The 72089-nt window shown below is 45.7% G+C and overlaps 1 protein-coding gene across 1 annotated transcript; it reads left to right on the top strand.

Annotated features, from left to right (window-relative positions):
• The first annotated feature begins 8886 nt into the window (after window positions 1-8886).
• On the top strand, window positions 8887-38973 carry LOC142817593 (prolyl 4-hydroxylase subunit alpha-2-like). The gene is made up of 2 exons (XM_075894648.1): window positions 8887-9804; window positions 38415-38973. The coding sequence occupies exons 1-2, from the start codon at window positions 8887-8889 to the stop codon at window positions 38907-38909; spliced, it is 1413 nt and encodes a 470-aa protein (XP_075750763.1). The 3' UTR covers window positions 38910-38973.
• Window positions 38974-72089: the final 33116 nt, after the last annotated feature.

Genomic DNA, 72089 nt, shown 5'->3' on the forward strand with positions numbered 1-72089 from the left:
TCCAACTCAATCACAACATCGCACGGAAACAAAGTTCTCAAGTCCGGCATCAGTGGAAGAACGCCATTATTTTCGTCTAGCGATGCTTGCGAACATCGCTGCGGACAATTTCGTCCTCCACAAAGCTTATGCTGAAGCGATTTCACGCCGTATTTCGCCGCCACCGACGCCTTCTTCAGGCCACTGTCCTCCACAAAGCTTATGCTGAAGCGATTTCACGCCGTATTTCGCCGCCCCCGACGCCTTCTTCAGGCCACTCTCAATCTCCCTTATGACGCATTCCTTATTCTTCAGCGATAAGGCACGGCGTTTTTTCACACCGCTTGAAGACGCCGCCGACGCCATGGCGACAGGAGCTACGCAACACACGTGCTTTGGGCTCTCAGACGGCAACGACACGGCGAAGCACACACAGCAAATTCAACGAGGCAAAATAAGGAGGTTGAGGAAAACAAAAAGCATGCTACCGCTTCTCTCCCCCACTCCGCGCAGCGCGCACCCGGATTGGACGCTGCCACTACAGAGGCTAGAACGCGAAAAAAAGTTCCAGCCTCTCTACTGCCACGGTCGCCACGGTGACGAAAACACGCTCCGTCCTTCCAAGGTCTCCCTGACTCCCTCCCTACTGTACCCCCTCTTCTCATTCGCAATGTTTCACTTTTCGCGGCGGTCTCCACGTGCACCCTCCCGCCCACACTCCCAACGTTGCCGCTGGGAAACCGTGCCGACCGTGCTCCGTTCGCCGATATTATGGTCGTACGCCTAAAAACTCCGCGCTATAACCGGTATTCTCCTTCGCGCGCCTACGCAATAAACGGTCAGCCTATACATTGAGTTCTATGGGCGACATATCGGTGGTCAAAAAACCCCACGTTATAACCGGTCCCGCGCAAAAAGCGGTTACGTTATAAGTGGTCTGCACTGTATGTATATATATATATATATATATATATATATATATATATATATATATATATATATATATATATATATATATATATATATATATATATAAATATATATATATATATATATATATATATATATATATATATATATATATATATTAAAATAGAGGTGTTGTACGTCGAGAAAGGTCCAGACGCAGCTTGGCAAAAATGAGCTTTAACAGGCAGGTCTGGCTAATGGAGAACAGCGTGCGCGAGCTACTACTGCAGCCACCGATCATCGTCGTCTTCTTCATTGCCAGCAGAGCGTCGGTTATTCAGATCCATTAATTCATTACAATTACTCCCCGCGAAATAAGGAGCCATCCTGGCGACCTATGGACAAGTAAACACGGGAGGGTCGTAGCAGGGCTTAAGTCTCGAGACGTGGACAATTTCCTGGCCACGACGACGTTGGTCAGAAGATGGTTCCAGTGGCTCGATGAGATAATTCACCGGTGACGTTTTTTGTAGCACACGATATGGGCCGTGATACTTGGGGACCAACTTGGTAGAAAGGCCAGGTGTAGCCGAAGGGACATGCAGCCAGACGAGTGAACCTGGATCGTAGGAAGTAGTGTTATTTGATGCGTCATGGTGGTGTTTTTGGCGTTCTTGGTCTTGAGTTGTGAATGATCTTGCCAGTTGGCGGCATTATTCAGCGTATGTAGCGGCTTGAGACAAAGTCGTGGACTCTGAGGAGTCAGGTTTGTACGAAAGGATGGTGTCCATAGTGCAAGAAGATTCGCGTCCGTAAAGGAGGAAAAAAGGAGAGAACCCAGTAGTGCTTTGAATGGCGGTATTATAAGCGAACGTGATAAACGGGAGCACTCGGTCCCAATTGGAGTGGTCTGACGAGATATACATAGACAGCATGTCACCAAGGGTGCGGTTGAGGCGCTCTGTCATTCCATTGGTCTGGGGATGATAGGCGCTTGTAGTGCGGTGAACGACGTGGCACTCACGCAGCAATGCTGTGATGACGTCTGACAAGAATACGCGACCACGATCACTCAGTAACTCCCGAGGTGCTCCATGCCGTAATACGATGTTGTGAAGACCGAAAGTCGCAACGTCCTTTGCTGTAGACGAGGGAAGGGATGAAGTTTCGGCATACCGCGTGAGATGGTCGTTGGCAACTATGATCCAGCGGTTACCGTCAGCGGTGTTGGGAAGGGGACCGTAGATATCGATGCCGACGCGGTCGAATGGTAGGGACGGGCATGGTAAGGGTAGCAAGGTACCGCTGGCGTGACAAGGGGGAGTTTTTCGTCTCTGGCACGTCGAGCAGGCCCGAACGTATTGTCGTATAAAACGGTACATGCCACGCCAGTAATATCGAAGACGTATGCGAGAATAAGTCTTCAAGAAACCTGCGTGGCCACATTGGGGGTCGTCATGAAACGTGGAACAAATTTCGGATCGCAGATGACGTGGAATCACGAGTAGCCACTGACGTGCACCGGGTGCGTAGTTGCGTCGGTACAGCACGTCGTCGCGAGTGGCGAAGTGCTCGACTTGCCGACGCAATGTGCGAGAAGGGGGGGGGGGAAGCCGTGTGCCCAGCCAGGATGTCTAGAATCGAAGCAACCCAAGGGTCCTTGCGTTGCTCAGATGGCATCTCGGCGATGGTGACGGCAGTGGCATCACAGGTTAGACTTTCGCAGCAGTCCGGGTCAGGGGGTAGCGGCGAACGGGATAGGGCGTCTGCGTCCGAATGTTTCCGGCCGGAGCGATAGACCACGCGAATATTATATTCTTGGAGGCGTAATGCCCATCGGGCGAGGCGACCGCTTGGATCCTTCAGTGACGACAACCAGCAGAGGGCGTGGTGGTCAGTCACGACGTCAAAAGGGCGCCCGTACACGTAAGGTCGAAATTTCTCTATCGCCCAAATAATGGCGAGACATTCCTTTTCAGTGACTGAATAGTTGGTTTCGGCTTTGCTAAGAGTTCGGCTTGCGTAGGCAACCACGTACTCTTGGAAGCCGTCTTTCTTCTGTGCAAGAATAGCGCCTAGCCCGACACCACTAGCGTCGGTGTGGATCTCTGTGGGTGCCGATGGGTCGTAGTGTCGCAGAATAGGCGGCGACGTGAGGAGGCGGCGCAGTTCATTGAAAGAATCGTCACAGGTGGCAGACCAGGCGGAAAGGTCTCTAGAGCCGGCGAGGAGCTTGGTCAAAGGAGCGATGATCGTCGCGAAATTGCGGACGAAGCGCCGGAAGTAAGAGCAAAGGCCTATGAAGCTTCGGAGCTCTTTCATGGTGGTCGGTTTGGGAAACGCTGAAACGGCTGTAAGTTTGGCAGGGTCAGGAAGAATGCCGTCTTTTGAAACCACGTGGCCAAGGATCGTAAGCTTTCGAGCAGCGAAATGGCACTTCTTCAGATTCAGTTGCAGCCCCGCGGCAGAAATACACGCGAGGACTTTCTCGAGGCGGGTTAAATGGGTTGCGAAATCGGTTGAAAAGACGACAATGTCATCTAAATAACAAAGGCAAACGTTCCATTTGAGGCCTCGAAGGATAGAGTCCATCATCCGCTCGAAAGTAGCTGGTGCGTTGCAGAGGCCGAAGGGCATGACTGTGAATTCGTAAAGCCCGTCGGGCGTGATGAAAGCAGTTTTTTCACGATCGGCCTCTGCCATGGGTACCTGCCAGTATCCAGAGCGCAGATCTAAAGAAGAGAAAAATTCGGCTCCCTGTAGGCAGTCCAAGGCATCGTCAATGCGTGGCAGCGGATAGACATCCTTGCGCGTGATTCAGTTGAGACGCCGGTAGTCCACGCAAAACCTGATGGATCCGTCCTTCTTCTTCACCAACACAACTGGAGAGGCCCAGGGACTGCTTGACGGTTCGATTATGCCACGTGTCCGCATGTCGTCAACCTGTTCATTGATGGCACGGCGTTCGGTAGTCGACACACGATATGGACGCTGCCGTATTGGCGTCTCTTGACCGGTATCTATACGGTGAACAACAGATGACGCTCGACCTAAGGAAGGCTGATTGTCGTCAAACGAGGCTCGAAAACGCTGTAGGAGCTTGATCAGCTGTTCCTGCTGCCCAGGGGTGAGGTTACAATCAATGGACTTGCGGAATACATCTATAGGTTCATTAGCGTCCGTTGCGGGTGTAATGGCACAAGTCGGTAAAAATGGCTTGTCTGGATAGATCGGGTCTTCGAAAATACAATTTAAGGTCTCGAGGCTTCCCAGACACTCGCCGCGTAGCAGGATGTACGGACATGCAGAAACGTTGCACGCATAAAGTACCGCCGAACCATTGGAAAAGTTGGTGACGGCAAACGGGAGGACGATGGTTCGGTGTTGCACACTAGCTATAGTTGGCTGGAACAGGAGCGTCGAGTTAGCGGCAGCAGGAGGAAACACAGGCACTAGGACGGCGGACAACGGCGCGATGCGGACGTCAGCTGCGGCAAACACTTTGGAGGGACTGTGGTGGTCGATATCAAGGCACGGATTCGTCAACGTGAGTTCAGCACGAGCGCAGTCGACGAGGGCCTGATGGGTAGAAAGGAAATCCCATCCTAGTATGACGTCGTAAGATGAACGTGGGAGAACAACAAAGTTGACGGCGTACCAAACATCTTGAATAAAAACGCGTGCTGTGCACTGAGCTGTCGGCGCGATGAAATGGGAGGTGGCTGTACGCAGAGCAAGATTCGTAAGCGGCGTTGTAACTTTTCTCAAATCGCGACACAGTTTTTCACTAATTACAGAAACGACGGCGCCTGTGTCGACAAGTGCACGTACAGCAACACCTTCTACTAGCACATCAATTTCGTTGGTCGGACAAAGAGGAGGTCTTAGAAAGTTCGACGACGACGCAGTTCTTGCCTCCGGAACTGTGGCTGTCAGTTTTCCTCTCGAGCGGGGCTCATGCGCCGAAGCATCGGGGAGACCGATCGGCGACGGGGTGGTAATGACCGGCGAGAATCGACAGGGCGTCGTGGGGACAATGAGTCGGTGATAGGAGAAGATGGTCGCCGGGGATTCTTGGCAGCCTGGTAATTTGCAGAATTCCCGTGGTCTGGAGGCTGGAAGTTACGACGGCGACAGTAGCGTGCTATATGTCCCACGAAACCGCATGCGAAACATATGGGCCGATTATCCAAGGTGCGCCATGGGTTAACGACAGAAGGTGCAGGGGGCGAAACGGGATGGGGTGCCGTGTATGTAGGCAGCGTCGTAGGGTAGGAGGACCCGGTGCCCCTGTATGCGCCAGAGACAGGTGGGGCTGGGGGTCTAGCAACGACGGCAGCGTAGGTCAGCGGCGTAGGGACAGATGGCGATGGAGGCAGTGCCTGCGTGACCTGTGTCTCAATGACCTGGCGTAGACGTGGGTCTAACGATGTCACTGGCGCGGATGCTTCGGCCACAAGAGAAAGCTGACGCGCAACTTCTTCACGAATGAACTGTTTGATGTGGGGCAGTAAGACGGTGTGATCAGCAGCGACATCGTGCACGAGGGCGGAAACTTCAGCCGTATCTTCAGCGGCCCTGCGCGTCGAGACACGCTGCTTACGCAACTCGTCGTACTCCTGACAGAGCTGGACAACATCGGTGATGGTCTGTGGATTCCGAGCGACGAGCATCTGGAAGGTATCGTCGTCAACTCCTTTGATGATTTGCTTGATTTTGTCGCGTTCGGTTAGAGATTCATCGACGCGCTTGCAAAGAGACAAGACATCTTCAATGTAACTTGTAAAGGTCTCGTCCCTGCGCTGGATTCGACTACGGAGACGCTGTTCCGCGCGAAGCCGGCGCACGGCGGGATGACCGAAGACCGCGGCGATGGTGGTCTTGAAGGCGGACCAGTTGGTGATTTCGCCTTCGTGGTTCTTGAACCAGAGGCTGGCCACATCATCGAGGTAAAAGCGCACGTTTGTGAGCTGGTCGCAGGCGTTCCACTTGTTGGAAGCGCTTACGATTTCGTACTCGACGAGCCAGTCCTCGACGTCTTGTTCGTCGTTGCCGCGAAAAATTGGTGGGTCGCGTTGCCGAGGCACGCCAGTACAGTAGACTGTCGTTGGTAAGGCAGCTTGAGAAGGGCCAGGGGCAGTCATGGTGAATGGTGAGGGTAGCGTCCGATTGCGAAGTTCCAGGTTGATGGGAACCCCGGCTCCTCCACCACTTAAAATAGAGGTGTTGTACGTCGAGAAAGGTCCAGACGCAGCTCGGCAAAATGAGCTTTAATAGGCAGGTCTGGCTAATGGCGAACGGCGTGCGCGAGCTACTACTGCAGCCACCGATCATCGTCGTCTTCTTCATTGCCAGCAGAGCGCCCGTTATTCAGATTCAGTAATTCATTACAATATATATATATATATATATATATATATATATATATATATATATATATATATATATATATATATATATATATATATATATATATATATATATATATATATATATATATATATATATCCGGCTTGATTGAGGTAGATCACAAATGCATTTTGTATCTTCGAAAATGTATAAAGCTCAGGGGCGGATACAGGATTTTCTGAAGGAGGGGGCAGCTTATGCGAGAGATCTGCGTTCAGATATCAGGCGAGGCGGGGGGGGGGGGAGCAGGAAATGACGATGCTTCCCCACCATCGGAGGGACGCCCATTTGCTTGCGTGTCCTCTCCTAACCGGCTCTCTCTCGCCTATACTGAGTTTCCTCACCACGCGGCTAAGGGGAGGGCGAGGAGAGCACAACAAAGTCAGTTGAAAATCTGGTTTCACGCCATCCGGATGCAACCTTGACAACAGTAAAATTACCACATGATTGTGGGCACAACTCAATCGACAGAAATCAAGGCACCTTGTGATTTTTGTCATTTTATCGCTCCCTTCAACGCATTAAAAGTTCTCAATGTGGTCATTGCGGGAAGGCTTGGGATTCAGCTGTGGATTTCCAGTATGTTCCGAAGATCAGGCGGGCACAGGGTACTCCACTAGGAGAAACGAAGCCTCACCACAACCCCCCCCCCCCCCCCTTCCTCCTGCCCCAGCCGACGTCTTCGACTAGAGTTCACAAAAGAAGAAAAAAGCAGCCAGCTTCTCTTCTCACCACATCCTCTTCGTAAACACCGCCGATAAAGTGGAGCTGATGCCATCATTGATAAGGCTTCAATATTACTGAACATCAAAATAAGGTAGGTTATATAATAAAATTACAAAATTTGTTGATATTTTGGCGCTCGGCGAAATGTATAAAAAGCTATGCTCTTTTTTGTGAGTAATAAACCAATAAATAAATCAAAATCTTTCTTTAAAATTACGCATCTTGGCAGAGAAGTATATTAATATGGATTAGCTAGTTGACCGATGTGTTGCACTGAGATAATTTCACACAGCCAAGCGTACCATTGCATTGGAAAGCCCAGAAAAAAGAAAATGACAGGCACAGGTAAATCCATTCAAAGATTACTTAAAGGCATTTGTAAGAGGGTTTGTCGTGCAGCAGTCAACGACCTGCAGGTCAAAAAGAAATGATCAATAATTTCCATCTCACCACAGATCGTGCACGACGGAGAAGGTGCCGGACCGGACCGGTGGGACCGGTGTCGGTAGAAGTTTAGTCACGGCACCCTGCAGGGCAGCCTCGTTATTGTCGCTTCCAGTTTACGGGCTTGAAAGTGATGTCCAGCAGGAATAAAACAAGTGCCAATATTCAGTGGAATTAATCAGTGCTGTATCGGCAAATCGCGCAGCCGCCACGTGATGGAAGGTACGGTAAAATTGGCCAACTTATTCACGACCTCGCTAAAGAATCGGCAACCTTGTATGCCCAGACACCCAAACTAATCGAACGTTTCTCAAATACATGACCACAAGTGCAAGAATTAACGCCTTTATTATGTGATAGCCAGCACCAGCAGAAAGTGCAACGCAGGAAGATGGGAACCTGTGATTATAACGAGTGATGTAATTGCCGCGGTTAACTATCTCACGGCGGGCACCACTTCCAAAAAATCAGCCACAAAAACCGGTGTGAAATTAGGCAGTCGAAGGGAAAACGACAAACTTGAATTCGGGCTACCTGACCTTTCGTCACTCTTTGATGCATATGTGGCAATAATAACGTTTATGCTGATGCTCTGCAGATTCACTTGCAACAAACCATCTAAAGTATAATCGGTAAGTAACTTTGTAATATTAAGAAAAATATACTCAAATTGATTATCGATTGGGTATAAATTAACGCAAGTAGAAGTTACATCGCTGTGGCCTATATTCAGCGGGTCCAGTACACGTTGCACAAATATAATTTCAAATAGAGGCTATCTCACACCAATAATAATAATAATAATAATAATAATAATAATAATAATAATAATAATAATAATAATAATAATAATAATAATAATAATAATAATAATAATAATAATAATAATAATAATAATAATAATAATAATAATAATAATAATAATAATAATAATAATAATAATAATATAATAACGATAACAATAATAATAATAATAATAAAATGATAATAGCTATAAATTTTATTATTATTATTATCATCTGGAGGTTAAGCTCCCAAAACTAAGATGTCATTATGAGATGTAAAGGTACGAGATGGTGGTAGTAGGAGTGTTGACTAGATGGATAGACGGACGCTTAACGTATGAATTTCAGATTTTTGCCCCGGACGCTTGTGCGATACTGGGTGATTCAGATCAATTATACGGTACGTTATTCTTTCCCCTTGAATTACTACACCCATGAACTCGTGTTCTTCGTACTCGTACGAAACGCCATTTTTTTTCACTAGAAGCTCCTTCAGTTAACCATAGTGGGTGTGAGCCATGAACAGATAACCGAAGAAGAAATGATGTGGTCAGCGTTTAGAAGTCTCGTTTTCATAGTGTTTTATTCACACGTCACATCATGCGCTTCGGATCTCTTCACGGCAACCGAAGACATGCAGGAGTCCATAGGCACCGAACAGATCGCGCTCGAAGATGGCCACTTCTACGTTTTGCTGCAGGAGCGCAAGCTAGCCGCTGTCAGAAGCCACTTCGAGGCATTCAGGAAAAACGAGCCACTGAGAGCCCAACACAGCACCGTAGCAACGTTCCTCTTCGTCAGCAGACTCTTCAACTTCACCTCGTCCGGTGCCCTCAGCGTATCCGCCGTATCACACACCTATCTTGGGAATGTTTCCAACGCTTTCCTTTCGCCTTCCTCCCGAGAGTGGTGGCCCGCGGACAGTGACGTCTCCGGAGCCGCTATTGGAATCTGCAAACTGCAGCACCTTTACGACATTCCCGTAGATGAAATGGCAGCCACGAAGTCCCCATTGTTGCCCCCTGCTTCACCCGAAGACTTCGCCTACGTGGCCAGGGGATGTTCAATGACTGCACAGTTCGGAAACACATCTGTCTGGAGCCAAGCCGCTCTGGCTAGGAGGTCGTCCATCGAGGGTGCTCCTTTTCAGAGGCTTAAAATGGGTTTGGGCTGGCTACAGACCAATGACTATCGCCGGGCGCTGTTAAAACAACGGGCGAAGTATACGACGGCCAGCCAAGTCTATCCTTCACCGCCGGAGATAGATATCGATGAATACAAGGCAGTATGTGTCAGAGAGGGATTCCTGAGGCCATCAGGCAGCACACTTGTATGCAAATTGTCTACGAACTTCGGTGACCCACACTTGATTCTACAACCACTCAAGCTAGAGATTCTATCACTGAAGCCACGTGTAGTGGTCATCAGCGACTTCCTGTCCACATCGGAAGTCAATTACCTCAGATCAACAGCGCGCAAAGGACTCGTACGGGCTGGCATCTATTCTCCAGAACAAGTTTTAGGAGTGCCAAGCTGGAAACGAATCGGCAAGGTAGGAGAATATGAATGTTTGCAATTTAAACGTGTCATTGTGACTTCAAATGTGACGGGATTTTTTCGGCTGCCCTTAGTTAAGAGTTACTCGATGCCTTCCGCAGAAGCTCGGGAAAAATAGTTAATCGAGGCACCTATGCACGTTTGATGGCCCACAGTTGCGTCGTTATAAACGGCAAACGATGCTGCTTATCAATAACAAAAACCAGTCTAACAGGAAGGGTTTCTGAGAAACCCTTCCGACTTCGGTTATTAGATGCGAAGCAGCTCTTTCACGAGCCTGTGCAACGCTGTCCCTCCGTCCGCCCCGCGCTCCGCTGACCGCAGGTGTTGGGGTGGTGCCAAGTAGGTCACGCGTGCCCTCGCAGTTCGCGAGCTTTGACGTCACACTCTCCCTAACCTGTCACCGTGTGTCATCTCCCTCACTTCACCCTCTCCACCGCTTGCAACACTCGAGCCAACTCCTCACTTGGCCATCATCTCATCCGCGCCACCTCTCTCCATATGACAAAGAGAAGAAGCCGCGAGCCACAGAATCTCACGGCACCGACAACATGGACAGCTCGCGGCTGAATGCCGCGCGGTCGCGCCGACGGATGAGACGCCGTCGCGGAATGCTTCCAATAGTGTGTGCGTACCTTTACCGGCTGTCGCCGGCGTTGCGAGGGTTAGCGAAGCCGATCGCGTTCGCTAATGTTGACGTCAACACCGACGAGGCACGGCCAGGGAAGCTGAACGCAAGCGTCGGCTGTGGAAGACCAGCGACACCGCCGAGGGGCAAGTCAAGAACAATGATGGCGTTCGAGAATACAGACGGCGCGCGGATAACACCGACGAGACGCGATCCAAGGAAGCCGAGATCAAGCATCTTCAACGCGTCCCGCCTCTCGTGTCTTTGCGTTTCAAACAAACGTTTACTCGAGTAAATGTTACACCGAGTTTCGCTTCAGACCGTTCTTCTAGCACCCCCTTTGACGTGCGTTTCAACCGGGTCAACGCCGTGCGCACCACTGCTGCTTCGCATCCTATCAGGGTTTCCTTCAGAGAGATGGTCCATAGTTTTTATGGACGAAGCTCCTTACGCCGTTGGTCTTACGTCCGCGATGTATGTAATAGTAGTAGTAGTAGTAGCCACCTCCACGGCTCGACGAGAGGAGCGGCACGCGCTCTGTTTAATTGACCAGGAAGTCCGCGAACGTTAATAATAAATAAAATTAATAGCTGTTTCCGATGAAATAACCTACAGAGACGAGTATCGGTGACTTAATATTCGATAAAGTTTGCCTGAATTTGACGCCTACTAAACAATACTATTAACAGAAGGACTCGCTTTGAGCATGATCTGACCAGAAATGTTTGCCATGTAAAACTCGCTAGGCGTAAACTCCTTGGTTTTAGCAAGGTTTAGCGAGGGTTGGGCCGCAGTGCCATGACTAGCAGTGGTGAAAGGTGGGAACTAAAAACACGAAGCGCAGGCAGTAAGAGAGTGCGCACGTGCTGCTCTCCTAGTCCGGCCGTGCCAGCTCATTTATTTATTTTACTTACAGAGCTCCTGCAACGCCTAAGTGGCATTACTGCAGGGGGGTTTACACACAAAATTGCATGTGGTTACTAACATTTCTGTGAATGGTGACGCTTTAAACCTTCTGGAAAATAAAACAACATATAATAATTACAGCATGCAATCAAAAATATTTCAGTACAATATGACAGGTGGCGAACAGGTACTAAAAGTGAATAGGCATGTCACGATGTCACAACGATGAAAAAAAGTGCTGTTGTCACTCAAGTTTACGATATCTTGTGGAAGTTGATTGACTGATTGATATGTGGGGTTTAACGTCCTAAAACCAGCTATGATTATGAGAGACGCCTTAGTGAAGGGCTCCGAAAATTTCGACCACCTGGGGTTCTTTAACGTGCGCCCAAATCTGAGCACACGGGCCTACAACATTTCCGCCTCCATCAGAAATGCAGTCCCCGCAGCCGGGACTCGAACCAGCGACCTGCGGGTTAGCAGCCGAGTACCTCAGCCACTAGACTACCACGGCGGGGCTATCTTCGGGAAGTTCGTTGCAGTCTCTAATTGTTTCAAATGTGAAGCATTTCTTAGCGAACTTCGGTGACTTTGAGCATATCTATCTATCTATCTATCTATCTATCTATCTATCTATCTATCTATCTATCTATCTATCTATCTATCTATCTATCTATCTATCTATCTATCTATCTATCTATCTATCTATCTATCTATCTATCTATCTATCTATCTATCTATCTATCTATCTATCTATCTATCTATCTATCTATCTATCTATCTATCTATCTATCTATCTATCTATCTATCTATCTATCTATCTATCTATCTATCTGTCTGTCTGTCTGTCTGTCTGTCTGTCTGTCTGTCTGTCTGTCTGTCTGTCTGTCTGCCTGCCTGCCTGCCTGCCTGCCTGTCTGTCTGTCTGTCTGTCTGTCTGTCTGTCTGTCTATCTATCTATCTATCTATCTATCTATCTATCTATCTATCTATCTATCTATCTATCTATCTATCTATCTATCTATCTATCTATCTATCTATCTATCTATCTATCTATCTATCTATCTATCTATCTATCTATCTATCTATCTATCTATCTATCTATCTATCTATCTATCTATCTATCTATCTATCTATCTAGCCACCTATGACCTTTAGTTCTTCTGGCCGTTTAGATAATGGTATTGATACCAACTAGGTACTGCATAACACAACTGTATGAAGAGCATATTTGACTAGTCACAACAGGAAAATCATGACAGGTCGGTCATAAATGTCATGATTTACATTTCATGGTTTTGCAGCTCTTGCGGTGGTTTCGTTCACATGGCATGTTGTGAAACCGGTGTGGTTTGACATGATTCCATGGCGAACGCAAGCGACAGACCCTAACATGATAATCATGACATGCGTGTCATGTAACAACATGACTACATGCCACGCTCATATTGCGCTCACGGCTGTTTTGCTAGCCTCACATATACCAAATTTGACATTACGGTACGTGAATGAATGACAAAGGTATGATACTGGTGCAAACATGATAAACACAAGATACGGGTCATGTAACAACATGGCAACATGATACGCTCATTATGAGCTCACGGCTGTTTCGCTAGCTTCACATGTACCAAACTCGGTATTAAGCGATACGAACGGACGGCATTGGTAAATGACACATCCAAACATGATAATCATGATGTTCGTGTTATGTAACAACATGACTACATGCCACACTTATGATGCGCTCACCACCATTTCGCTAGCTTCACATACGCCAAGTGTGGTGTTACGTGACGTCAATATTGGGACGTTAAACCCCACAAATCAGACGTCAATTGATGACCGAGTTCTGTGACTGGTACACACATGATAATCATGAGATGCGTGTCATGTTATAACATGACTACATGCCACAATCAAGGCGCCAATACATTTTGACGTGACGCGGTGCGGGTGCTCGCCAGCATTCATTTAGTCGCGTCACGCCAGCGTTGCCACGCCAGACGCTGGCCCTGCCATATACTCGTAGGCGCGCGCCGCGCTGCGTTTCTTTGACGCATGCGCGTATCCGCGCGTCTTTCCTCATCATGAAGACAGGGAAACACAGTGTTTTATGAGTAAAGGCCAAAGCTCACAAGCGCGAAAATGCACGTGACAGCGACAAGCGACACGACGTAGATCGGCTTTGCGCGATCAGTCACTAGCGCTGACAAACCTCATTCATGCGACGGCTTCGGCGAGCGAATTCCACTGTTGCTGGCATGAGGCCGTCTACTCGCACCAAGAAAACCGCGTAGCGAGGCGTATGCAATTTAAGAATAAGATATATTGTTCTGTAATGAAACGGAAAGTATTTATTATTGCCTTACAGCACTTTTTATATGCACATGCGTAATAAACACTGCGTTATTTCTTGTTGCGCATACGTGACTTGGGCAGGGTCACGTGCACCTATGTAGTCTTTGTCTTTTCCGGTATTTCGCTATTGGCTGCTTGAGCCCACCACTTCCGAGCGATGAGCGATGGTTTCCAAATCTGGAGAACCGAGCGATCGCGTGAAAACGAGCACGCGGCACGTCGCGCGAACGCCCTGTTTCGTCGCTCATAGCGTCGCTCGTCGCTGTCGCGTGCATTTTCGTGCTTATGAGGTTTGGCCCTAACGCATCGGTGCGAAATGCAGCATGTCGCATTTCACGCCAGTAGCCGTCGGGCCGCTCCGATGGACGCTGGTCGCTCCTGGCGTCAGACTAGAGTGCTCGCGTTTTGCTAACGTAACATCGCTGTGCCCAGTGTGCGCACGCGTCAACGCTACATTGGAGTATATCGGGCCCTTCGTGATGCGTTCGCGGCTGTTTTGCTAGCTCCACATATACCGAATTCAGTGTTACGTGACGTCAACAGATGACGATATATATGACTGGTACAAACATGATAATCCTGACATATCATGTAAGAACATGACAACATACCACGCTCACATCGTGCTCGCAGCCATTTCGCTAGCTCCGCATATACTAAACTTGGTATCACGTGACCTCAATAGATGAAGGTAAACTACACATCCAAATCATGATAATCATGAGACGAAAGTCAGTTTGGGGAACAACTACGGACACCAACTACAATAGGTTGTTAGTTTAATAATAATGTCGTTAAAGAAAACAGTTATACTGGTACAGACAGATATAAGTTCAGGAATATTGAGCGTCGATTGCCTAAAGGGAGGACGAATTACGGAAAGCAGACATTACATTACCAAATTGCACATTTCCTGAACAAATACAAAAGCATTGTCTGCTGGACTTATTCCGCTAAAAATGAAACATAAATTCAAGACACATCTCTTTATCATTATGTCGGTGATTAACTGCTTGTATACTATTGTTACGAGTGACTGTGCTTATTTATAGATGAGGTGAAATAGCGTTGTGAAAGAGCAGCGTACTTCTGAGACAGGCCTAGAACGCTTCACCCAACCACACAGTCCAAGCGCCGCTCCACTACTCTTCTTCTTCTTCCGCACCCCGTAGGCTCCTGCATCTTCGTTTCATTTCCCCCGGCGGCAGACGAAGCTCGCCGAGCGAGTCAAATAGGCCTATGATGGCACTGTTTAAGGTGAGCTACGTGAACAATTTGCGTAGTTCGCGAACGCCGGTTATTGGCTGTGACTCGCGCGACAACGTAATTCACGTCACTGAGATGACTGACTATCACGAATGGGCCGGAATAGTTTACTAGAAACTTCCGGTATAATCATTTTCTACGAACAGGAGTTCACAGCCACACGTAGTCACCAGGAAAAAAATCTACGGGGATATGCTTGGCATCGTAGCGACTCTTGCTGTGTTCTTGCGAAGACAATGTTCGAAGGCGCGCTAGTTGACGTGCTTCTTCAGCGCGACACAACGTCTGAGCGATGGATAGATCTTCCTGATGCAAGAAAGGTAATAGAGTGTCCAGAAAACTCTGTGGATTTCGTGCGTAAAGCAGATAGAAGGGCGAATGTCCAGTAACTTCATGCTTGGCGGTGTTATACGCGTAAGTAACAAACGGTAAGACGGCGTTCCAGTTCCTGTGGTCAGCATCAACGTACATCGATAGCATATTCGTGAGAGTTCGATTTGTTCTTTCAGTGAGACCGTTACTTTGTGGATGGTAAGGAATGGAGTGGCGATAAGAGGAGCCACATAGGCGCAAAATTTCTTCAAACACATCGGCGATAAATTGTCGTCCACGGTCACTGATGACAACCCGTGGAGCACCGTGACGCAGTATGACCCGTTGTAACAGAAAAGAAGAAACAGCGGATGCTGTGGCTGATGTCAGTGCGTCCGTTTCCGTATAACGCGTTAAATAATCCACGCACACTATAACATATCGGTGGCCCGATGGGGCCTTAGGAAGCGGTCCGAGCAAGTCGATGCCGACTTTTTCAAAAAGGGATGTCGGTGGAGGGATGGGCTGCAAATAACCTGCTGGGGCAGTGATGGATCGCTTGTGGCGCTGACCTATAGCGCAGCTGGCGACGTACTGTTTTGTGGTCTAGTCTGCCCTGAAAAAGGGGTGAGGAGATTAATGGAGAAGGAAGAGAAGTGAAGGGCGACGTGTGTGTATATGTGACCTTGTCCATTGCACGCTTATAAGCGGTCACGTAATCCGGTCGTCTTTAGAAAACTTAGTAATGCCCGCGTCGTTTTGCTGGCCTGCGACGCGTAGAGCCACGAACCAAGGATCTTCTATTCGGAGAAAGGTCTACTGCCTAGTGTCTCTAACGTTTCGCGTAGCAAGTTGCGTTCGCTCGCAAAACGCTCGCACGAACACAGTAGATTTCTATTGCCTCGTCCGTATCGCACGATTCACATCGGGAGCTATCCGCCATTCATATGTGAAAAGAGTACGCCTTCGTCAAAGCTACTCCTAACCACAGGCGGCATAGTAAAGTCGCATTCTGGCGGGAGAGGTCCGGTAGAACTTGAAGCTTTCTCGATGGGTCCAATTTGTGTAGGCGGCGGTTCCCGACATTAGGGTCACTCAGCCAAGTTTCCGACATAGTGTTAGCGAACGAGTGAAGGCCCCTTGTAGCGTCACTTTTCGACAATGCAATTGGGGTCGTCTGGGTGTCCGCGTGGGCGGATCGGGCAGCATTATCAGCAAGGTCGTTACTGACAATACCACAATGTCCCGGTAACCACTCGAACACCACGTCATGTCCTTTCGATAAAACTTCGTGAAGCACTTCTCTTATTTCATTCACTAGTTGTTGATACACCCTTTGTCGTAAAGCTGATTGCAAGCTCTGAAGGGATGCCTTGGAGTCGCAGAACACAGCCCATTTTTTGAGGTCGGGCTTCCGCGATATAAAGTATAGCAGCACGTAAGGTGGCAAGCTCCACTGCTGTGGATGTTGTCCTGTGCGACAGTTTGAACTTTATAGTGACCTGGTACGTCGGGATGACAACAGCACCTGTGGAGCTGTCAGCCGAGACCGATCCATCGGTGTAAATGTGGGTCCTCTGGCCGTATTTTTCGTTGAGTAGCGACAATGTCACCTGTCGTAGGACCACTGTTGAATGACGGCTCTTGTTCGTTATTCCCGGAATAGTGAGGCACAACTGTGGTGGCTGTAGGCACCACGGAGGTGACGCTAGTCTTGTTGCTGGAGTGAAGCCAAAAGGAAGGCATTCTCTATGAGCAGAAATAATCTTTGAAAACATCGCTCGTGGTCTTTGAAGTGGCAACACTGCAACATGGTGACCAGGAACTCGGCAGAGGTGTCTTATGTGGGCTCTCAAATTGCCAGTTGTGGTGTATGTTTCAATTGGATGCTCTCTTGCGATCATAATTGCCCCGTAGGTTAAGGTGCATCTCGGCAATCCTAAGCACACGCGTAGTACTTGTCCTTGCAGACTTTCGAGGGTGCGAATGTTCGTCGTGCACGTAATTGCCAGTAACGGCAAGCTGTAGCGCAAAAATCCCAGAAACAGTGCCCTGTATAGCTGCATCATTGACCTTATCGATGTGCCCCAAGATTTTCCGCAGAGGAACCGCATTATATGGACGATGGAAGTTAGCCTTCTCTTCGGGTAATTGCAGTGGGCACTCCACGAAAGGTCCCTGTCAATAATCACACCCAGGAAGCGATGGTTCTTCTGGTATGGAATATTATGTCCATTCAAGGTAACGGGGTATTGTGTCATGGCTCTGCGAGTAAACGCAACCAATGCACATTTCTCCGTTGAGACGGAAAGACCTTGCTTGCGGAGATATGAGCATGTCAGGGTGGCAGCCTGCTGGACTCTAGCACGTACTTGTAGACGAGTTACAGCCGAAGTCCATAGACAAATATCGTTAGCATATATGGAGATGAGGATAGTACTGGGCAAAGTCTCACGAAGACCTACCATCACGAGGTTAAATAAAGTGGGACTTAATACGGCACCCTGATGTACGCCACGGGAGGTATAGCAATTGGTGGTTGGTCCATCTGCGGTTTGTACAAAAAAGAAGCTTCTCGTCAAATAATCCTGTATCCATTAGAACATCCGGCCACCGATTCCGACAGCTTCCAACGAGTCTAGGATGGCTTTATGTGTTAGGTTATCATAAGCCCAGATGCCTGCAGTTCCCCGCGGGGGTTCGTCGTCCTCTGGCGATGCTCGGTGAGTGAGGCCTCGAGCAAGGCGATGAGCCGCTTCGTTGGGGGTGCTACGTCCGGTGTGTGCCGGGATTCATAACAGGTGCCTTCGGTTATATAAGTCGACCTCTCCTGGATGTATGGGATGTCATTGGAGTATGTGAAACGCCTCTTGCGAGATGCGTCCGTTGGCAAACTTGCGAATCGCTGTTTGCGAATCAAATATGTGGCATAGGTCTGTGTGAGGGCGAGTGCCCTAGCCGCTTCCCCTGTCGCCTCCTCTGCCGCTTCAGCGTGTGCCGTGTTCACAGTGAGGCTTGTGATGTATTTGCCACAATGGCCGGTGACTACCGCCACGAAACTCTTTTTATTGGTATAACGCGCGGCATCAGTGAAAACCGCTTCAGTGTCGTTGGAGTAGCTTTGAGTAATGCGTTGTGCCCTGGCTTTACGGCGTCCCGTATGGTGTTGGGGGTGCATGTTGCGAAGCAATGGGGGTACGTATACTTGCTCGCGTAACGATCTTGGAATTTCGACTTTGATGCCGTGCTGCGTATGGTACGTGATGCCGAGTTTTTCTAGTAGGGGTTGGCCTGGGCGTGTCTTGGATAGGCACTCGAGCTGGGAAACTTGTGTCGCCTCCACGAGTTCCTCGAGGGTGTTATGCAACCCTAGCTCTAGGAGTTTGCTGGTGCCAACTCCGGGCACCAGTCCCAACGCGAACTTGTATGTCTTGCTTATCAGGGCGTTAAGCTTGTCTTTTTCCGCAACTGCCCATTTGTGAAACGGTGCCGTGTACGTTAGTTGTGAAATAACAAAGGCTTGTATGAGTCGCATGACGCTGCCTTCGCGCATGCCCGCATGTTTGTTCGTGATGCGTCAGATGAGTTGCATCGTGCTGGTGGCCTTTGCCATGAAAACCGCTTCAGTGTGAACGGCGCAGTGCTTCGCCATTACCGCCGTTCTGCTCAATCATCATCCCCAGTACCCCGATCTTCTTTACCATTGCGATCGGTGAGCCGTTTGATAATGTTAGTTAGATTTCTTGTTTTTCTGAAGGTACGTAGTCTTTGGGCGGGTGTCCCTTTTTCACCGGTATATATAGCAGTAATTCGAATTTTTCGGCCGAGGAGGTGAGTCCCGTGCCTACGAGGTAATGTTCCACGAATTATATGGCCACCTGTAAGCAATCCTCGATATCTCTCCGTCACTGTCAGTTGTCGTCCATATCGTAATATCATCCGCGTATAGCGTGTCGTGCAGTCCATCAATCTGATGTAATCGCTCGGGTAACCCCAGCAGTACGAGGTTAGAGAGCATCGGCGAGATCACCGAGCCCTGCGGTGTACCCGAGCTTCCAATGTTCATTTGATTTGATTCTAGTTGTCCCACTCGCATGCGTGCAGTTCTTCCCGTGAGGAAGTCTCGGACGTAGTTGTACCCTCGCATTCCGAGGTACAATCTGTCTATTTGTCGCAATATGGCATCGTGACGAACGTTTTCGAAGGCCTTCTTCAGGTCCAGGCCAATGATGGCTCCCGTTGAGCATCCAGGATTTTCTATGATTTGATGTTTTAGTTGCAGAAGAGCGTCCTGTATAAAGAGATGTCTTCTGAACCCAATCATTGTGTGTAGTAAGAGGTTGTTGTCCTCGAGGTAATCTGTTAAAGCTGGTGCACACCGGCGACAAGCAGCGGTCGCGCGATCATTTGCGACTGGTCGCAAACAGTCGCGAACGCTCGCAAACGGTCGCAAAGCGACTGCTTTGGCTAGTCGCTTCCTGACCAATTTTTCAGTCGCGCGACTGTAGTCGCAAAGCGGCTGGAACCAATCAGCAATGCTCAATTTTCGTTCTTTTGTTTTTTTTTATTGTGCTGGCTTCCTGCCGCCAGATACAAACTAGTTCGTTCCTCTGTGTCTGTGGCACCATGGCCACCACGGAATACTTGGCTTGGAGATGGCGGGGCGCAGCAGCTCAAGCAAAGCGTCGAATTTGCGTGGCGGTATTCGTAAGAAGGTAAAAACCGTCAAAGTAATGAGAAAATAAATTGTGCACTATCTTTTCCCCGAACTCAGAACCGTTTTATTGTCTAAAACTTGATTTGTCACCGCCTTCAATGCAGTGTGTTTGGAGCACGTTTGTGCTTCATGCCTTGGCAACGATCTAAGACACCACGTTTGAGACACGTTGTGCAAGACGCGTTAGACTGTGGCAAGTCAATTTAAATTCAAGGACCGTTTCTGAATACATACGACTCTCGAAAATACTTCTCGTCTCAGCGCAGCTCGGGAGGTAGGTTTGCATGGTCGGCCAACTCCCGTGATCGAAAGGACGGTCACACCCACTACCGGTTTTTTTTTTTAAGGACGAAGCTCCTTATAACGGCACCCGTTCGTCCCTCGTAGTATGTAACAAGTATACCATTTTGACCTCCAAGGTGGTGCCGGTGAGAGACTTCTTCTGTGCGTTGTTGAACAATAAAAAATAGTGCTCAATGTACATGCCAATGGCTGCTAATGGGGAATGAGAGACAGGAGCATTCGGCTTTTAGTTAACGCGCAGGCTGCGATTACCATTAGCAGCCATTAGCATGTACATTGAGCACTATCTGACACGAAAGGGTTGCTACGTTATACTCGCTGGGTGTAACCTCCTTAGCTTTAGAAAGGTTTAGCGAGCGTTGAGCCGCAGTGCGATGAATACAATGAACTTGTATATACCATGAATGAACTCGAGGTGGTTAAAAATGGGAAATAGATACGAAGCGCAAGTCGTAAGAAAGTAAAAGCCGAATTCTCCGCCTCTCATTTCCCATTAGCAGCCATTGGAAGGTACATTGAGCACTATCTGACTGAAAAAGTTTGCTACGTCATACTCGCTGGGCGTAACCTCCTTGGTTTTCGAAAAGTTTAGCGAGCGTTCGGCCGCAGTGCCATGAATACAGTGAACTAGTATATACCATGAACTCGAGGTGGTTAAAGGTGGGATGTGGACCCGAAGCGCAAGCCGTAAGAAAGTGTGCGTGTGCCACCTCTCGTTTAGTCTTTAGAATGTCCGCCGGATGGCGGTGCTTCTATATGGGGAATATATGATGAAAAGATGCGAGATGGTGGTACTTGGAGTGTTGAATAGATGGACGAACGGACACATAGACAGATGCATGGATGGACGCATGAACGGACGCAGGGGCGGTTGCATGGACGAACGCAGGGATGGACGCACGAACAGACGCACGCACGAACGGGCTGATGGACGCATGGACGGTCACACTGACGGACGCATGGATGGACGAAAGCAAGAACGAATGGACGGACGAATTTCTTCGCCCCACTCTCCATCATTCACTCCGTGGATATGCTGCCAATTTTTTTATGCATCTGTGATACCAGCGCTGACAGCATGGCACAGCGCATCAGCACCATGACAATGTCTTGTTTTTTGCTTGAATCGAATTTGACACTGTTGAGAACGCTGTGCGAGAACGGACGAAAACAATAAATGCGGCGCGCACGGTTTGCTCCGCTCACTCAGCTCATTCAGCTGGCGGTGATCAGCTGATCGGCGCCGGTCTCTAGAGTTCTCGCTGATAACGAGATCCGGACGTGACTCTCAGCTTTTGCGACTTCCGGTAGCTCGCATGCAGCCCCTGCCGGTAGAGTGTACTAGAAGCTTTTGAGTGGCGCGAGCAGCTGCCTGGGAGCGGCCGTTTCGGCGTGGAATGATGCGGTGGCGCTGGCGTCGACCAATCTACCCAGGCGGATGGCTGGCAGGCGTTCCGCGTACGTGTTGGTACCTCTCCGTCGCGCCTAGTGTGAAGATGATCTCCCTCTTTTTTTTTTCTCATTCACATACCTCCCCTTTCTCGCGCAAATAAAGGCTATTTGACATTATTGTTATTGAAGCTGCTGCTGACCGCACTGCAGCCCGAAGCAGCATAGCACATTGTACGATATAACGAGCGCGTTTTTTTTTAATTTTTAAAGTGTACACATTTTGGACGAGACACCAGCTGGCCGGTACACACCGGAAGCGCCCCCCCCCCCCAAAAAAAAGGAATATGGTGCACACAAAACGAAGAACTCTTGGTCCATTCCACGTAAAACACAAAAGCTGGACTCAAATAAAAGGCTCATTGCTTGTGGCTGCGTGCACACACGAGAAAAAAGTAGGCTTTATAGATATTATTTGAAGAACAGCAGAGTTTTTCCAAACCTCCCTTTGGTTTTGAAATATGGGAATAGATTCATTGTTGTAGGACCCACAGAAATGCAAATACGTAATACTGCAAAAGAATGTCTTAGGTGAAACATAGTAGTGGAAGATTCTTAGAGTTTAAAAACGGAACAACCCTGCAAAGCAGAGTCGTAACTAATGTTAATCATAATTGATAACATAAAATGCAAGGTTTACATATTTATAAAACAATACATTTTAAATTAGGTATATTCTAAAAAACGTAAAATATAGAGCCAGGATACAAAAGATAACATAAAGCAAAGCAAACAGAACGACATAATTACGGTTGTCTTTCCAAAATGCATTTAAAAAAAAAGATGTTATGGTCGAAAGATCTTTTGAAGGGACACTGAAGTGCAACAATGAATTTGCTTAGATCGATGAATTACGCACCGAGATCTCTAATCCTGCTAAATTTACCATCACAGGTTTAATACAAAAAGATTCAAGATCAAAGATTTATTTTGAGATTTCGCGTCATTATTTGCACGTTCTCTCGCTTACAAGCCTCTTCTAGGAAAAATTGTTTTTCTTCTTGGTGTACCGTCAAAAAATTAAGAGTGTAAGAAAATATGCACGAGAAATGACATCCTTTTTACGCCACTGTAGCAATTTATAGCCTACTCAGTTTTAGGTGCTTCTGTGCGCTTTTGACACTGTAGAAGATTTCTCATCTTGACATCATTTGCGCGTGTAGACCGTGGGTAAGGTCTGGTGATGGCAAAAATGAAGTTTCTGCTGCTCCACAACAGAGTGGGACACTTGCAACAAGCTGCAGAGAATCTGAGGCTTCTCGAACAGTTACTAAACTGGACTTGCAGAATAGTTTTTCTTGCACGAATGCTTCACATTGCACGATTCCATTGTCTGCACAGGTGAAGTATACGTCTCGTTGAATGCAAAGTTCACGAGTGCTAGGATTCAGTGAGCACGCTACGTATGCCACGCCAACAAATCCAGGAAACTCGTGCAGCGCCCATGACTTTGATGGTAGGACAAGACCACGAAGGTCACCGAGAGTGACAACCGCGTCAGACGAGGGACTTGAGCTTGCCTCGTCAGCTTCGTCGCCATCTGCAGAAGTTGCACCGTTGGTATCCACAAGAAGCTGTGCAGCAGTGCTAATGCGTCGCCGTTTTCTGTTGTCATTCTCAGCCGGCACACACTGATGACGCCGCTTTGTTTGGGTCCGCGGAGCCGGAGTTTTGAGCGTCGAATATGCAGGCAGGTTGGACAAGATCGTCGGCACTGCTTCAGGGGCAAGTGTCGGCGTTCCCCTAGGAATTCGGACTTGAACACCATTGATAACGTGCACGTAGTCTCTAACAACGAAATGCGGTTTGAAATGTAACTCGCACACAGCACAATCGGCGTCAAGCGGCCTGTCAAGCCGATGGAGGTTCCGCTCCCAAAGTCGTCGTTCTGCGTCTTTCGGAGCCTTGAAAAGTGATAACTTCCGACTTTGTTGCACACGCGGATATCCAGTTGTGCAACCTAGCGCGTAACAATGGTTTAGACGCTACTTCTTCGTCATTTCGCGACTAAAACCGAGATGCCGGCAATGCCGCCGAGCCAGCCGAGTAAACCAAGTGGGAAGATTGGGCGATAGCAGCGCCGCCGCTACTTTCGCCGCAAGTTGGGGATGGAGAAAGCAAGGGGAAAGCGTTTCGGTCGCGCCACTCAAAAGTTCTAGTACACTCTACTGCCGGTGTGAACATCAGTCGCTTTTTGGCAGCCAGTCGCAAATCGTCGCGCGACCGCTGCTAGTCACCGGTGTGCACCAGTCTTTACTCTATTGAGGAACGCATGCTCCATCAGTTTACCTACACATGATGTTAGGGGATAGGACGCCGGTTCTGCAGCTGCAATTTCATGCCGAGTTTCGATATAAGAAGGATCTGTGCTTCTTTCCATGGCTGTGGTAACTTTCACCGCACCCAACACTCGTTAATATAATCTGTGAGTTTCTCTAGCGATCTGTAATCAAGGTTGTGCAGTGCCCTGTTCGATATTCAATCTAGGCCTGGGGCTGACTTGGTATTGAGTTTGACGAGGGCCGCCTCGATTTCGGAAATTGAGAATTCTGAGTCTAGGATGGCGTTGCCTTCTTCCCTGTAGTCCGGATGTACTTGCGGGGGCATTTGGGATATGTAATGGAGTTCCGCTTCCCGTAGGAAATCTTGCTCCGTTCCCCCGTAAGCGTGTATGATTTTGCATATGCCTTGCCTCTGTGAGGTCTCGGTGTTCACGGGATCTATGAGGTGCCGCAGTATCTGCCATGTACGACTCGTAGTGAGCTGACCATCCATCTGCGCGCATTTCTCTTCCCATCGCTGTTGTTGCAGGTAAAGTGCGTGCTTTTCTATTTCTTCGTTGAGTTGTGCTATTCGTTTTCGCAGTCTCCTATTATGTCATTGTCGTTTCCAGCGGCGATGCAGTTGGGTCTTGGCGTGCCACATGTGCAGTAACCGGGTGTCTATTCTATCAAGCCCAGCTGTTGACGGCATCATTTGCGTCACCCTCTCCGTGTCCCACTGAAGTTGGTCGGTCCATTGCTTAATGTCTTTGATGTCTTAAATCTGTTGCTTGTCTCGATTTTTTCGTAGTAGTTCCCGATTGGTCATCTTGATTCATTTGGCGACCGGCATTGCGTTCCTGTGGGCTACTTTTTGCTTCTATAGACATGATGTAATGGTCACTGCCCAAGTCTTGCATGGTGTATCTCCAGGTCACCTTTCGTGTATTGCACGTAAAGGTAAGGTCCGGCGTGGTGTCAGTGCTGATGCTGTTGCCCTGCCTAGTTGGTGCCGCTGGGTCAGTGACCAGCTCGAGGCCGGTGAGTTGCGCCGTTTCCCACAAATGCCCGCCTTTCAGCTGATCGTGTTTGTAACCTCACGCTATATGCACCGCGTTGAAGTCTCCTCTAATGAAGAGTTGTTGTCCCTGGGCGATATCGAGTGCTCGTTTGAAGAGGACGTGAAAGCGGTGTTTGCGGCATCTCGGACTGCTATAGACGTTGAGTACGAAGATGCTGTCGAGCGTCTTACGCGGTGGAATTAGCTTTACGGGGACGTTTTCCATATCCTTGACATGGGTGTCGTGTTCGATAACCGTGAGCTCTCGCTTGACCAGTGTGGTGACGTTTGGATTCTCCACCTTTCCTATTATAGAATGGTACCCTGTAAGTTTGGCGGGGCCGTTTGTTTCCTGCAGTATGATGACGTCTGGGCGTTCGGGGGTCGTTTTCAGGTATTGTTGTAGGTGCGCTCGTTTGTTTCTGTAACTTTTGCAGTTCCACTGCCATATTGTATGTTTTTGTTTCGAAGAGTGTCTTGCCGTGGTTATGTGGTGCTACATGTGTGGCAGCGCTTCGCTATTTGACGTCACCAGCGCGCTGTTGGCAGCTTCTAATCTGGACATTCTGAGATAAATGCTCTTCAAGCTCTGTTGAATCGTACGTGTGAGAGTTGTGGTGATAGTTTCCTCGAGACTGCTCACGCGAGTCTCGAGTGCTTTCACTCGGGTGTCACCTGTTGCTGCGCGTGTACACTTGGGACGTATTGGCCTTTTAAGGGAGATAGCCGGTCTGCGTTTAGAATCACGGCCTTCGACCCCACCGTCCTCTATGAGTTGTTCTTGTGTTTCCTGCATTGCCTGTTGATCAGTCTCGCTGTGAGCGGTAGACTGGACTTTTTGTATGAGTTTGTCTTTTGCGTGAATCTGTGCCTGCATGCATTCCGTTTGCTTTTGCATAGTTTGTATCGTCTGTGTTAACTGAGCTATCTCCGCCTCTATCTTAGTGTGTGTTTTGCCGCCAGCCTCCGCGTTTGTTGCGCGTTTTCCTTTGACCGTATCTGCAAAGCTCACCGAATCAGTTGACTTCGCGTCTCTCGTTGGGGTCCGTCCAGGTGTTCGGCTGTGAGCTTGGCGTTGCTGCTGCTTTGGGGTCCCGGAGTACGGCTACGAGATCGGAAGTGGCTTCGACTGGGTGTCCTGGGTCTTGAGCGGGGCTTGCTGGTGGAATAGTTGGTGGCAGTGGCTTCTGTCTTCTCGTTAGCCCTGCGCCGTTTCCATTGCGTCTTCGTCACGATGTAGGGCGTTTTGTACCTTGCACGTCAGTTGCGGTCCACCGTCATGTGTGCGCCCCCACAAAACTTGAAATGGGGGAACACTGGTGGTTGGGGCCTGGGTTAGGGGCATCACAACCACGACACACTTTGTCCTTGGGCTTTGGGCACACGTCCATGCAGTGACCAAGTCTCCCGCAGCAGTGACACATGTCGACTTGCTTGCGATAGAAGGTGCAGCAAAGGAGAGTGCCGCCGTACCTGACGTAAGTGGGCACTTGCGGTCCTTCAAACGCCACTATGACGGTCGTGGTGTTACTGAACCGTTTGGCTGCCAGGGCGTAAAGGTTACGTGCGTGAACGATGCTGGTGTGAATTGACTTGGCGTCTTGTTCCAACGGGATGCCCTTGATTGTTCCCTTCACCGTGTTGTCGGGTGCCGTCTCGTATGCACTAACTTCTTGGTGGCGGTCGCCGATGGTGATGGCTCGAAGCTTCCTGTACTTTTCGGTGTGAGAGGCATGGGGTGTGCTCACGACGATGATGTTTTGATGGTTGTTGGAGCACACCGTGTCCTCCCCTGCTTCATGCGCCGGTACGTTGGCCGCGCGGTAAATCGTCGATGCGAGGCGCACGGTTCCAGCGGTGGCCACGTCGAGGCCTCCTCGTGGTCGTATCACGATCTTGAAATGACTCTGTGGGAGTAGTGGCAGTTTGCTGTTTCTGACGACTTGCTGCTTGATGTTACGTGGTTGTCGGCGTGAACGCTGTCGGTTGCAGTCCGCCCCCTCGCTGGTGCAGGAGGGGGCTCCGTTCTGGGTGTTGCTTTGCGCGTTTGCGTGGTTAACTTGGGTCTTAGATCCGATGGTGCACCAATCCGTGCCCTCCAGAAACTCTTCGGGAGAGATATTCTCCCCGTTCACTTGGACTTCCGTTGATGGGCGAAGAAAGCGCCCGCGTCACAGGAGACACTCAGCGCGTCTCGTCGGGTGGCCGGCTTGCGTGAGCGTCGGGCCAAAGGGGCGCGGGTTGAAAACCTCTAGAATCCGGTAAAAAGTCCTTTCCAACCTTGAATTTTGGTGTCAGTAAAATACTGGTGACTTTCCGCAGGCGTTGTTGTAAAATTCATGGCCTGAATGGCCGAAAATTACTGGCAAATAGTTCTTGGAAGACGGGGCCGACGTGATACGCGTCCGCTCTATTCGGCGACCACCGCGCCACCTCCTGCACAAGTAAGATATTCGTAATATTTTACTGTTGTGACTTCGCGTTTTTGAATGCGTGAGGAAGTCCTGCTTTTTTACGTGTACCTCAAACGCTAAGCGGCGTCTGCGTCTACATGAAACGCTGATTGTCCGCCTCCGTCCCTTTCCACAGCGTTACGGGACGCACGCCACCATGAACTATTTCGCATAGTGCTACATGTGCAGAAGCTCCGTTTCGGTAGCTTTCCCTTCTGTACCAAGAGGAGTGACCGAGTGTAGAAAAAACGGCAAAAAATGATTTGGTGGTTGGTGTGAAACATAAAAACAGCTGAAACCGGGCATTTACAAATCAACATAAACAAAATAAAAAATACAGCACTTTCAAGGAGTACATTATGATGAATGGGGCGAAGCACCAGTCAGTCCGTCCCCGCTTTCATCCATTCGATCATTCTTTCTTCTGTCCGTCCATGCGTCCATCTGTGCAACCACCCGTCTGTTCGCTTGTGCGTTCATCTGGGCATCCATCAGTCCATCCGTGCATCTGTTTGTCTGTCCGTGCTTTCGTCCATGCGTACGTCTGCCGTCTGTCAATGCATCCGTCCGTCCGTGCGTTCATACGTACGTCCGTGTGTCCATCCGTGCGTGTGTCCTTCCATCCATGCGTTCGTCTGTTCAAGCGTCCGTCCATCCATGCGTGCGTCTGTGTGTCGCTCCATCCGTGCGTCTGTCCATACGCCTTCCATCTAGTGAACACTCCAAGTACCACCATCTCGCATCTTTTCATCATATATTCATCATATATAGTACCGCCTATGATGAAACAAGCGCAACAATACACACGCTCAGTGCTTGTTTCATCATAAACGTTTACCAACACGCCCAACTGGCAGTCATCTTAGAAGTACCGCCATCGAGCGGACATTTCAAGGACAAAACTAGAAGTCAGAATACCTACCAGCATTAACATATCGTTCCACAAGATGCCAACATACGTGAATACGCATTCAAAACCACAACGTTTGCTAACTCCTTCTTTTTAAAAACTTGGCAGAACCCAAGTACAGTGGCAATCGATGATATGCGAAGTTGTCACACCGGTCCCGTTAATTAGGGAGGCTATCGCCGGGCTAATTCCAAGGGCTGAAGTATCGGCCCCCCAAACCGCACCACGAAAGCGTGGACAATTTAGAAGTGGTCCTTTTTGGCGCGCCAGCGGACGCCGGCTGTGGCCCAAAGAACAAGCCAGAGCCGAGAGTTGATAAACAAAAACAGAATTATATTCTCAATAAAGGTAGATCAAAACAGCACACAAGTATGCACACTCCACAACAGTTGAGTACAATATGTCACCAAACAAACAACGTACTACACAGTACAATCAGCCACACTTGAAACAACGGACACAGACAACAATACGCACTACAATGCAGTCGCATGCATTGAACAACCAAGACACCTAAAGACTAAAGAGATAGAAAACCTATTCAGTCCAAAGTTCTTGGAACCAAAGTCTAGATGATACTCTTCCGAGAATCACTCACTCAGAGTCCAGCGTTGTTGTCGTTCCGCAGCCCTCGAAGTTTCTCTTCCAAAAAACCTCGCCGAAGTTTCTCTTCCAGGAAACCTCCCGTCTTCAATAGGCCACTCTCCAAGCTTCAAACTTCTTCGCCGGAAACACGTCGGCTTCCCACACGCAGCTGTTGCCGCGCGTCTTCGCTCGATAGCGGTAAACACACACTCTTGCCTGTAGCTCGAGTCGTCACCCCTCAGGTGGAAATCCTCTTCTTCTTGCTTTGTCTCCACGGACAAAACCTTCGCCGACTACACGGCGGTATACCCTACGCACTCTGGCGCTAACTTCCGTCTTCTCCTGCTCTCTCGTTTCGGCTGCTCGAATAAATACCCTCCGCGCGAGATTCCAGAAGGTTCTCGTCATTTCGTCGGCGCGATACGCAGCGAAGGCTGGGGAGAGGGCGAGACGGTTGGAATGCCCTCCGCGATGGATGACTCAACCCGGCGTGACCACGCCTCTTTCGTTCTAGAAATTTCGCGGGCTTGCTCGGCCGCCGATGTGGGGTGAGGAGGTTCGTCGGCGAAGCCACGCTTCCGAGGGGAGAGCGCGCGCCCGGGGAGCCTTGGATGTTTGTTTTCTTTTTTTCTTTTGACCTCCCGGCGTCTTTCCCGCGCGTTATCGTTAGAATTTGGCTGCGCGCCCATTTTTAGCGCTCGTTCTGTGACAGAAGTACGAATGAGAAAAATTTATAAATCACTTTAAAATTAGTGCAACTCTTCGAGGTGGAGGTAAATGATACCGTACAATCAATTCAGCTTTATTTCAGGTATACCCTGAGGAGACAGAGGCTAAAGGCTTTGATCGCCTGACGATGGCCTCTGCCACCCGGAGTTCGGAGCAGGTACACAAGACATAAAGCAAACAGTAACGCCAAAAATCGCGCATATACAAAAATAAATTATGTACAAAAGGAGTGTGAATGAAACGCTATGTCAGTAGTGATTGCACAGTGTTACATACATACAATGCTACAAAGCTATAATGTTTACAGAAAAAAATGCAAAAACGTAGAGCACACATGGATTTACTGAAACAAATAGAGAGTAACTAAAAATAGTGAAACGAAGATGCGCGAGCCTACGGGGCGCGGAAGAAGAAGAAGAGTAGTGGAGCGGCGCTTGGACTGTGTGGTTGGGTGAAGCGTTCTAGGCCTGTCTCAGAAATACGCTGCTCTTTCACAACGCCATTTCACCTCATCTTTAAATAAACACAATCACTCGTAACAGTTTGGTGGAAGGTGCCGGGTACATCGATCTGAACGACCCAGCTCTACCAATTTTCCGACGGAGCAGACGCTTGGCAGGCTTGCCACCGCAGCTACCAGACATGGAGGACGCGGGAGCAGGCCATAACAACCTCGTTGCTGATGAGCAACACGCTCACCCGCCAGGACAAGCTCACTGCGGCATGCCGGAACGTCAGCCGAGGACCTTTTCGGGGCAGCCGGATGACGATGTTGACGACTGGCCCAAGCACTACCAAAGAGTGAGTAGCAGCAACCGCTGGAACACTGCTAAGCAGCTCGAGAACGTGGTGTTTTTTCTCGTCGGCACCGCGTCTCTTTGGTTCGACAACCATGAGAGTGCATTGACCACATGGGACGTTTCCGTGGACGAGCTGAAGAGGTGTTTTGGTGACTCAACAGCTAAGGTCAAGCAGGCGGAGCTAACACTTTCACGCAGAGCTCAGTTACCTGGCGAAACATGCACCACCTACATCGAGGCCGTCTTGAAGCTTTGCGGAATCGTGAGTGCGACCATGTGTGACGAAGATAAAGTAGGTCATCTGCTCAAGGGAATCGCGGACGACGTGTACAATTTTCTTATCACTAAGGAAGACTTACACACACCTTCCGACCTAAGGAGACAATGCCGAGCGTTTGAAGCGCTAAAGAGAAGGAGAGTCCTACCGAAATTTGGACGTCTTGAGAATGTGCCCAAGATTGCAGGTGTCAACCTTCCATCGCAGGAAGACATCTCTTCTCTTATAAGACGAGTGGTTAAGGAAGAACTTGCTCAACTGCAAGCTGTGGACACCGCTGGTGCCTGCCATCAGTGTGAATTCAAGCAACGGCCCCGTGAACCACTGGTACCTCGGATGCGACAGAGCTACTTTGAGCCTCGCCCGAATTATACCGATCGGTTTGAACGAAGGAGTGAACGACCACTCGAAAACCAGGAACGCAGGCAAGCTGCATCACAGCGATTTACTCCTCGGCCACCATCGCCTGGCTTTTATAAATCAACGAGGTCTACTTCACCGGGGACGACTAGACGCGACACCCGTACTTGCTACAACTGCGGGCTACCTAGACACATCGCTAGGTACTGCTACCGTCGCCAGCAGCGAGCTCCACGATTCAACGTGTACACGCCCTATGTACCTGCTGGCAAGTCTCGACCATTTCAGGGCTCTTTCCAACAGCAACACGCAGCACATGCTGACTCGCCTTGCTCCGACCTCAGCGTTACCCCACCACTCACACGCCAACAGCGATCCCCGTCTCCGCGTCGCCACTCGGGGACGCCACCACCACTGGGAAACTAATTGCTGTTACCAATGGGGGCGAGGCCGCAAAATCATCTTCCGCAAGACCCCCTTGTGTTGTAATGGTTGAGAACAAAGTGAGTGTTTTTGTAGACAATGTGAGTACTGTTGCACTAGTTGATACCAGTGCTGCCGTTTCCAAAATGAGCATGTCTTTTAAAAATCGCCTTGGGATGGAAGTAATGTTTGCTTGGAATCGGAGTGCTACGTTCCGCGGCGTAGGGGGAGAAACGTTGAGCCTGGTTGGAGTTTGTTCTGTTTTACTTTTTGTAGGAAATCAAACGTTTCGAGCTGAACTAACGGTGCTTGCACGAGCGACTCACGACGTCATTCTAGGTATAGACTTTTTGCGGGAATGTGGTGCAACTCTAGATTGTGGTAGTGGTGGGATTATTTGTCATCCCGTGTTGCCGTCTCTATTGACGAATCATACCGTTGATGACTGCTTAGAAGTGTTTCCCGTGTCTGAAGACGTCTGCTTGGCCCTGCATACCGCAATTTTTGCGCGTGTAAACTCTTCGCGTTCTTGCGCGGGTTCTTACTACTGTTTAGCCGAGCCGAACTTCAGTAACGCACTTGAGAAAAACGTTATTGTGCCTCGTTGCCTCGTGCTCATCGTCGATGGTTGTGCCGATTTGTGGACTGTGAACGTTTCCGCGCAGCCCATATATCTGCCTGCAGAACATAAATTGGCAAGCTTTCAAGAGCAAAGTACTTTTACCATACAGTCACTCCAGCTCTCGGTGGATGTGAAGAAACCCCACGCCAACTCGTACCCCGACTATTCTGCCAGTATTGACCACATGATTAACAAGTCACTTCCATCAACTGAACGGTTGCTGCTGCAGGAGGTGATCGCACGCTACGCCTCAGTCTTTGACTTTGCCCAAGACGAGACGTCTACCGTTACGCCACCGTCTTCACGTACGCAACACCGCATCTATACAGGCCAAGCACCACTAATACGCCAGAAGCCCTATCGTATACCACCTTCCGAAAGGAAAGTCATCACTGAGCAAGTTGAAGACATGCTAAAGAAGGGCGTCATACAAGAATCGTGTAGTCCATGGGCAGCTCCTGTCATTCTAGTCAGGAAAAAAGGGATAATTCATGGAGATCCTGCGTAGACTATCGTCGCCTAAATGCCATCACAAAAAAGACGTCTATTCTTTGCCACGTATAGATGACGCCGTGGACTGCCTGAATTCTGCCTCCTATTTTTCTTCTGTTGACTTGCGTTCTGGGTATTGGCAAATTCCTATAGCAAACCGGACGTGCGTCTGGTTGACCTCCCTGCCTTTCATTTCTTCCATTCCTCCTGCTTCTCCTTTGGGCATGTGGGGATCGTATGACCAGGTTTCACGACATCACCACACATTACCAGTTACAAAGAGGCATATACCCATCCCCCCACGAAAGGCTAAATAGAACGCAAGCGGTAAACTTCAGACAATGACAAACAGATTCATACAGAAACCCCAGACTCATGCATGCCATGTATTCAGACATATACACTACAAACAGATGCACGTCATTTGGCGAGGTCGCCACCCTTAGTCACATGCTGTGGGAGTGTCAGGGCCTAATAAACAATTCGAACAGCGCCGATTCGTATCACTCTTCCACCGCCAGTCTCCACTCGCGTTGGAAGGCCGCACTGCTCAGCTGGAACCTGACAGCACAACTCTGGGCCGTCCAGCGTGCCGAGGAAGCCGCTTCGAGAGGAGGTCTCGGAACCGCATCCGCGGTGGGTGCCCAGGCCCACTAAAAAACTCCGGACTCGAATCGTCTGGATTCGACAAATAAAGTTTATGTTCTTACTGGTGTAAGCTACGTCCTGCTTCAAATAGCTCCACGTAGAAAGTAAAGGAGGAACATTTATATTTCACGTTGAAAATACGGGCGATACTTTGGAGCTACATTGACTGGTAGTAGGATGCACGCTATTTGGCTCCGTAGCTTTTCCTTCGGTGCCAAGAAAAGTTGTCGCCGAGTATATTGTTTACCACTCCACTAAATATTCGTTTGCCTGCATTATTTAAACTCCTGTAGATATAGCTAGTTACAACGCCCGGCTAAAGGACCAGATAGCGTTTGGTGTAAATAATTGATAATTTAAGGGCCTGTTTTTTTTATTACAATAGCAATCATATGGACACTCTCGGCTAAATTTTGCCGCCGGCGGTCGATGTCAAGCACCTTATATATATATATATATATATATATATATATATATATATATATATATATATATATATATATATATATATATATATATATATATATATATATATATATATATATAAGAACTTGAAGGGAAGGCACGACAGGTCCGGGTATTTTCTATATTGAAATAACTTGAAGATAGCACATAAGAAAAGGATCGTATTTACTAACGTTTCGGCCGTGGCACGGCCTTCGTCAGAGTAAGGGACGAAGGCCGTGCCACGGCCGAAACGTTAGTAAATACGATCCTTTTCTTATGTGCTATCTTCAAGTTATTTCAATATATATATATATATATATATATATATATATATATATACACGTGAAAAACGCAAAAGAGAAAAAATCTAGAAAAAAAAGACTCTGGCACGCGGAATCGAACGTGGGACGTCCGCGTCGTGAATGCAAGGCGCTAATCACTGAGCCACCGAAGGAGATTGTTTTTTGTTTTATTGCCTGTTTATGGGCGCGTACATAAACCACAAGCACAACATAAACAAGCAGTAACAGTCCGACGCAAACTGAAATTCCCTAAGTGCTGCCAAGGGCTCTACCTTCGACAACCACTCAGGTACAATCTCCTGAGTTTTCTGCAGTTCAACAAATTTGGCCATACATTCACGGAACTGTTTGTTGTATCGATCAAGATAGTGTTACCACTACCATCAGTGTAGTTAAAAGGTTCAGTAATGCAACTGGCAGTCTAGTAAACTAGGGAAAGTGTCTGGGTTCCTGGAATGGAGAGTGGTCGTCAAGACCAGACTATTTTGCCAATGTTAAATGGGTGACCACACCTGTCAAGTACCTTGGGGTGCCACTGGAATATTATAAAAATAATGAGAACTCTGACAAGAACAAGCGAAAGAAATCCGGACGAAAGGTAATAGATGCAACGGTAATCCTCTGTCAGTGTTTTTGAGGGCGACTGTCTGTAATCATTTCTTTGCGTCAAAACTGGTATGTGATGCAAATATTGCATTGTTCAAGGGCGAACATACAGAAGCTCCATCGCATCTTCGCAGTGTTCGTGTGGGCCTAGAACTGGGAGAGATGCAGTCGCACTAATCTGTTTCGAAATGTGAAACACGGAGGGCTGGGTTTACCCAATATTTTCATGCGCCAAGTCGTGAATAGGTTCTTTTTTTGCTACACAAGGATCCTTTCTTACGTACAGTGTGCCAAATGAGAGTGGTGCGGGCTTTACCTGGATATGTGGTTAGCACGAATGACATGACCGGTGCTGCCCTTATCTTAAGGGGGTTATTCTAAGTGTACTGTTTTTATCTGTTAGATTTTCTAATGAATATTTGTTTTCAGTGAATGGCAAAATATTGTAAAAAAGATGCATGTGATGTTGTTTTACCTGAACCCCTGTACCATGTCATGTACAGTGGAGGTCAGGGGCAAGATGTTATTAAACGAGTGAAGAGAATGCAAGTAGCTTTGCCGCGAAGTCTTTCTTTTTCAAGCTCCACACAGGTACTATATCTGTGAGCACATTTGAAGCAGACCGTGGTTTGTACTCACCTTGGGGGACAAATTGACTTATCTGTGAATAACCGGAAACTATAGCCATGTTTTCTTACGTTGTTGGGAGAAAGTATATTTTCGGGACGTACTTCAAAGGACGTTAAAGAAGGAATTACCTTTAAATTGATATGTTAAAAGACTTCTGCCAATAGTGGACGAAGAGTGAATGCCTTTTGATTTGTTTATGCTATGTGTACTTCACCTTTTATGGCAGGCCCATATGGCGGGTTTTTATTGCGATCAGGATGCACGGCCTCCATGAGCCACCGAAGGGTACCTCCTTGAAAGTTCAAACAGCATGCTATTTATATCTACCACTTACCGCTGTTGGCGGGCATCTCTGGGGGGGGGGGGACTGTCGTGTTTTCAGCATTATCAGCAAGATGACTCAATAAGCGCACCACGGCTTTCATCTCTCACGCGTACTTTGGCCCGCGGAGAGGAGGGGAGTGGACGATCTGTCGCGTGCCCTTATCTCCTGTTGGGGAGGATCATACGTCTTGGCTTGCGTCGGGCTTGCACTAGAACAATTCCGTTGTAGTTCCGGGGCGCACAAAGGTCACTGCAATCTTTGCAAGCCTAATATTAATAAGAACTAACAAACAATGACGCCAAGAAAATAGGGGAAGTTATTAGTGATAATGTAAATGTGAAGATACAAAAGCGGACGAAAAGATACTTTGCCGCTAGTAGGGACCGAACCTGCAACCTTGAGCATCGGACGTGTTATTCGGAGGTTGCGGGTTCGGTCCCTCCTAGCGGCAAATTATCGTTTCATCATCGAGTGCGTTATTCAGAAATTGCAGGTTCGGTCCCGCAAGTTATCTTTTCGTCCACTATTTTTTTAAATGTCATATAACGCACCCATTCTCAACATTGGACGCATTATTTGCACGCACATAAACACACACACACAGACTCACGAATATGCACAACGTACAGTTAAACCCCTCCCCCTTCCCCCCAAAAAAAGAAATCTGCTTACGCAACCGTGGCTCAGCGCTTTCGGGAACGTCGTGAAACAATATTAAACGTGTTCATATGAGGCCACATCTGCAGCTTAAGCTGCGGCTGTATTGAGTGTAACGCGCCGACCTGGCGCTATATATCTCAATACTATGGCCATTTGAGAGTAACCGTTGTGGTGCATATGAAAGTAGTGTCCAATGCGACTATTGTATTAGTGCCATTAATGGTAGTGATATCGAACGCATTCGCACCGTATTCAAGCACTGTAAAAAAGACTGAAAAGTTATTACTAACGTGCGGTATGTGTCACACTCTTTTACTGGATATCCCATTTGTTGCGTTCTCAAGTAGCTGGGCACGACGTGCCAGTTCACACCGTCAATGAAATTTCTAGTGATACAAAAAGTCTCCAAAGCCTGGCCGCTTCATATAGCGATCAAGGCCCCCAATTGGAGACGTCAGAGAATCACGTAAACACACAAATGCAGTGTTCCCTTCTAGCATTGAGAAATACAATCAGCCCGCACGTTGAAGCGTCGGCTCAACACAACCTATGTTTACGGATTTTAGAAGCGAAGCTTCTCATGCCGTGTGTCTTGTGTCGTCGTAGTCATCGCAGTAGCCAGTTACATTGCATTGCATGTCAATAAAAACGGTGTCACAGCATATTCACGGATGATGATGAGTGAGGCGAAGCATCCGTCCTCCCGTGCGTCCCTCCATCCGTAAGTCAGTTCGTTCGTCCGTCTGTCCATCCATCCGTGCGTCCGTCTGCGCGTCCATTTCTCCGTCCGTAATTCGCCACACTCATCATCATTCACCTCGTGGATATGCTGTGATATTTATTCGTGTGTTCTCTAGGCCTTATGGCACAGCAGCAATAATTTTGACGTCACTACGTGGTTCACAACTAAAAATCAGAGTGGTCTCTATTTAATCTTATTTTACTCATAACAAAATTATATTATTAATATTACAAATAGAAATAATTGAGGGGGTTTAACGTCCTGAAACTACCATATGATAATGAGAAATGTCGTAGTGGAGGGCTGGGGAAATTTTGACCTCGTGGGGTTCTTCCACGTGCACTTAAATCTGGGCACTCGGGCCTCAAAAATTTTCCCCTCCACGGAAAATTCGATCGCCGCAATCGGAATTCGAAGGTGAAATGTGGAGGACGCTTGAGCTTCGCCTTAAAGAACACATCGCGACATCGTGATCGGGCCTTGTGCGCATTGACTGCTGAACAGAGCCTGCTTCAATTGTGGTTGCACGCTTCGACAGTACTTCAAGGAAACAAACCACTTGGTGCGTAACATTGGCCGTTTCAAAGCATCCTCAATGAATGCTTGTTGCAAGCACGTTTGTTCAGTCCCCACTGCCCACTACGCCATAATTATTCCTTTTGAGAATCAGCGAAGGGCCTTCTACGTGTCCGTATAGGGCAACACGTGAACTACGCAGCTGTTCACCTTTTCGGTGCTTTTGCTGCTACTGATTAAATATCTGTGAGCGCTTCGTAGTGAGTGGGTTTTTAAACACTTCCTCGTTGGCCAATTCACATTCTTTGAAGCCTGGTGCGATTCTACGCTTCCGCCACGCAATATACCGTGCGCCGAGATGATTCCTTCTACTATGTGACATTCATATAGCGTTTTTTTTCAAAGGCAGTTTGAACAAATACTGAGGCTTTCAGATAGAAGAGCTGCTTGCCACGCAGATGTCCTGCGTTCATCCTTACTCGGGATCAAACATTTTATTATTTAATTTATTTGCAGCTTCCTGGATTTGTCGGTCACAGAAAACATAATCATTTTTCGCTCACAACCAAGGGCGTCAACATCGACGCCGGAATTTTAGCAAAAGGAGCTCTTTGACGCTGTAACGTTAATTTATTAGATACTCAAACAAGCTACCAGTAAAGTTAACGAAAAAGCCATGTTGCAATCACACATTTCCTGCTGTATATTTGAAGGAAATTGTAATTAGTGAAGGACATTGTATTTAGTAGGAACATGTAAACAAGTATGTAACAGAATTTGTTTATAAACTGAACATTCCCACATTACATTTTCAGGTATCTTGGCTCTGGGACTCGGACAGCGATAGGCTGCAGCGGCTGTCTCGGCGCATATCTATTACGACTGGTTTGTCGCTGGAATCCGCGGAGGCTTACCAGGTGGCCAACTACGGTCTCGGCGGCCACTACACGCCCCACATGGATGCCCACAACTTTGAGAAGGTGGCCGACCATGTGGACATTGCGGACGGCAATCGACTGGCCACCATGCTCGTGTACTTGTCCAACGTAGCCGCGGGAGGAGCCACGGCGTTTGTCAATCTGGGCATCGCGGTCAAACCACGGGTCGGCGATGCCCTCTTTTGGTACGACGTAGAACCGCATGATGGGAGCGAGTTCCCCGAGCAGATGTCCTTCTGGCACCAGAAAAGGCGGGCGGATACGCTCACGACACACGTCGGTTGCCCCGTTTTGTGGGGCTCCAAGTGGATCGTAACCAAGTGGATCCATGAGCGAAACAACGTCGTGGTTAAATACAACACGCCTGGTTGACGTCCACTTTTTGTACAAGGCAACGTCTGTAGACTTCTTTACCGCCTGAATAAATGCGCACATTAAAACGGAAAGTTGGGATAGTTGAAATATTTTCCACTGTTGATGCAGCGATAAAAGAAGAAGTAGTAAGGGGAGCACAGTAGGAGCGCTGTCTCTCATCTGGAAAAACAAAGGCACGTATAGGAGACATGCGCAATGGTGAGAAAGTCAAAAGGGTCACTTGACGTTAGGCGTGATCGTGAAAATCGTGACTGATAGTGCTTCTCTGAGTGATCGTTAACGCACCTGCCGCTTTGCAACACGCACGATTAACCGTTCACTAATAGTAGCACAATCTTTCTATGAAGAAGAAAAGTGACCCTCACAGGTACCGGTAATTCGCATCTTTATCTCTTATAAGGACAAGCGATGGCGAAACATTCGTTTTGGGGCTTATAGGCTTTGCTCAGGAGGCCTTTGTAGTTATTACGAAATTGAATAGAAAAATGTGTAAGATAAATAAAATGAAGATTATTGACCGCGAGATATTGACCTAGCGGCAACTGGACAAAGCGGCGAAGTGCGGATTGCTCCGTGCGTCGTCTACTAGCCACATCGTGTTTCGATGTGCGCGTACGTCATGCACGTTCCCAAAGTGTGGTTTATCAGGTCATGTCAGCGCGAGTGTAACTGTCTTTTTCGTATGCCTAAAACGACGCACGAAAGCATTTGGTCTTGCTCGGCTGCTAATGGATTGCAATAAAATCGGCGAATGCAACTTTCCAGAGTGCTCTTTATTGTCGTCGTACCCTCCATTCACCAGAATAATTCTAAAGTGGGTGCCGCTTTCTGCTTCAACCACATCGTGAAAGGCGCTTGGCATCCTTCCAAATATGAGGACTACTAAATGGTGTTTGAGTGCAGCGTTTTATAGCGATTTGGTTGTAAAAACATTGGCAGATCCCACACAATAATACTTGTGTTGTATATTAAGTAATAACTAAGTCTATCAAAATGTAGTAATTGCCATCTTCCTCAAAATAGGCATGATAAAACAGTCGTCAGCGATATAAATGTTGTGACAACGTTACTTATACTCGAGTTTCTCGTAAAACAATCGAGCGCATGTAGGCTCATATGAGGAACAGTGTGCTCTAGATGTTGCACAGACAGCCGATAAAACGAGCGTATGATTTAATTGTGCTTTTGATACTTCTACTCTTTTTGAGTTCGCCAGTAGCCACTTATTATGATGTAACGTAGCTCAAATCGCTGGTTGAGTGAGAAGCTAGATGGATCAGTGCAAATTCCGAGTGACATTTTGTGTGTGTGTGTGTGCGTGCGTGCGTGCGTGCGTGTGAGTGTATCGACGCAATTTCGGCGTGCCTGCATAATCACTCATGCAACATGGCGCGTAGCAGGCGCGTCCACCGATAACGGCTCAGAAACGCACTAAACGCGCTAAAACTAGCAAATTCACGCTTTTGCAGGCTATGGCGCGCACGCTCCCAATGTAGACGCTCATGAGATATTTAGTACCATGTGACCACCTATACTGTGTTGTGCCACAGACATTTTCCTCGTTCGGGAGCACGTCTCACAAGATCAAGCGCTGTTTCGACGAACTGTCTCCCCCCCTCCCAGCGCCGCCGTCCGTGCAGAAGAACCGTGCAGTTCCGGGGATAACGTCGCTTCCTCCGCCGAACCACCTTGCAGTTCCGGATATGGCTACGTCTCCCCCTCCGAGCCCGAGAACTGGTCTGAGAGAATGGACCAAAGACGTTATTTAAGGCTGTGCCAGCCCCATGTTAGAGGATTTTGCCCTAGACAGCCCCGTGTACATGGACGCGACGGGGGCGGGCTGACATGAGTGGCGGGTTTCATTTCATTTTCATTTCATTTTATTTCAAGTTCTCTTATTACATGAAAATACACAACACTGGTTAGACCCATAGCCACTGGCTAGTAGGGGGTCTAAATAAATATGCATTTAAAGGAACAGATTGTGTTAACAAAGCAGATATTTTATAAGTACACTTCAATCATACAAGAAAAAAATCGAAACAAAATATAAGAAGGAAACATATTTGTGATAAGTCATTTGCAGTGTCTTGCAGCATTGTTCCATGCAAACAACGGATTGCATGTATACAATACATCAAATACATAAAGGTACGTATACCATGTCAAGTATGATTTTGTTAGACATACAATCTATACATAACAAAGTTGAGATTACAACGAGCTTTGTGTTAGTGTACCTGTTCATTTTCCTGCAGAAAGTATTTTTTAAGAGCACAGGCAAAACTTTTGCTTTCTTTTATTTGGTATGGTATATCATTCCAGACCTTTAATCCAGCAAATTGTAGCAATCGTTTGCCATAAACATTGTGAGTAGGAGGAAGATTTAAATTATGCAATGTGGCACGTCTGGTAAGGCGGCAAGAGGATGAAAATAGTGATATATGAAAGGGCAGGTTATAAGAAATGACATTATAGACGGTAAGTGCAATCTTTTGCTGTCGTAAATTATCAAATGGTATGATTTCCATATTACGAAACAATGGCGCGCAGTGTTGGTCATATCTAGCATTGTTTATTATTCGAAGTGCCCGCTTTTGTAGTATACGTAAGGGTTCTAGATATGTTTTAAAAGTCCATCCCCATGAATCTATGCAATATGTGAGGTGACAATGAAAAAATGTGAAATAGAGAATGCGGAGAATACTACTTTTAAAATAATTTCTAGTGGTTAATAGTGTACTGCATCTAGATCCCAGTTTTGCGCATACAGAGTTAATGTGGCTTTGCCAGTTTAGCTGGCTATCGAGAATTACACCCAGATATTTGAATTCGTTCGTCTTCTCAAGCACGCAGTTATTTATTGTAATGCAAATGGACTCATTACTTATATCTCGATAACGGGAGTGGAAAATAGTGTATTTAGTTTTCTTTGCATTCAGTGTTAGTTTATTCGCTATAAACCACTGACAAACATTTTTTAGTTCTACATTACTTTTATGCTCGAGATCCCTTATATTGTCTGCAGTAACAATAACTGCTGTATCATCAGCGTACATTGGCATCTCTGCCGATGTCAATATGTTTGGTAGGTCGTTTACGTACAGTGAGAACAGTAAGGGTCCAAGAACGGAGCCTTGTGGTACCCCTGTGTGTATATTTAACAGGGAGGAAGTGAGATTATGCATAATCACCATTTGTTGACGTTCGCTCATGTAACTAGAAAATAAGTCAAAAATTTTGCCACGTAAACCGATGTGTCTTAATTTCATTAGTAATATATCATGGTCAACTGTATCAAATGCCTTCTTTAAATCAATAAAAACTACTGCTACAAGGAGGTTATTATTTAATGCTTCGTTAATTTTTTGTGATAGAGATAGTACAGCAGTGGCGGTGGAATGGTGCGCCCGAAATCCATGTTGCTCGGCGCATATTACACGATAATTTTCTAGGAAGACGCGCATCCGTTTTGCTAGAATTCTTTCAAATATGTTATTTATTATGCTTAAAACAGATATAGGTCTATAACTTGAGGGATCAGAGCGATCACCTTCCTTGTACACCGGTACTACTTTAGCAGTTTTCAGACAGGATGGGTATGTTGACGTACGCAAGGAGTGGTTATATATATGGCATAGGATAGGGCCTAAGACGTCAATATTGTCTTTTACTATCCGCGCTGTGATACCATCTATCCCGCTGGCTTTATTGGTGGCTAAATTAGCAGTAGTGTTTTGAATTTCGTCTAGACTAATGTTGTGTACCGCAAACGTATTCGGCAAAGACGGCGAAAAACATTGAGGAGTGGAGGAAGAAAACTGCATTGCTAACGTCGGACCAATTTTAGTGAAATAATGCTTAAAGTTATCTAGAGTTTGTGCATCAATAGAATCAGGTAGCACGCGTTGTCGTGGTTGATTGCCAACAACTTCGTTTACGATCTCCCAAGTTTTTTTAGAATTGCCCTGAGCTTGTTCTATTAGGCAAGAGTAATATTCCTTCTTTCGCTGCCTCGTAAGGAGCACGGATTTATTCCTGAAAATTTTGAACTGGCCAAGGTAACATTTATTATTTCTATGTTTCTTCCATTTATGGTACCAAAAATCTTTCGTCTTCAGCAGGTCAAGGATTTCTGCTGTCATCCAAGGACATAGCGGGGTCTTATATGAGCGCGCAGATACGTTTGAGCGGCTATTTCCAATGGCTCTGACAAGGAATTTAATTAAGTTTTGAAGTTCAACATTGACGTCATCGTTATATAGACTGTCAGGGTCAATGGCGAGAATGATGCTTCGTAATAAATTGTAATCTATTTTGCCCTCTGTTGTGATACATGGTGTGCTGCTTTTTCGTGTGTCATTTATGGAAACAAAGACAGGAAGGTGATCTGATATCGCTTCATCATAAACGCCGGCCTTCATACCAGATGTTATGTTCGTCAAAACATGGTCAATTGTTTTTGCTGATGTACTAGTTACCCTCGTAGGTATGTTTATTAAGTTACGAAAACTGAATGAGCTCAGTAATTGTGCGTAACTGGTATACTTAGAATTATGGGTGTCAATATTCATGTCTCCAACGATTACAACCGGGTTGCTATAATTCGCCGACAGATTAAAGAAAGTTTCTTCCATCTTGTCTAAAAATCGGTCAACGTTTGAATTCGGTGGTCGATAAACGACGCCGATTATACCAAAAGAGTGTAGTCTAACAAAAAGAGCTTCAATATCAGCGGAGCTGCAATTCAGTGATGATAGCTCCGTGAAAGCGTAGCCCCTTTTGATTAAAAATGCGACGCCGCCGCCACGTGAACAGGAACCACGCTGATGCGATAGGGTTACATATCCGGGAACATGCACTGTATCACCCTTCTTTAACCACGTTTCCGTGATCGCTAGTACATCAAAAGTGTGGACATGTTTTGATAGAAAAGCGAGAAGCAAGTTCACGTTTTTTCTTATACTGCGTTGAAAGTCCGGTAAGCTGAAAGTCCGTCTTCCGTACCGGAAGATGGACTTTCAGCTTACCTCGACGCGCCCGAGTTTATATGAACTCGCACGGACAAGTTGAGGTGAGCGGTGATCGCAGTGACGCTTTGCGTCGAGGCGAGCCGAAAGTCCGTCTTCCGGTACCGGTTTCCACTCCTCCAAGCCTGTGCTCTCGCCTCTCGCCGCTGTGGGCTGCGGTTGTTTACGCAGTTGTCGCTCCGCCACCGCGATGGCTGTGTTGGTATTTTTTCTCAGTTTGCACCAGCTGTACTTTATTGTTGTGTTGGTGTCTTGGCTAACACTGCACAACGCGATGGCAGCAGTGGTTCTGTTGCGGCACAGCGCTCGCCGCAGGCGTATCCGCAGCCTGACGCACCGTCCCCTGTTCACCCCTGGCTGGTCCCTTCAGGAATTCGCCGTGATTCATGGTTTGTAACGCCTTTCATTTGTGAAAATGAAATGACGGCGTGACCCGTCGAAATGAACGCCGTTGAGCACGTGCACAGCGTAATGTCGAAATGTATTGGCGCCCTGACTGTGGCATGTAGTCATGTTCTCACATGACACGCATCTCATGATTATCATGTTTGCACTAGTTACATACCTTCGTCATGCATTGACGTCACGTAATACCAAATTTGACATATATAAAGCTAGCCAAACGGCCACGAGCGCATCATGAGTGTGGCATGTAGTCATGTTGTTACATGGCACGCATGTCGTGATTATCATGTTTGTATGTGTCATTTACCTATGTCGTTCGTTCGCGTCACGTAATACCGAGTTTGGTACATGTGAAGCTATCGAAACGGCCGTGAGCGCATCATGAGCGTAGCATGTAGCCATGTTTATACATGACACACATCTCACGTTTATCATATTTGCACCAGTATCATAACTTCGTCATCCATTCCCCTCCCGTAATACAAAATGTGGTATAAGTGAAGCTAGCGAAACGGCTGACAGCGCATCATGGCAGTGGCATGTAGTCATGTTGTTAAATGACACGCATCTCATGATTATCATGTTTGCACCAGTCACATACCTTCACAATCTATTCACGTATCGTAATTCAATATTTGGCATGTGTGACGCATGCGTTTAATAGCGGGCGAATTAAGACGCATAGGTGCGCACACGTGATGTACTTTCGTAATGCTGTACGGCTCGAGGTAATATTCTGTGCAAGATTACGTAATGAAGAGTGGGGACCGTGCAAACGGCTTTCTGCTGCAATAAGTATAGCCTTGTGACATTTCGTTACGCAGGGGCCAACCATACTAAAATACAAATAATATCAGACGCGAAGAATGGATAAACAATTTGCTTTGTCACGCGCAATGAAAGGATATTGCGACACTACGACGTAGCTCCTGCGCGCATTGAAAACTTTCTATTTTTTTCATGAATAGTCAATGTGAGTGTCCCACGAGAGATTCGGCTTACCTGTATTGCGAAGAATGTCAACAACTTGCCTCCGGTATAAGTCAACCGACTTATTTTTGGCATGAAAAAAAAAACGCGATGGTTTTAGCAGTATTCGTTTTAAGGCAGTTAAAATGTGACCAGAATAAAAGATTTCGAAATACGTGATCACAATTTGACGCAAGGGCCCGTGCACATAATATAAATTTTGCGCTTGAATCAATACTGACTATATTGTTCTTATACGTTAAAAAATTACGAGCCAAATTTTACCTAGGGTCATGCCACATTTCTTAAAAAGAGAGGATAAACGATTATTCCCAAATTGCGATACACATACAGTAACTTCTGTTGGCGACTGATGAGGTATGAACGGAATAATTCGTGCTGCCTACCAGGAACTGATTGAAAAAGTTTCGCAAATGAGTACACGGAGGAATTTATGCTCCGATGCCACTTCAGATCTAACAATCGTTTTGGCCGCGCCAAACAATCACAGAAGCCCTCGTATTCGACGCCACGATAGTACCTTGTAGCCATGGAGGCTGGAACAACGTTTGTAAAACGTTGAGCTGGCACGTATGCCGCGCGCCGATGACCTCGCACCTGAAAGCAGCGCCGCCGCATTCACCTCGTTCGAGCCTTGTTTACCGACAACGGCCAGCAGATATCGTTCGTTTTGAAGCGTTACTACGCTAACTGTAAAAAATCTGGCATAAAGGTTTCCTTTCTCATACACTTTGAGAATCTCCTGTAGCAATCCTGCTTGTTTTTACTGAATGATGACACACTATTTTTGTTTCTAAAGCTGCTCCTTCCCAGTGACTTTTATGTGGTCGACCGGGATGGGCTTGCATCGAGTGACCATTGCTTGGCATCTTTTTTCAGCCTTCAATGGCGAAGGTCAAACACTAGTTCGGGATCATTTGGTGCAATAAGAATGCCCTGGAGACCCTTGTTATGGGAGGGGCCCAAGGGACGGCTCTTTGCTCTCCCATAGTAGAGTACCAGGTACTCTATATTGATAACAACGGGGGGGGGGGAGGGGGGAGTAATTATAAATGAAAAGAAGAGAAAAAGTGAGCCCCGTAACCTTCCTTCAGGGTGAGGACACCTCAACAGTAGCTCGCGAGGGATGGGGGTAGAGAAGGGAATAAAAGGATAGGATTAAAATGTAGAGAGAGAGGGGAAGGAGAGAGCGAGGCACAGGGAGCGACGGAAGTCTTTTCATGCCAAAGTCGCACATAAAAGCAAAAGCAGCAGTGATGGCACCCGTTTCTTTGGAAGTGGTACTCCTATGCCACAAGCCCGTACATCGCGTGAGCAAGAAATCCCTCAACCTTCTGTACAATACAGAAGAATGATGGTAAATGGTTCAATCCTTACAGACTGCTCATACGCATCAAAGAAGACTAATAGTACAGTTGTGCAACTGCTGGATGAGTCATTTGCCATTATTGAAAAGATCATTTTGAGTGGTGATAATACGTTCATATGTGTCGCAAAACTTCGGTGCCGACCAGTAAAGTATGACTTGGTGACTGTAAACCATGCGCAAAAAGTGTTATTCAAAGAGTCGCCTACAGTAATTATTCAGCCTCTAGAAATAAGAAGTGTTAGCGTATAAATCAATTTGGAAAATGTTTCATACGTATGTGCACCTCCCAGCACCCTTTCTCTGTAGTCTTCTTGTTCGACAATTCTATGTTCCCAGATGCTCTTGATACGTTCGATAATAGAATGGCCTAGAAAGCATGAACATAGTTTTAAATAAGCAAAAAAATGCAAAGATTAAATTGTAACCCGACTGAGCAGCACTCCTGCGTGTGCACTGGGTGGGATGGCATGTGAAATATGCACTCAGTCCTGCACGGAGGACAAAAATGGTGATGAGCTGGCATATGATTTATGGGCACTCGGTGTCTGTGCGTCCATATCTTAGGACTTATGTCTTTGTAACTGTCATGGCAAGCAGATGAAATTTTGATGAATTCAACATCCACAAATCACTATTTTCATTCGCCCACAACCATATGAGACAGTTGTTTGGGAATGCTGGTAACCCAAAGCAGCAAATACCGCTGCAGCAAGAAAATCAAGGGTAGCCCCAACCACGGATGCGCAGGAACTTCAGGTCATGTGCAAAAAATTGCTAACTAGCTAATTTCATGGGGATCCATTGACCTCCTAAAATTGCAAAGTTGCACTGTGGCCAGTGTGCACTTGTGCAGTGAGTATCGATCATTCAGTCTTGTCAGAGTGACATTTGTCGTTCAAGTTGTGTGCCTTGTGAAATTTTATGTGCACTGTAAATTTGTAATTTAATTTCAAATGCAGCTATGTATAAATTTTGTGCATTTGTGTATGGTTTTTACATAGTTACATATGTTGAATGCATATTAGTTTTGTGTTTTATTTGTATTTCCTTTTGCCTGGACATGCTGTACTTTTGCCCATTTTAATAAACATGTTAGTGTGGAACGCCATGAACTTCTCTGAAATGCTTGGTTGTCTTCTGTTATGCAAACAGCAGTAAGATTATGCTGCTGTGCTTTCACTAATTTCAAAAACACTACTGTGCAGAAAGAGGTTGTATAGTGTATCTATTGAAATATGTCCAGACTAGTCTCAAACGCTTGCACTGCTGCCATTAGCAGCGTGCATTTCTCATACATTTTCAGGAGTTTAGTCCTCTTTCAGTGAACCTGCTTCGTTTTGCACTAAGAAATGGTGTTTCTTCTAAACTTTGCAATATATGTTAAATGCGAAGCATATTAGTGAACCAAAGGCACTTTGACTGTTTCTATCTATCTAGCCGCTTACGTCTTGATGTTCTTGTGGTTGTCTCTTGGTATATACCAAAATCAGCACAGGAGAACTTCAATTACGACGAACACAATCTGCAGGGCATGACATAACATGACTTCCCTGTCGCATGCATCATGAAGTCCTTTCCACCAGTATTGTGGCACATATCCATGGTATGCGGCTAAGTGCTATAAGTGGTTCGTAAACTACTTCATTCCAGACTTTGGAAATCTTAACACAACAGCGTGAATGAGCCCGTGTCATTGATAGGTGAATTATCCAGATGGCATCAAACAACAAAAATCATGGCTTTAGCCGGAATCAAACAGTGGCAATCTGCATGGCAGTTTCCACAGAGTCGCTGCATCAAACTGCTTTGGAAAAATACCCTGTACATTTCTTCTTCAGGACAAAGCCAGTTGTGGTTGCAGAGTTGCCTATCCTATTTATTTATATCACTGTCCTAAATTTTATATATGTGCACTTATGACTATGCAAGCTGTATTAAAGCGTTGCACATTTGTGTAGATGTGCACATCATTGCTCCATAGCGTGCACTTCGTGGCGATAAAACTGAAATGTAAGCTTTCACGTAAGCACTGACGTTATGTCGGGCTAAAGCTACCCTTCACGCGCCAGTGTACTCAACATGCCTGGTAAGTGCATGATATGCGCAGAGTTACTAATTCACATAAAGACGTCAATCCACCTCATAACGCTTAAGGCTCAAAGCAAAGAATCCGACATTGGCTGATGCATGCTTACTGCTTCGTACGACTGATTCCCCCATGTGGGATCTGCCGGATTTTCACACTCGATTTGCACTACACCTTTCGGGCTCTAACTTTAGTCGTTAATCTCATATCCATGCGAGTCAGCATTGCTACATCTACACAAAATATCCAAGAAAAAATGATGAAAAGAAGTGATGAGGCTTGCTTGTAGCAATGGACCTATTTTCGTCCAGGCTCTGCAGGAGACTGAAGGTACAGCTTCTACGAGCAGAGCTGTAGGTCATTCAAACCAGCAGAGCTAGCTGCATATTTATTTGTACCATATTCAAAACGCGTGTTAACTGTGAACGCTTTTACTATCCCACCGTTTTCAGTTATGATGTATCCTAATATAATTACCACAAATCTAGAAAAAGTAGCTTATAAGGAACACAAATGACTTGGACTGCAACTTGGGGCACACCCTGATGAAGGTTTCAATTCAGAATGTGCATACATGGCTCAATTGAATGGAATAGATAAAATTATTGTGGCGACTCATTGAGCCTGGAATTATGTCCTGACCTATAGCGATTTGAGTTGCCATTTTAATAACAAATATCAAATTTTATATATAATAAACAAATTTTAATTTGAAGAATACATCCAATACGTCTACCCAATTGGAGTTGTACAACCAATTGGACAAACAAGCATTCCGATTGGAGGCCAATTGGTATGCTTGTTGGTCCAATTGGTTGTCCGATTTGAATGAACTGTTTAAATAGTTTTCCAATTGAAATGTATGCAACCAGTTGGACTAAGAAGCATTCCAGTTGGGAGACCAAATGACAAAAAGTGGACCAATTGGAATGACCAATTGGAAATATGAAGTCCAATTGGTCTTTCCTATTGAAGTGTGGCCTTCCAGTTGGTTTCCAATTAACTCCATTCGTTACCGATTGCTAGAAACTGGTACGACCAATGGGACCCATTGACTTTTTTTTGACTGGGCTGGCAACATGGCCATCTGGCGACTGTGTGGTAAACAAGCTTCAAAGTACGGGAAACCAAATATCTCATACCCTTACCCTTGCGGGAAAGGAAGGCAGCTCTACTTCCTTGCTGAGGCCCCTCATCTCTTGAAAAATCTCAGAGGTCACCTTATTCGAGGCCAGGAGATAATTCTACATGACACCACTGTTAAAAAAGAGAACCTTCCAAGCAACAAGGTAAGCTTAGTGCCTCTAGTTTCACTGCATAGGATTGGTTTGTGAACACAAACTGTTCACGGGATTACAGATGCTGTCAATAGCTTTATTTGTTAGGCAACGGGCGATACCACATTGAAAAGGGTTTTTTCATTTGCAAATAACTCCGCATACCTTAATGTAGCCACTAAGACCAAGCGGCAACAGCTATTGTCACTGTGCTGTAAACGGCATTTTTTTAGTAGTTCAGTAGCACTGACAGTTTTTATGGGTTCATAATTAAGAACGGCGCAAGAATACGAGACACAAAAGAAAGAAAACACAAGGACGAGCGCCTTATCTGTTTTTTTGTGACCACGTGCTTTCATATATATGTGAGTCGACTAATAAAAATTAGTTGAGAGTTCAGTGCCCGTCCTTGTGCTTTCGTCATTTTTGTGTCACATGTTCTTGTGCCATTCTCAACCATTATCAAGTTTGCTTAATATTTGGGGAAAGAACTAAATACCGTTGAATCAAGCTGTGCAACATTCTTCAGTATGCCTATCGGAAACCTAAGCCTAAATTCTAACAAGAGTCACCTGGCACTGCTGCTCGAATGTGTCCATGCTAGCGACCATATCCATGCGTTCGTTGCGCGTATCCATTGCGAAGTTGACATGAGCATGTTGAATGCGAAGCCGTGAAGACAGTTCACACAGAAACTGAGCCCTGTGGTCAGTCACAAATAAAGAACACTATCACGCGTTCTAGATGCCAATGAAATAATCGGTTTTGTCGTCATTTGACAATAAACATCAGTCAAGTTGCCGTGACGTGTAAATATTGCCAACCAATTGCCTCCCATTTGTTGAAACCTACGCTTACGAGTGTGCTCAGTGCGAGTTTCTTGTAATTCAAGCATTCATGAAAATAAAGATATAGGCCATGCATTGTAAACTAGCTGTTGCAAAACAGTGCCAACAGCTATGCCAGAAGCATCCACCATAATGGAAATCGGCACTACTGGTTTTCTGTGCGCCACCAACATTATGTACACAATACATTAGAAATCCAATGAGGATTGCATCCAAGGAAGGACAGAAGATTTTGAGGAAAAATTTGTAAGCAGGGGCTGTATTGCAGCTGATGTTTCCACAAGTGGGCATGTCTGCTTGTCGAAACAAGTTGTCAGCCAGTCCACTTTTCAAAATGCTGGCTCCCGCATAAACCTTAATTACGAATTTTTTTGTCACTAAATATTACAGGCTATTTAAGATTCAGTTAGGTGGTTATTAGACACAAAGCCACTAATTCAATCGTGCAAACAAAAACATATAACTAGTGGTCAGGGGTCGTTTAACTAGTAACGCACATGTTATGCTGTGACAACTTGATAACCATTTAAATCAAAGTGCATACTTATGTCCTATTTTTCTCTCTCCCTAGAGCACATAAAGAAAGCCTGTGAACTTGACGCCAAGCATCAGCTTAAGCTCTTGCCACACTTGAAGCTGCGGGACTTGGACCCTTCGCACTTTGAAAGAATGAACGTTGCTACAGCACATGCTCTTTTTCCCCATGCTACAGCTGCTGGCCTTCGGTACCTTGTTCACAAAAATCATCTCCCAGCGGAAGTTCTCACTACAGCATTTTTTCTTGAACAAGTTTTCTGATGGTTCGCTATCATGACGTCACGAACCATGAAGACTGCTCTGAGTGAGCTCTGCCCTCAGAAAGGAGATGAAGCGGGGTGCTTTCTCATTACTTTCATTGGTATGGTGACAGTCATGGTGATTTTCGACAGAACAGGTAAAAGTTCCTGGAAGCCTTTTCAAACAGGTGCGTGTCTCTCCACACTTTGTGCGTTGGAGTTGCGCCAGCTGTATCTATCAGAAAGGCAATTTAGGATTTTGATGTGGAGCAGGCTGAGCCAAGATGCCTTAGAGAATTTATTTAGCACAATTCGTTTGAAAACACCAATGCCACGTGCAAGAGAACTTAAGGCGACTTTCAGGGTAATCGTGCTGGCACAATTCTCGCAACCAAGCCGCCATGGCTCCTATGCAGTCGATGACGCGCAAGATCTTTTAGCTTTTCTGAAAGATAAAGGTGGATACAAAAAGCAATTAGGCGAACAGGTGGATACTAGCTTTGAGAGCATTTCAGAGCTGTGTGAGGACGAAGAAGCTAGCTTTCTTTATTTTTCTGGATACATCGCATATGCTGTTATTCACAAGTACAAACTTTGCTTAATATGCAAGGGGAGCATGGTTGACAGCAACAAGGCCATTCCTGAGCTTGTGGCCTTGAAATGCTACATAAAGGAAGGACGAAATCCACTGAAAGTTCCGTCTGACTTGCTTCAGCAATCCGTCTGACAGTTCTGTCTGACAACTTCAGCAATCTGCCAAGTGTGGCTCCAAAAGCGTTGGAATGCGCATATTGGGCCAAAGTGTCAATTAGGGCACCATGTTTACGTTACCATTCAACTAATTTTAGAGGTATAGCAATTACAGTTGGGGTTTGACTTCGCACAACCACATTATGATTACGAGAGATGCTGCAGTGGAGGGAAGGGGGAGAGACTAAAAGTTTCGACCACCTGGGGCTCCTCAACATGCAGCTAAATTATTCTCAGTTTCAGCCGATGACAATGCCACTAGAGTCTGGAACATCAAGCGTAACAGTGTGTATGCTTCCTAATGGATTGCAATTACTATTTGAGAGTTCATGCTTTGAACATTTTTTTCACCATTTCAGGCACCACTCATGATGAATAGTTCTCTCTTAGAGCGGCAAATTTGTGTTTTTTTTTCAAGGCACTCGGTATTGCAACACAATTAGTGAAATATGGTAATTTATGTGTTATAGAAAATATTTTTCATTCAACTTTTTCATTCTGAAGCCATTCATTCTTTGTTAATGTATCAGTCAAATGAAATCTTTGGCAAGAAGTATACTTGAAATTTGTTTTTGGTTATGTGGAAACTAGGAAGAGGTAAGTTATACCTTCGACAAATGTCAAGGAACGCAGCACGACTGGTCGAATATGGTACTGCCTTTATATGCAATTGTAAGCTGCAAAATGAAATTGAATAAAAACAAACCTTTTATGCAGGAGGTTACATAAGCCCAAACCTCATTGTATTTTGCTCTGTTGTCCTATTGTAGACGCCGGTGTACTTTGTGATGTCAGTGCACGTCAGACACCAGATGGTAAAAACTTTCGAGTCCAATACTACAACATTTCTCATAATGATATCGTGGTTTTAGGACGTACAACCCCAGATATTATTATTTTCTTGCTCCTAGTCAATTCGAATAGCAAATACAAGTGGTGTACAAAAGTTTTTGCACAGCGTGTCAAATGCTAAAGTTTGTTCAGTCAAATGAGCTAGCACTTGACATATATTTTTGTAATGTGTTGGAAGTGCAGTGCAATATGTATTTGCTTGTGTTCATTGTATTAGGATGAGAAAAGTGCATTAAAAGCCTCGATATGTTTTTGTGGTGTTAGAGAAAGATTTCACGAGTGCAATTGACCCCTCGCTATGCTTTTGTAGTGTTACAGAGGTGGTAGTGTTATTAATGTTTCTATGTTTGCTTGTGTTCTTTGTTTTAGGCTGTGGCAAGTGCAATAAAAGTCTCATGATGTGTTTTCATTGAGTTATAAAGATGCTAGTGCAAATAAAATGGTTAACCACTCGACCACCTCGCCGACATGCAAATAAAAAGGTTGTATACATGCTTGTGTTCTTTCAAAATGGAACTTGTGCAATGAAACCTTCATGATAAGTTTTTGTGGTGCTATAAAAGCGTAGTGCAATGAATATTTGTATGTTTGCTTGTATTCATTCCTTGAGTATATGAAGAGTGCACTGAAAGCTTCTATATGTTTTTGTAGTGTTGTAGAAAGATGTTACGAGTGCAATAAAAGCCTCCCTATGACAATGTTTCAATGTTATAGAGGTTCTAGTGTGATAAATGATTCCATGTTTCCTTGTGTTCATCCATTCAGGTTGTGACAAAAGCAATAAAAATCTCATTATAGGTTTTTGTAGTGCTACAGAGGTGCAGTGCAATATTAGTACGTTCACTTGTGTCCACTGATTTAATATGTGACAAGTGCAATAAAAGCCCCATGAATATATCAATTTTCTAGTCAACGTGCATGAAAAGTTTGAGTACAAGGCACCAGCTATGCTTCGTGCTTGTATAATTACTTTAATTTCATGTTGTGCAGCGGTTGTTGCTATAGAAAGATTAGTCTTAAGTGAGGAATGAGTAAACGCTTGCCTTCTTTTTATCTATGCACGGCACTGCTAAACTTGCTCTATTCGCATTACCCAGAGATGCAGGGAATAGGTTATACGTGCAGAGTTGGTCAGCGTATGTCGGCTGCATACGTCCAAATTGGTCTGACTGTTGAAACGCTAAAAAAGGGAGAAATTCGAATCCGCAAGGTGTTTTAGCTAGCGCGTTAGATTGATGCAGCTTTTAAACCTTCAGCGAAAGGAATGTTGGACACGACAGGGCTGTTGAACGATTTAAATCAGCTGTAGTTGAGCCGCGATTGCAATACGAGAGCCCTGGGTAACACGGGCGCTGTACGGCCACTCTCAATCGCTATCCAGCTCGATTCAGTTGAAAAATTAAATACAGCTGACTTTCTCACACAGTTTACGAATGAGCCCAACGCAACAAAAAAATTATATCACTGACTGGCTCAATCGCGATCAAGAGTGCGAAAATAATCTGATATCTGTAAATGGTTTAAAACAGCGGAATAGAAAACGAAGCGAATGTGCGGGCAACTAATATATCTCGCTGTTTCAACGAGCCGATGCACTATGTCTGATTAATATACATCAAGAGCGTAAGCATAATATCAAGGCTTGTTGGTGTGAATGCAGTAACCAAGTTTTGCTTACCTTTCTAAAAAATGAAAAGGCAAAAACAAAACAATGCCGGTACTCAGAAGCGCGAGCGCTGCTCCTACGCGGGTGGTGAGTGGCTTTACCGCAGGACATTTGAACCCAAGATGGCGTACCTTGGCGCAACTCTGCTACCTAAAGGTAGCATATAGAGTAACTCTATAATAAAATAGGCAGCCTTCATGGGCACGTGCCTTCGTGGACGCGCGCACAAGAAGGCTCCCTATAATATTATCCGTTAGCTGGTGGCGCGCGCTCGGAGTTGCCTGATAAATAAGGCCGCAGAGCAGCAGCAGCGCGTGCTCGCAGACAGAATCCCGCTGTGCGAGACCGCGAGGCAGAAGCGCTCCGTTAAGCTGAGCGACGCCACCGCCAAGATCCTGCCGTACGAGAGCGGGAGGCCGAAGCGTGTCGTCTGGCTGCGCGACACCGCCGCCAAGATCCCAGCGTTCGAGAACGAGAGGCCCAAGCGTCACGGCCACGGCGCGAGTACCCTGCCATACATATACACAGTGTTTCTCACGTCTTTCTTGATGATGTAGTGGGCGAACTTTCACTGAACAGTTACGGTTTTACCAATGATTTCTCCTCAGGAGCTTCGCCCACTCATTTTCATTCACCCCGTGAATATGCTGTGAATTTTTTCTTTTCAATTTGCTTTCTCTTTTTCGCCTGAATTCCCCCATCAATGTTCGTTGCGCAGAGTTCCTGTCGTTGTCGGTCGCTGTGAGAGTTCGTTTTAACGGAAGAGGCCTGTATCGTGGTTCGGCTTAAGGAGAGTTTTTCTGCATTGAGTCTAGAGAAACCAAACAAACAATTCAGAGTTGTTCGTCTTAAGGCATAATTCGTATTAACAAAGTCAATTAAAAAGTTCACTGTAGTTCAATTCTCAGCACCTTGCTTCAAAATTTTCCATTTAGTTCTTTCAACAGTGAAGTTGTGTTGGTGTGTGACGGGTGAGCACAAATTTAATGACTATATCTCCATGCAGTGCCACGCACTCTCCTTGTTGTTGTTGTTGTTGTTGTTGTTGTTGTTGTTGTTGTGTTTGTTGTTGTTGTAGTTGTTGTTGTTGTTGTTGTTGTTGTTGTTGTTGTTGTTGTTGTTGTTGTTGTTGTTTCCTGTGCAAATGGTTCGTACCCAAAGGAGGGGATTGGCCAATTATAAGGTGAATTTGCCCGATACTTTCAGCATTGCGTCATTCGTACAAAACTTTTGTAATTAAATTATGACGAAATGCCAATTGCAAATTTGCATAAAAATAAGGAAAAATAGTGAGACCGTAATTTAGCAAGAAAATCGTTTCGTCGCAGTGATGTATTCCTGAACAGCGAGTAAAACATCCCTGTGATTGAAACCCAGTGTAGAGGTTCCAAATGAAAGAAATCAGGTTGTGATAATTGCAAGCCCAGTCTTTGAAGAGGTGGTGCTAGTATGCTTTGCCTGAATAAATCGAAACGGCGACCATGTAATAAAAATGACTGATCGTTTCGTTTTGATTACAGTAAATGCACATAGGGGAATTCACTATACCTGATCTATGCAAGTAAACTGGAGGTAAGTAACGCAGCAACGAAATTTCGTGATGACAACTTTCATCATCCTTGAATTAGACAGTGCACTGCGTCAGGAAAATAACAAGTAGTTGTACTCCGGAGAAGCCGTCAGTGTAGGGTCTGATAAAGTTTGCCTGATTTTAAGTGTGCGAAATCGCGCCGCCGTAATGTGTACTGTATGAGGGAAAATAGGAGTGATGGATGTCGAAAGCGATGCCTTCGCAAGAGAATAAGCTATTTCGTTTAACAACAAACCTTTGTGCTCGGTGTTCAGACTAAATGATTACTTTGGAGATGACAAGGAGCCAATGATTTAAAAAGTTTCAGTATGGGTGAGCGACCGGATGTGGACAGAGAAGGGCACACTGATAATGAATCACTTATGACTGCTACGACTGCAATGAAAATATTTACCTTTCGCAAAGCTAACAACTTTGCCATAAATTCTGCCAGAAAAACAGGAAGAAAATCTGGTAAGCGAAGTGAAAATGACCAATCAAGTACAGGGCAATATATTTCAACGCCTGATTTTTCGTCTGATTGTGATGCGTCCGTTGCAATAATCACATTTGTTGGCAGAGTACTTTAATGGTCCTGCAATAAACCATTTAAAATGCCTCTAGGTAATAGCTTAGCGTGAGTAGGGAAGATGTCATGGTAAACAATTTCTGGGAAAATTTGTTGTTCAGTTAAAGGAATCAGATCACAAACTTGTACATTTAGAGGCTCAAGTAACGATTGAACAAATACTATTTGTGGTGTGTGAAATCTGGACCAATGCACGGAGAAAAATGCGTAAGGATTGCAAACAAAAATAATTTGTTCAGGGTTAAACGGTGCTCCATATAGTGGTAAAAAAATCTGCACAGTAAGAATGCCAAAGCGACATAATAGGGTTGGTATTCGTGCTTCAAGGTATAACACTGCATTTGCAGTTTACGTTGGAAGACCTAAGCAGAGCCTTAAAGCATCTCTTTCCAATCGAACGAGCGGCCGAAGTTTGTAAGCTGGCGCACCAGAAAAAAGAACGCAGCCAAACTCGAACACAGGTTGGACATAAATTTTATATACAATCAAAAGTGCCTTCCTTCTCATACCTGATCTACAATTGGTCAACCTCCACGATACGCCCATCGCGCGTACTGCTTTTGTCACGATGTATTCAATGTGAGGGCGCCAATTTAGATATTAGTTATACATAACTCCAAGATATTTCAATGATTGTGTATTTGCCCCGCCGCGGTGGTCTAGTGGCTAAAGTACTCGGCTGCTGACCCGCAGGTCGCGGGATCGAATCCCGGCCTGCGGCGGCTGCATTCCCGATGGAGGCGGAAATGTTGTAGGCCCGTGTGCTCAGATTTGGGTGCACGCCAAAGAACCCCAGGTGGTCAAAATTTCCGGAGCGCTCCACTACGGCGTCTCTCATAATCATATGGTGGTTTTGGGACGTTATACACCACATATCATTCAAATAATTTCAATGATTGTACTTGTGGGATATCTTGAAGATTGTATTTAATAGATATGTACACGGGATCTTGGATGGGAAAAACGAAAATGGCACATTTACTGGTATTCAGGTTCAACACCAATCCATCCAGCCAACGTTCTATTTCATTTAGATATGCATGCAAGATAGTGTAAAGACAGAGGAAGTCATGTGCCATAGCAAAAAAAAAAAAGCAATGCCGTAGGCATAAACATAGGTTTTCACATCTGGCTGAATGGGGATGGTACTAAGAAATATGTTGAATAATACCGGGGAAAGTACTGACCACTGAGGCACACCTCGAGTTTGCTTGTGCTTACGGGAAGAGAAACTGCCTTGCTAACAATAGAATTCTCTTCTATTTAAAATTTCCGTCACCCATGCTAATATATAAAGTGGAAGTCCATGACTCCATAAATGATTAATCAAGATCGAATACTCTATTATATGCTTTACATATGTCTAACGTTACTAAAGCCGCAAACTGCTTTTTGTGACGGGCAATATGAATACGACTTTCCAGATCTACATGTACGTGCCACGTGAAATATCCAGATCTAAAGCCGATTTGGGAAGAACTCAACAGTTGTTTCTCGTTAATAAACGTAATTATACGACCATGAAGTACCCTTTCAATAAGTTTTACTACATTACATGTTAAGGATATCGGTCACATGTGGTATAAATTATAGTCTGCCCCCGGTTTCTTAAGCAATGGTATAAGTTTCGCAATCTTCAATTCAGAAGGTATCCATGCTCTTCTAAGGAAATAATTGACGAGACCTAAGAGATCCTTCGGATATTCCCTGTGTTAAATTTTTAGCATTGTATTTGTTACTTTATCGGGGCATGGTGCTGCATTAGGCAATCTTTTCATAGCCTGATTTAACTTGGAAGTCGATATTTTGGTGTAGTCAAAGATGGCTGTTGTGTAAACCAAATTAAGAAGACGCGTTGAAGACCTGTTTTCAAATCGTTCAGCCAATTAATTGTACGATTCCTGTAGTTCCTGTGAGGTGTAAACTACTGATTCAACCTTTCCTGGTATAGGGGTCTCCTTCTTACCACGAAGGAAATTGAATAAAGCACGTTTGTTATTTGATTTAGACGGCTACTGGAAATGTTCTTGGTCATATTGCTATTTCGCTGGCGATGCAGTGCGCCTAAATGCTGCCGCAATAAACGGATTATCCATCCAAAATTTTGGACTTTGATTACATATAAGTCTGTAACATGCAGCTTTTCTTCTTCTATAGTCTTGTGTGCACTCATTATTGCACCATATAATAGGTTGGGCACTTTTGGTTGACGACGAAGCAATTACAAATTCTGAAGTGTTCTTGGAGATTTTTAAAACGGAACAGATATTTCTGCCGAGATCTTCATTTTGAGCACTGGACACTGCCCTAATGTTTGAACGCAAGCAATGTTTAAATTTTTTTTAATTGGTCAATGTTTTCACTGTCCTTTCAATAGATTTCACAGCACATGAGATTTCAAAGTATAAAGGAAGATGGTCACTGTTTGAAGAGAAATAAATTGTTTTCCAAGATTTTATTGAAACACTCGAGCTGCAAAACGTAAGATCTAATACCGATCGTGTCTGTCCACGAATAACTATAGGCTGTCTTTCATTGAGACAGGTAAGGTTTTTTATTATACATCCAATCCCACAGAAGAGTTCCAGGAGGGTCTGTTCGAAATTTCCACGAAACATGATGTAAGTTGAAATCACCAGTCAGAAGGAAATCATTCTTGCAATTAGCTAAGGCAGTATCTAATCGTTGAGTATTATGCAAACCCGTAGGAAAATATGCGTTTATAAGTGAAAAATGGCGGTGCCCTGGGAGACTGAGGTCTATTACCAAAATTTCACATTCTGAGGACATAAGCTGAAAAGCTTTGCTCGCTGTGTGGCAAAATTTATTCGAGACTAGTATAATTGGACCACCTCCTAGAGAGGGACGGTCCAGCCGAAATGCTCTAAAATTATTTAAATGATCATTCTTAGCGGCTTAAGCCAGGTTTTTTGTAATAAGATTAGTACCAGATATAATTGAATAATTAAGCAAAGTAAATCAGTAGAAGCAGAAATCACAGACCCACAACTCTACTGTACTACTTTCAAGGTATCTATGTTGACGAGCGAAACACTTCAGCCATGGCAGCTTCTAAAATACTCTCCTTAATAAGTGCACTGGCATTTTAGTTGCCCTTTTTAGGTTTTGTGCTTGGGCAAGGAGATTTTACAGGAGATACAGTGCACTTCTGACGCCTGAAATCTTGGCATACGTCCATTTCATTCTGATCCTCCACGTGGGTCGAAGGAGAAGGTACAGACAAAATTGGGGTTTTCTCCTCGCGGGATTGCCGCTGTGGGGCTAAATTCAGCATCTCTTCCACTGCACAAGGTGCTGAATTGGCTATCGGCGCTGCTACGGCAGAAACCGGCTGTGTCATCTATGGGCAATACACTTGAGAGATGCACTCATGCTCGTAACTATGTGTTCCAGCGCGTTCGACATCGCCTTTTCTACTGTAGCCTCAATAAGATTCAGAATTTTTGTCTCACTCAGTTGTTCGTGCCTCGACGTGACTTCGGCATATCCAAAGGCCCTATCCTTCACAACCGGTTTTGTTTCTCGCCACGAGCAACGAAGTCTGTCCATAATTCCTAGCAGTTGCGTTTCATTGGACCTTGTGGTGCAGTTCAGGTAATCGGCCGCATGATTTCCTGCACAGAGGCAGCACTTTTCGGTTTCGGCTTTGCACTACTTCGATGGATGGGCATCGCCACAGATGCGGCAACGTGAATTTTATTTACAACCCCCTGCACTGTGACCAAAACGCCAACAGTTTTGATATTGGAGAGGACCAGAAGCGAAACGTTCAACTCTGAAAATGAGTGGCCATATTTTCAACTCGGGTGGACCGGAAGTGCCGGCAAAGGTAGCAATAACCGACTCAGTGGGGACTTTCTCACCATTAACTAATTGGTTGCACCGGTACACACTGTAGCTGTGACCCCAGCATCAGACAGCTTTTCCAGAGTCTCAGTGGGCGTTATTCTAGCGTCGGCTCCTCGTACAATTCCCTTAGTGCACGCTAAATAAGGCGGAATAAAGGCACTAACCGGGACCGAAGCAAATGTCTTGCACTTTAAGATGTCAGAAACTCATGAAGGATCTCACGATCTGCATACCAAACCACCTCTTCCAAACTGACGAACATCACTTATCAGCTGGAAGTGCGGCGTCATGGCCTGCAACTCTACTTGGATCACCTTTGGGTTGTTGAGCCTTATAAATCCACCACTCGAGGGCACTAGCGCAACAGGTATGCTGTTAACACCACGGCGGAAAAAATATTCCAATGGCAAGTCATCATTAGGCAAGGAGGTTGATCAAGGGCAGTGCGCTTGACCAGGAGACAAATTAGACATTAGCACTAATTCTGTTGCTTAAACAAGTAATATGCAACGTCAGCCAGTTTCAACAGGGCAAATTCACCCAAAGCTCAGCCAAACCACTGTCCGAAAGAGTCCGAAGGGACCAGCTACTGCAGGAATTGTTCAGGAATTGTTCAGCTACTGCAGGATTGTTCCTCTTAATCATCTGATTTCTTCTCCCAGAACACGCGCGCCGATTTCTCCGTGGTGGGATGCAATAACCCTGATATGGGTGAGAGAAAGAGATGAGGGAAACAGAAACATTTTCTTGGTAAGACGATATTCGAACGTGCGTATTGGCAATCCGAAGGCGAGCGTAGGAGTGACACTACTATCAAGGCACGCTCTTAGAGCATAGCATAGCCTTGTACAGCCTTGTGTGGCAAGGGGTGCGAAGTGACGGTGAAGAGCAGGAAAAGGAGGGGATGAGAGTAAAGCGCGCAGTTATGGAACGAATCAGGAAGGGGGAAGGAAAGGCAACATGACAGAAAAAAAAGAAGACAAAAAGAATTATTGAAAAAAAGAAAAACAGATAAAAGAAAAGAGAAAGCATGGGTGAAAAAGAAAGCTAGAAACAGAGAAAGCTAGGAATAAGAATAAACTGAGAGACATAAAAGAGAAAGAAAAGAGTAATAAGAAAGAAAACTAAGTGCAGACGGCTGCACAAAATCTTCAGGCTTGGCACTACTAATGGGTGTCCGCCAGAAGCGTAGTCAGAAATTTTTCGAGGGGTGGGGGTTCACTTATACATTTTGCATGTTCGTGCGTGCCTTTGTATCTGTGGGTGTGTATATACACATGCAAAACTAAAAAAAAACGGGACGGGGGTTGAACCTCCTCAAAGCCTGCAGCTACACCCCTTGTGTCTGCTTTAATTTTTGAAAGCCGAATTTTCCTACCTAAGGCAAAAAACGATTTCTACTGCTTATCGTGCCAATATAATGGTACTTTAATCCTTAAGTGTATAAATGAATTGTTCATGAGAGTAATACATTCCTTACTGTATGTGTTCGCTAACCAACTGCTTTAGGGATGTTAAAAATTATGGTGTTGTACGCTATATTAATAGCGTACAACACCAAATACATTAGTGCCTCATTCAAAAAAAGTGATTTAGGTTAGCCTTCATTCCTTCCCACACTGTTGGCTAAAAGCGCACTCTTTCAATAATTATCAACTTTTGTGAAAAAACAACAACAAAATTTGCCCACTGGCACGAAGTGTGGGCCATCTATCCAACTATGTGGAAGTAGTATTCGTGATTGCGAGGCAGTTCTGGGCTGACAACATCAGGAAAATTGACAAAAAAGTCAAGAAATGGCACATAAATGCGCTCGGTGTTCTTTAGTGAGTATAGGCATTTCACCTCAAAAAAATCGTACGTGTTCTCCTCTGCGTCAAATACAAGCCTGTCCGGTGTCACACTCTACCAAGGACCAGAGGGTTCAACGAAAATTCCGCAGTGTCACACAGAGATGTCATGGGCGAGTTTCTGTAGAACACTTACCTATCTGTCCACAGCCACTATCCCGTTTCGCCTTCTGTACTGCATGGCACGCACCCTTGAAAATTCTTTATGTTCAAGCAGGTTTTGTAGTCCTTGCCAGCCATTCCGGTGCATAATCTTTCCAAATGCTTAGGCAGTCAGCCTGTGCTGTCGTGCTTCCGTCCATGCCCTACTAGCCCCCTCCTGGCGTGTGTTCTTTTTTAGCCATCCGGGCTCCCACGATGCGCTGAAACTTTGCCGTGTAGCGTGAGGCTGGGCGTGGCATTTACGAATTCGTACTCTCACCTCCTTTGAATGGCGAGCACTTCGGCATGCAACATCTGCGCCTGCGAGGAAACGCTTGAGCACATTCTATGTCATTGCCCAGCATACCAAACCGAACGAGGTAATATGGAAGCCAAGCTCTGTCAGCTGGATTCACGGCTGCTTACAGAAGAGAAGATCCTGGGACCTTGGCCGACGGCTTCCCATACGCGCAAAGCCACGAAAGCCCTCTTGTACATTTTAAGGACCACCAGACTTCACGACCGCTTGTAAAAGAACTGTGCGAGAACGTGCTGTGTAGTCTCGAGCTCACTATTCATGCTTCTCTTTCTTACTCCTCTTATTTTCTATCTCTTTCCGTTCTATTATTCTCCTTTTTCCCCACCCCAAGTGTAGGGTAGCCAACCGAGCCAAGCTTGGTTAACCTCCCTGCCTTTCCTCTCTATTTATCTCGCTCTCTCTTTTTAGCTCACGGCTTTGTGAGGGAGATACGGAGAGTTCCTGCAATAATGCACACATTGCGAAAAGAGTTGTTAAATCTGTTAGCTATTTCTAAGAATATGTGCAGGGTGCCTGTAAATTCGTCCCAAATGAAGTATGTATACAAAATATTTGCTTGTCGTGGGAAATTAAACCTTACATATCAATCATATTTACTGGCTTCATCTGTTTCAGTGCATATGTTTCTGCAGCGACTAAACTAACATCTGTTTGAAACTTCAACTGTACTTACAAAAGTAAGCGAACACACACTTTTAAAGCTGAAACAGTTTAATGAAACTGAGTGCTTCCTTTTCTCACAATTGACGAGACATACCAGCACAACTTAATGCATACAAAGATGGGGATACAAGGCAATTAGCACAACTGAAAACTTCGCTCATGCACTTCGAGCACAAGAATTATGTTCAAATGATTGCGCGAGGATCATACAGTGATATTCTTGTATAAAGGTGGTGCTGATGCATGAAGAGATGGATATTTATGTGTAACATTCTTCGTGGTAATAAGCAGTTGTAACGATCACTAAACGCCTCCCTCGCCTTCCCATGTTGTGTGAATGTATTTTTCAAGCTATGCAAGCCAACATACTGCTCTAGAGTCTCAACTTCTTAACACTTTATCGTATGCTTTCCTGAGTACGTTTCCCTATATGACTTCAAATATTGTTATATTTGAGCTGATGAATTCATTTTCTCTTTTTAAAAAGAATATTTTTAGGGTATCCCTGGGCAGTTGATCAACTTGGGCATTTCAGTGAGATATATTTGTATGATGCATAGCAAAATAATTGTGCCATTTTTCAAAAACTGGATTTGCCAGCTTTATAATACACTGGATTCAAATTAGACGTGATATCACACTTTATATGGTAGTGCATTGGTAAACATAGAGGTAATCGACGGAATATTCGACCATAAATTGGTGACCTGCAGTATACCAGTCAATAACAAAAGTTGGAAAGGTTCAGTGCTCAAATCGTCTCCCATTTTTTTTTTCAATTTTGACGATACTAGACTTATTGACCTTGTTTCACACGAACTACCCTTCTTCAGCCACGACTCAACTGATGTTGAAACATCATGGCATGCGTTCAAAGATATCGTCTTGCAGTGCATTCACAAGTTCATACTCAGTAAAACAGAAAAGATAAAGAAAAACAGCCCTTGGACAACACACGACGCCATTCAAGCAAAAGGGAAAGTGATGCGGCTACGAAAATCCCTGAAGAAAAATTTACTACATCAACAAAAAAAAACAGCTTGATGACGCCATGATCAGTCTGAAAGTGACTTTAAAATCTGCAAGAAATAATTTCTTTTTTCACAAACTGAATAACTTTATAAAAACTTCACCTGCCAAACTCTGGAACTACCTCAATCCTGAGTCATCGGATGCAGAAACGGTTTCTCTGCGTGAAATCCTGGCTAAGGCGACTGCCCTTAATAATTATTTTAAATAGGTATTCACAAGGGACAATGACCATATTCCTCTTCTGATTTCATCTGCTAACAGACACATTGAACCTATTACAATCACGGTGTCAGAGTCCTTAATCTTCTAATTATTTTGATGCCAAGAAAGGACCTCAGTCTGATAATGTTCCCAACGCCTTTCTGAGGATATATGTTGAATAGGTTGCGAAATATCTGTGTTTACTTTTTGACAAATTGCTGGTAAATAAGCTCCCAAAAGAATTGAAGACCGCAAGAATCACACCAGTACACGAATCGGAAAATAAGTATGATGCAGATAAATTAAGGCTGATCTCTTTCACATGCACAGCTTCTGAAATGATAAAAGAAATTATTCTCAAACACATATTATCCTTTCTAGACGCCGAATCTATCCTGACACCCTTCTAAGATGGCTTTCGCCGTGAATTATCCACACCTACTCAACCTTTTGAACTTGTTCACGACCTGTTCATGGGCATTGATTCTACAAAACAAATGAGCCTTATACTGTTAGACTTCTCCAAAGCCTTCGGCCGAGTGACACAACAGAAACTAAATTATAAACTTAAGTTATTGCTAGGTAACTGCCCCATAACTGATTAGATATCAGATTACTTAAGTGGTCGTTTACCGTTTGTTGAAGTTTATGGCCAATCGTCGGATACTGCCGAAGTGATATCCGGTGTTCCACAAGGTTGTGTCCTAGCTCCAGTTCTTTTTGAATATTGCTGAAGAGGTGCGGAATCGCCCGGCAGCAGAGTTACGACACACAACGTTATAACCTGCGACACCGATAGGTCGCTTATCAACCAGGATAGAAAGTGTGGGTCTGGAGCCCTATTCGCCGACGCGGCCTTTCTGAAAAGTTACTGAAGAAGTACTTTGGTCCTTACAATGTTGTACGGTGCATAAGGGACGTGAAATATGAGGTCATTTGTGACAGTTTTTCGCGAACTCGCCAGCAGAAATCATAAGCCGTAGATGTTGTGTGGATGAAGCCATATTGCAGTGAGCCAGTTGCATAATACGTCAACTACATACACCATGTAGTTTGTAGCAGAGCATCGGGACGATGCTTTTTCTGGAGGGAGGCAAATGCCACATTCAACCTGCAAAGAAGAGCTCGCGCAGCAAGAAAGAAAGACGAAGTTCTGGCCCGGTCCTCTTTACGAGCGCCTTGCATTCAATTAAAGTGAGCTCTTCTATATCCGACTTCCGCTGTGTGTGCCTCGTGACAATATTAATCAACGACCCACCTGCTAATATACACGTCAACATGATATTACTCGCAGATGACTGCATTATCGATAATGTGATAGACACGCATGAAGATCACTTAGACCTTGACTACGCTTTACAACCAGTAACTAAACGTTGCTCCGACTGCCAAATGACATTAAATGCGAAAAAATTAACCCTACTCATTGTCTCTAGGAAAAAAAATCACTATATCTGTATAAAATAATGATAAGTATTAAGCAGCATCAACGAACATGAATACCTGGGGTTAACTATATCTGAGGACCTTAGATGGACGAAATACATAAGCAACATCACAGCGAACGCACTCAAATGGCTCTTTTTCATCCTACGGCACCTTCGATCAGCTCCCAGAAATACCAAACTCTTGGCTTATAATGCATTCATCAGACGAAACATCGTATGGCTTCCTTTTTCTAAACAAGGCATCTCTCAACTTGAAGGCGCACAAAGAAAGGCAATTAGGTTCATTTTTAGCAAAGACGGGTTCCATGTTCCCCCTACTCTGTTGATGGAAAGTGCTAGTATAGATTCTCTCCAGTGCCGAGCCAAAATAGCTAGACTTCAATTCTTGTACTTACTTATTCACAATAAAGCGAATATTGATGTCACTCACCTCATTACAAGTTTACAAACATGACCTATAAGACGTGACCACACTCTGATGCTCACGGAATACACCTTTCATACGGACTGTTTTAAATATTCTTTTTTTTTCTCATTGGCCATAAGAGAATAAAATGACCTCCCCTTACGCGTCATAGAAAGCACATCACTAAGACAGTTTTTTAAAGCACTAGAAACGAACTACGAATTCTGCTAGATAATTGTTTTCTCATTCTTTTTTTTTTGCTATTTGCCTTTTGTTGACGTGTGACTTATCGAGAGCTTTTTTTGTTTGATTCATAAGCTGCCCACCTTTTTGCGCTTTTTTGTATTTATTGTTGCAATTGTATCACAATTTGTCAAACTTGCATTGAATATCTGTATATGCCCTCCTGCTGTGTTGTCTCTGGAATTGGCAGTACTTTTCAATAAAATAAATAAACAAATAAAAAGGCACCCTAAACTAGCAGCATAGATACACACACAATGTTTTTCGCATTCACTTCTTAGTATGAATATTGGTGGTGCAGTCTGTATGTGCTCGATGACAGCCTCACTGATAGCCTGCATAAGAGGCCCAATCAAAATTTATGTGCATGCAGATTGTTTAATCTACTTTAAGCTTCTCTCATACTAACATTAAGGATGGTGTCCTCACACTCCATGTATATGACCCTTCAATGACAAACTATGTGCTTGTCATGAACAGCTCTAGCTGGGGCATTGGATGAAAGTGCCTGTCCCAGGGTACAGATTTCCAAGCCAAGTAATGAAACGAGAAGGCTGCGGTGCTTGATGGTACCATGCAGGGGATCAAGTCTTGTGGTAAAAGTCCAAGCTTTGTTGTCACTAGTTGCTCGTTGGTGTTGAGCGAAACAGAGGAAAAAAGTGCCTCCCCCCACCCCCCTTGCTTTTGAACAAGTTTTCCGATGGAGGCATTTACTAGGCTCTCCTCATCATCATGTGGATTTACAGCGGCGGTTTTTGCAAACCTTGTAATTTCATGACCTCCTATACACACACGCCGCCAGTCAACATGCTGCACACTTGCTGGTGCAATACCAGGTTGACAATGACGCCTCCACTGCTAAAGCAGCTCTGTACAGGACATTGCATGAGGCGGCTTCTTCCTACTGGAGGATTACAAGAAGACGTAATAATGCAAGCACATGTCTGCATGCACCACTGCTACCAGCTGGACAGGCACAACTGCTGGCTGCAATACTGTCGGTACTGAAGCTAATTTTCACTGAATACGGCTAGCTGCATTTCTTCCCACTCTTGTAGCAGTGTCAACAGAGGCGTGTACTGAAAAGAAGAGAGGGGATAAAGATGCATATTTATTATAAAATAGTTAAGCTCAGAATAGACCAACAATAAAATATATTCACAGGTTATTATACGCTACAGGTAAAATATTGGTGTAACTGCAAAAAACGCATTCGACAAATTTGTGTTTTCTCATTGTGCATACATACAGCAAAGGTTTAACAAGAATTCTTCTATGCACACAAAAAACCTGCACTTCAAGAATGGCAACTGTAATATGTCACATTGTCACCATTAGTAAAGTGAAAGGAACCAGAGGTATGCACACATGTGCATTATTTCGCTTGAACTAATTACATTTAAGCAAAACATAAAGAGGAATACACGCAAAGGGTACTGTCGTCTATGTTACATCTCTAACAACAAATTCGAAAGGCTGTAGGGGTCCACGGTCACTTGGACACTCGCTGGAGGCCTCAGGGCGAGGTCGAGTCCGGGTGAAGAGCGCAGCCGACGCGGATTCTGCCCAGACTGAGTCGCATTGCATTTTTCTTTCCGGGTCAAGGTTCGACTGCACCAAGTTTCTTCGAAACGTTATCACGAGATTCCTTCGGGGTCGATTGTAGGAGAGGAGCCTTTCTTCATACAGCGCCTGGGCGCACGGTGTTCATACTAAACTTTTCCCGGCGCCGGGATCATGGGGCCTCGTGTCGTCTGCTATACAATTCGGGAGGCTCGCTCAAGGAGCCAGCTTTGCACTATCTGGCGACGTCTTCTCTTCGCGCACTCACTCGTAATCTATATATTACACGCAGTCCACCTGAATATGCACACACATAAGGCCCACAATAAAGTTTCTTGACTGCAGGATTCAATTTACCACGTAAGAGCTGAAAGGAAGAAAAAATATTTACATGTCTTGAACATTAATTTCTGTGCAGCATGTTTTCTCTGCGTTAAAACTGTGATTATGTTAAGCAGAAATTTATGAATCTAATCTTAGTGTTTCGATTAGTTGTTTGCTTTCAGTACATATGCATGACTTAATTGAATATTTTGCGACCGAGTTCTCGATCGAGATCACGAGAAGTAAACTATAGGTTATATAAATGTCAAATTATACCGCGATCATAAATGACAATGGTACAGAGTGGCGCTTCCATGATACTTAACAATCTTGCGCCTTGTTAGCTTGTCGTCACTGCATATTTACGGCTGCTTCTTTTTAGACCCAAAATTTGCGGACGATCATCTGCCATTACTAGGCGCATTTGTGGCTCAGCTGCGGCTGGTCACGTCTGGCCTCCATTCCGATCACCAGCTGTCTGGTGGCAACAAGAAAATATTTTAAAAAAAACTAAAGAGATTCAGCTAGAAAGTGACCCGAGAATCGAAGTTCCTCCGCCGAACTGTGAAACTACCATCGCGCGTGCGCCCTCCAAGAGAGGTAACGTGATTATTTTGAACACGCTCCAAGAGAGATATGGAGGCTCAATCAATAGCATAAATCTCCCGGGCGGCCCTGTAAAAACGTTTCCGGCCCAGCGGTACACCTTTGATGCGCGTACGAGCAGTCGCCGAAGAGCGGCCATATGTGCAATCTGTAATTACTATAAACTTTTACAGGACGCACCTGTCACCAAGCAGAAAAAACAAATGTAGATTTGCAAACAAAATTCTTGCCACAGTATTAATGTTTTTGCTAATCGGGACATATCGAGTGTGCAATACAACGTGCGTTATGCACGTGCAGACTAATAATTTGAATATTTCGCGCGATCCGCGCCACGCAAAGCGCACGCGCCGCGTTTGATGCGCGTTAATAAATGTTCACCATTGCACAGCCTCTGGTACAAGCTTGATGTTGCCACTTGTTTGAGAAAGAACAATCTTCTCCTACACTTACCTCATATCCGAAGTGCAGGTCGCAATAGATGACGGTTCGGCATAAGTTTCGGTGGCGAAGCCGTACGCTTTTTGAAGCTGCCGTCCGGATAGATCCTTAAGTACGCGAAATTGAGTTACTGTTTGTTCGTCGGTCTGTGGTAGCACGCTAAGGTTCACTGACCACTCGCCACTGGACGATGAAGGAAACTCGCATTTTTTGGCCCGAAAGCTTCAGCAACAACTGCTGCTCAGCCTCTCCTGCCGCTTCTCCTTATGTAGATGCTAGATAATGCTAGCAGACCATTCCGCGACGATGCCCAGAAGAATATGGCAGACGCAAAGCATATGGCAGATTGCAAAGTATTGTAGCGAAACTTCGGGGTTGTTTAAGCTAGACACATCTGATGACCATTCAGACGAAGAAGTATGAGAGCAATTCCACACAGACAAGCGATGACAAGTGACATGATGATTTCGGGGAGCACTCATTGGGGGGTTTATTTATCTAATACAACTTAAATTTACACAATGCACTGAGTCACAAATACAAATAACGGAAAACCATGGAATACCGTTTGGCTTGCATGACTGGTCTCCGGTGGTGAGATGCGCTGTTGACCCCGAGTCTGCTCACCCCAAAAAAGACCTCAGTCGCTGCTTAAATAAGGTTTTCCAGCATCCACGGGTGCGTGGACCAATCAGGCAAGCCAAGGATAACCAATTCCAACACGAGTTTTCATGGTCGCGTGAAGCCTCCCTCGCAACAAAGCTGTACCACCTTTTTGAAACGGGCACATTCTCTAAAACGACATTGACGCTGAAACAAGTTCTCAAACGTCGCTCCCCAATTGCTCCGGAGGACGCCAGCGGCGGCTCGCTCGTTTGGGGTGGTGGTGGTATTGGTTAGAAGAGGAGAAAGGCGCCTAACTTCTGCAGCCCGGTCGGGAGGACGGCGCAGTGCTTGGTTTGGGGCGCAGCGCGCACAGTGACCGACCGGATGCAGCTTCCCCTGTTGAGTCTCTCATTTGTTCTCGGGGCCCCCTCCTCGAGACAAGTCGTTAAATAGCACCTCTAACAAGAGCATCTGGCATAGAATAAACTCCAGCTGTAGCTAAAAAAGAAAAAGCTTTCCGCGAGACATTGCCTTCGCGACTTCATTATGAATATTGTCTGTAGCTCTGCCTATGGCATGGCTCAGCTCATAGAAAAGCTTTTCCTTCTTCCATGGCTCCGCATAATATTTTCCAGCCAGAACTTCTGGAACACCATGCCGTGCAATCCCAAACGGTCTCACCGAGAACGGCCTCCGCCGCCCGACTGGTTAGAAAACGGAACGGGACACGAGAAACAGGGCACAATAGGCGGAATGGTCTGTCGTGTCCGAGGAAAACTGTCTCAAGGAAGCGTCGTCAGCTTTGTGACGAGGTTCCTAGCTATGAGATCTGTGAGTCGCTGAATGTCAGTGTGAAGGTCAGGGATGTCATCTTGCACTGACAATGAAGTATTCAGAGTTGACGACCAATAGGCAGGCACCGTTGCTGCAAACTTGGTAGTTGTGCGACTCGAGGAACTTGTATCAGATATAGGTAGCGAAGAAGGCGCTATTTCAACTACCTCGTCGACAAGGGTGGCAAAAGAGGACGGATTCAACTCTGACGCTGCTGTAAAAACCATCTGCACCATGTGTGGCAAAACGCTGAATCAGTTCCTTTAGTAGTATGTCGTCGAAAGATGAGGCTCGAACACCGAGAATACTTGCATCTGTCTTAAAAACTGGGATGGACGGTGATACCCCAGCTTTGTTGGTGACAGGAGCATTTACAACTGCCTTCGCCCATAAATTGTCGTGCGCACAAGGATTGCCTTCTT

This window comes from Rhipicephalus microplus, chromosome 5 (genome assembly GCF_043290135.1).
Source record: "Rhipicephalus microplus isolate Deutch F79 chromosome 5, USDA_Rmic, whole genome shotgun sequence".
In the NCBI taxonomy this organism is placed as follows: Eukaryota; Metazoa; Arthropoda; class Arachnida; order Ixodida; family Ixodidae; genus Rhipicephalus; species Rhipicephalus microplus.

Excerpts from the sequence above, each read along its gene's own strand:
- LOC142817593 (XM_075894648.1), top strand. The coding sequence starts at position 8,887 with ATGCAGGAGTCCATAGGCACCGAACAGATCGCGCTCGAAGATGGCCAC. Across the intron at positions 9,805-38,414 it reads GCTGGAAACGAATCGGCAAG|GTATCTTGGCTCTGGGACTC; the intron begins GTAGGAGAATAT and ends TTACATTTTCAG.